This window comes from Coffea arabica, chromosome 6c (assembly GCF_036785885.1).
Source record: "Coffea arabica cultivar ET-39 chromosome 6c, Coffea Arabica ET-39 HiFi, whole genome shotgun sequence".
Classification (NCBI taxonomy): domain Eukaryota; kingdom Viridiplantae; phylum Streptophyta; class Magnoliopsida; order Gentianales; family Rubiaceae; genus Coffea; species Coffea arabica.
This window is the reverse complement of record NC_092320.1, coordinates 54,141,187-54,213,275: the sequence shown is the minus strand read 5'-3', so window position 1 is coordinate 54,213,275 and position 72,089 is coordinate 54,141,187. Positions and strand designations below refer to the sequence as shown.

General features: G+C 35.5%; 3 protein-coding genes across 6 annotated transcripts; 1 reads left to right on the top strand and 2 right to left on the bottom strand.

Annotated features, from left to right (window-relative positions):
- The first annotated feature begins 21,504 nt into the window (after positions 1-21,504).
- On the top strand, positions 21,505-36,212 carry LOC113691275 (protein MANNAN SYNTHESIS-RELATED 2). Of its 4 annotated transcripts, none has more exons than XM_072053904.1 (6): positions 21,505-21,767; positions 28,420-28,558; positions 28,683-28,753; positions 29,853-29,938; positions 33,435-34,023; positions 35,736-36,212. In XM_072053904.1, exons 1-6 carry the CDS (start codon positions 21,567-21,569, stop codon positions 36,012-36,014), a joined length of 1,365 nt encoding a protein of 454 aa, XP_071910005.1. In that variant the 5' UTR covers positions 21,505-21,566; the 3' UTR covers positions 36,015-36,212. The 4 variants fall into 4 exon arrangements, with proteins under 4 accessions (XP_071910005.1, XP_071910004.1, XP_027065162.2 ...); XM_072053903.1 differs by lacking the exon at positions 21,505-21,767 and adding an exon at positions 24,412-24,641 and having other exon boundaries at positions 28,453-28,558; XM_027209361.2 differs by lacking the exon at positions 21,505-21,767 and adding an exon at positions 24,412-24,641 and having other exon boundaries at positions 28,450-28,558.
- Positions 36,213-58,375: 22,163 nt separating this feature from the next.
- Positions 58,376-61,113, bottom strand: LOC140008797 (uncharacterized). Its single transcript, XM_072053678.1, has 3 exons — positions 60,448-61,113; positions 59,254-59,502; positions 58,376-59,023 (listed from the first exon to the last, which is right to left on the bottom strand). The coding sequence occupies exons 1-3, from the start codon at positions 61,111-61,113 to the stop codon at positions 58,376-58,378; spliced, it is 1,563 nt and encodes a 520-aa protein (XP_071909779.1).
- A 114-nt stretch (positions 61,114-61,227) lies between these two features.
- LOC113693271 (uncharacterized) lies at positions 61,228-63,002 on the bottom strand. The gene is made up of 2 exons (XM_027211831.1): positions 62,513-63,002; positions 61,228-62,369 (listed from the first exon to the last, which is right to left on the bottom strand). Exons 1-2 carry the CDS (start codon positions 63,000-63,002, stop codon positions 61,228-61,230), a joined length of 1,632 nt encoding a protein of 543 aa, XP_027067632.1.
- Positions 63,003-72,089: the final 9,087 nt, after the last annotated feature.

The following is a 72,089-nucleotide window of genomic DNA, read 5'->3' as shown; positions in this document are numbered from 1 at the left end:
TATAAGTTAGTTCATGAGAAATTGGGAGTGTATATGGGACGTAGGACCCGCTAGTACACTAAGTGCGATAAATTTTTGACAATTAATTGAAATTTGGTATTGATGGGTATTATTTTACAGGGTGCTAGGAGATAATTAGAGGTTAGTTAGATAAATTAACCATTGGGAGAAAGAAGATAAGCTTGAACCATTAAAAAAAGTGTCACGTGTCTCGACACGATTGGAAGTTGGGCTTGCCTAACTTTCTTTACCTTTACTAAAACCTTAATTTTGACCAATTTTTGCTTCATTCTTTACCTTCTTTACCGAGCTTCTTGAAGAGAAAAACCAAAGGAAAAAACTTCATTTACCAACTTCAATTTGCTTCAATCTTGAATTCTAACCAAGTGAGTTGCAAAATACACCATCAAAGTTACTAGATAAGGAGGATTAAAGCTTCTAGTGGAGGAATTTGTGAAAGGAAAACTCTAAGTTATAATCTTTCTTGAGGTGTTAAGATACTTTTCTTACAAACTTCCTCTTTGTTCATGCTAATGTCAAATTAGTGGTTTGTGGTGGCTAAATATGCTATTTTATGGAGGATTTTCTGGTTTGAGGTAGAGTTAGCTAAATTTCAGGTTTTATTGGTGATTTTTCTGGTTATATATGATAATTAGTGGTTGGCCATGAATGATAGCTTGATATGGTGAGAAATGAAGCATTTGTGTGTTAGTTGTAGTTGTTTACGAAAAATTTCAGACTTTGTGCGGAAATTCCAGCTTAGGGCTAGTAATTTGCCCTGATTTTTCACTGTATGCTCGTCCTTGAAGGAGGCCGAATCAGCTTTTGACCAAAACATGAAAGTTGTTGGTAATTGAGTTAGCTAGCTACCTGTAAAGTTTAGCTCAATCGGAGCACTGTACCATGTGAAATGACTGAAATACCCTTGACTGCCCATGCCCTGTTTCGTGGCCAGATTTCTGTTTTCATGGAAATTTCCATTTTTGACCCTGAAAATGCATGATTTGGTTTTGGAGGTCTTCATAAGAAATATAGGTATATGTATTGGCTTCGAAACGCCATAAGATTCGTTTCAATCCGATAAGTGTAGCTTCAGTTATGGTTATTGTGCTGAAAGGTGTGTTTTATCGTCTATGATTTGTATGTGGTTGATTTGAGATGAATTGGTGTTGATTGTAGGATGGAAAAATAAGGAAATGTAAGGGACATGCTGTCCAAATTTTGAGAGTGTTGGATTTCTTCGAGTTTAGGATATATATATGAAAGGTTTTTGGGGTTGTTTGAACCCTAGGTCTTTATATTACCTTTTCGTTCCCAAAAATCATGTTTTGCACCCTTGCATTAGTAATTATTTGGCGAGGCATACGACTAGTAGTCGAGCCTCACTTGTGCATTCCATTTACTCGATTTTGGATGTGGAATTTTCAATTGTTTTACTTTGGTTATTTTAGGGTTTTTTGGCGATTAAAGTCACGCTGGCGTGAAAACTTTTGAAGTATCTGTACTTGAACCAGTGAGTGCACCACTCCCTTGAATTATTGCTAAAATGGTTATCTGTACTTGCAAATTACTATTTGAATGTCTTTATCGACTGTTTATTTTGTACGAGGCGAGTGTGTACTTTATTACACTCGTTCTCTGGCCTGTGTGGCTTGTTTCCTATATATACTTGAATCTTTTACCTGCGCCTGTTATAATGTCATTTGAAAGTGTATCAAACGGCCTTTCCGTTGCATCTGAGCTCAACCTCATAGGGAGTTAATTGAATCGAGCCAGCAAGGGTTTGGTCGAGGAAATTGACAATCTATGGGTGCCTGTTCCTAGAAAATCTATGGGTATTGGAGACTCTGGATTTCCGGTATACTCGAGTATTACCATTCCTGTTCCTGTTTGGCATTCGGGCCCGGTAAGGGGTATGTTTGGTGAACGGAATTTTGGCGTTAAAGTGGTGTTCTACTGGAGTGGTTCCTTTATTTGACCGTTGACGGAGGGTCAACGAGACTGGATCAAGTATTGCAACGGGAGTTTGGCTCCTGAGAGCCACCTGTATCCTTTATATTGTGGTGTTTATTCATTTCTCATATTTGACGTGAATATGTGCCTGAAAAGTGATTTATCATGAGTTCTACTATTTCTACTATTTCTACTTTTGGTAATTCATTGAGTTTTTAGCTCACCTCGTCCCGTTATCCTTGTTTTCCTTACAGGGAACTTTTTTTTGGAACTTCGATGTTTTGAAGAGTGAGTGGAGCTAGTTAGAAATTCTTTTGTTCTTTTGGTATAGCTCCTCGACAATTTGGAGACCCTAAATGTATCTTAATACAATGTTTCCTTGTGATTTGTAAACTTACTAATATGTATATTTCAAAGTGTTTTCTCATGTTTATGTGACATGTATTTGGGAATGTACATTCTCTCATGTCAAACAAAGTTTACTTGTACTGGGTTGGATGGTGACGTGGCAGCGGCACTTCCATTTCGTTTTGTTTTTTCGTGGGAACGTTGTACGAAAGATTTATTGTATCTTTTAGTTCGGCTCAATTGGGTTCTGAATGTTTATCTTCTCGAAGTTTTTTTGAGCGTTTGGTAGGAGTTACGTTTGTTCCGGATCCACAGTCCCGGCGAGAGTTGGGCAGACGGTCCGTCGAACCCTTTGGTTCGCCTTAGGGTGAGGTGGGGCTGTCACAAAAATGGAAAGGAAATCAGTTTTTTCATTTTTGAAACTTAAGAATTTGGTTTGAATTTGGGATTATTTTTTTCAAATTGGATTTTTAGATTTCAAATTCATAATTAAAAATAAAAAATCGGCTACCTATTTCAATTTCAAATTTGCATATATAATGCGCGCACACACACGCACACACATATCAATATGTAATATAACATATTCATTTTATATAATAATGCCTCTAACTAATAATAATGTTATATAACACTAATAAGTCTTCTTAAGTTAGTTATATTTTATGTTATAAACTTATAATACAAAAAAAAATTAGAAATGCAAAAGTCCAAAAGGCAAAAGAAACAAAACCTAATTCCTAAACCTAAACCTTATCCCCATTTCGGCCTTTCCACACTTTCGCCTCGCCCCTCGCCCCTCGCCCCTCGCCCCTCGCCCCTCGGCCCATTTTCAGTTAGTCAATCTCAGCATCACCTCTCAATCATTGGTTCGCTGTGTGAGGACTCGAATTTTTATTTTACTTACTTTTATTTTATTTTACTGTTTTATTTGATTATTTATTTATCCATTTATTCCGAATAATTTATTTCATTCATTTCAAATCCATTTGTACGCAAAAATGTCTCATTTATATTTTTAAAACGTTTCTTTAGTGAATTTAATTTTTCTGCGACTCGTTTAGCAAGAAATAGTGCATGCACGTTTTTCGAGATAATTTCGGTCCGAAAGTGCAATAATCTTGGAGAATTAAGGATGATCATTAGTAGACTAAGAAAAATTAATTAAGGGATTAGATGTGAGTAAGTTAAATTAATCTCAATTTGGAGCACTAATAGTCCACTATTCAAGTGTTGACTTTTTGTACCCAAGAGAACTTTATGTCATGGCACCTTTCTCATCAAATCACATCAACCAAAAGCCACCAAACCCTTTTCCCTCTCCCCTCTTTGGCCGGCCATCCCCCTCCCAATTCTCAACGAAAATTTCAGCTTGCTTCTTCCATTGTTGCTCCAAGAAAGCTCTTCACACTTGCTTCTTATCTTGGGTTTTCATACACGCTTGGAAGAGGACTTGATGAAGGAAGAAACTTGGTGATTTAGCAGCTCAAATCCCTAGTGTTTACTCTTCATTTTGGGCAGCAAGGTAAACCTCCATGATACCCTCAACTTTTTCTCTTCAATTCATAGTAGTAAGTTAGTGATAGCAAGATAGTTGTTGGGTTGTTGATGGGTTCTCAAGAACCTTGACATTAGGTAGTGGACTTGAGGTGGCTTGATAGGTAGAGGTCTTGAGGATTTTGCGTGTTTAATTGCTTGTTTGTTAGTTGCTTTGATGAGATATAGTTTAGTTCTAGTTACAAAGTTGCAAAGAAAGCTAGAGGAATGAAAGTTGTATGCTGGCTGAAAATTTCTGGTTGTTCCTCTTTTGTTAATTTCGAAATTTTAATGTTATTTTGGTGTAATAATGCTTGATACATGTTGCTGGTTATGTGTATGAATAACCTTCCAAAAAGCTTTCCATTTGGTTGTGTTTAAGTAGGGTTAAAGTGAGGTTGAATTTTGGAAACTTTCTGATCAGATGACCCCAACCAGTGTTCACATTTTTTGTTATAACTCTCTATCTGGGAATTGAAATTGAATGCTGTTTGTGGCATCCGAAAGTAGACTCCGAGAGCTTTTCGTTGGTACAAAATGCACCCCCTAACTCATTTCCTATGATCCGTAGTGAACCAGTAAAGATGACTGAAATTCCTCTCTGCTTGCATCCGAGAAATAGTTCTAGCAGCAGTTTGTAGCTTAATTTTGCCTATCTTTGCAAAACAAATTTTATGGCAGTTCCTTCTAGTGAATTGTAGAATTTTAAATCTAGTTTTCAACACTACAAACCACACTAAATTTCGAGGTGTGTAGCTCTAGTTATGATAAGATTTTGAAACTCTGTCTAGTACATCAGAACTGGAATTTCGTAAAACAAGTTCCAAACTTCAGTTTTATTAGAACTGTTGTATCTTGGTATAGAAAGGTCCAAATTGAGTTTTGTTTATTGCATTTGAAACTAGGTTTGGATTTTTAATTGTGGTATAAATTTCAAAGGTTGATTCCATTTTTATGAATTTTGCCGAATTTCCAAACTTCACTGAATTTACAAGCCTGTTTTGCTCTGTCCTGTCTAGAACAGTGACTTTGAGCTAAAATTTGAATGACTTTGAATTGGAGTCTGAGAAAAGTGTCTTCTACAAATTTTTAGTGCTTTAAGTCTAGTTTCTAATGATAGAAAGTTTTCAATTTTTGGACTTACGAAACTCGAGATACGATTTTTCCAAGTAGTGTCACTTTGAGCTAGGAATTTCTGATTTTCAAACAAATACACTTTTAAGGAACTTTCCACCTTTCTTTGCGATTATTGGACTGTTTTAGGTGTAATTCATGGTTAAATACCCGGTTCCTTTGGAACTTTAAACTTTCATTTACATCTTGGTTTCCGAAGGTTAAACCTCTCTTGTTACATTTTCTTGGTCATATAACTCCCTTGGTTAATGATACTTCTCTTCATACCCGAATTAGAGACTTCAACCTCTATTCTTATGGCCTCGATTTCTGTCAGTTTGAACTCCAAAAAGAGAGGGTTTTGACTAGAGTAGTTCTTGGTGAATTGCACTAATTTTATACTTGAATCTTGGAATCTTAGCTTTGACTTTTACTATGAAAATAAGTGGAGTTTTGGATATGTTTGACTCCATTAGTTTGGAAAAAATATGAACGCTCTTTATATTCTAAAGTTTAAACGTGAGATTTGAACTTTTGGGAGATGAAAACCATGTACCCATTTTTCTCGATTTTCGTGTCGAAAGTGAAAATGATACTTTTTCTTGGATTGAGATTTACTTACCATGACTTGAATAAAAAACGACCTTTGAACTCTCTTGAGCATTATTCCAACGTTTTAGTTAGAAAAACTTCTTTAATTTGACTTGAACTTGTGGCCTTGAGAGTGGGTAGCGAGAAAATGTTTTTCTTCTTAACCTTGGTCGAGCACCTAGATAATTGTGATTGTACATGTCTCAGGTAGTCACAAAGACGCCGAAGAGCTCGTTTGACTTCTCGCTTCACTCTTGTTTGGCCCTTGATTTGTGGTGAGTGTCAAGTGCATGTTAAATGCTTATATGTTTGAAATGATATGTGTATAAGTACTATACATGATACGTGAACTTGTCAAGACGAGGGTGTATTTTATCGCCCATATTCTTTCTCTCTCCTGATTACATGATACTTGCTAAATGAATATATGTGACTTGTACTTGTACATGAACATATTTAACTCGTGAGCACCAAGCGGAAGCATCTACCACATCCTATCCGAGTGGGAGGTGCCTCTCATACTGACTCAGTGCTATAATTGATTATCTGAACGGAAGCATGTACCATACCTTGTTCGGGTGGGAGATGCCTCTCATACCAACTCAGAGCCATAAACAATTCTAAGTCGATTGGAGCAATGTCTCATCAATCACTTATACTTCTAGGAGGCACCCCAACCTATTGGCTAACCTTGTAATTCGAGCTAGCAAGGGTTTGGTCGAGAAGCTTGGTGAACATTGGAAAATATTATAATTTGATTTTTTGCGATCTTGCTAGACATAATTGAATAGTATCGCCTCTTTATACATGTTTGGTTCCTGATCCGAGTGGGTGTTAGGTGGATGGAGGAAGTAAGTGGAGCACTACAGTCGTGTTACTATTTGGGTTAATGGAGGGTCAATCCCAGATGGCTCAACTTGATTGGGCTATAGAAATAGCTCGTGAGAGTTCCTGTATCCTTCTTGTGTATTAAATTCCTATTTGTGCACTTGAATGAATGTCATGTTTAAAGTTGCTATTAAACATGTTATTTGATTGATTGGTGTTACGTGCTTGCTTGTTTGTTTTCTTGGCCTCACTAAGCGTTCGCTCATCCCATTAAGTTTGTTTTCCTTAACAGGTTTTAGAGGTGGGTTGGAGGACCTACACTAACGATTTGGTGGAAGCTAGTATTTTTGTATGAATTTTTGGTAACTCTTAAAGTGTAATTTTGTTACTTCTGGTTGATGGATTGTAATGATAACTTTTACCTTAGAAGTTGAGACTTGTATATTCGATGTGCTTCTTATTTAGTCATTGGATGTTTCGTGGCTCTATATTAACCGTGAACGAATGCATGAGTCCTGACGAGAGTTGGGTAGGCGTCCCGCTGATACCTTAGGATTCGCTCTAGGGAGAGGTGGGGGCGTCACACGCTGCCTCTTAGCCCTCTAAGTATTCACCACTTCAAGTAGACACACCGACACGCGGCTTCACCTCACCACCATTCACCACTTCCTCTGAGTCTCTGAGGTCCACACTTTCACCTCTCATAGTTCTAGGTCCTTTGTATTTGAAGGTGAACTTCCTTAGACTAAATTGATTATGTTGACCTGTAGTTGGTTTTTTCTACCCTTGGTATATTTTTGTATCGTGTATGCTTATAATTGTAATACATGTCGATGGTTTTGAATTGGCCAATCAACTTCTCTATATTAGGGGTAAGTGGTTTAGTTTATATCTATGTTTCTAAATTTCAAATCAAGTAAAATTATAATAGGTTGCAGAATGAAATCGGTAAACTACCGAATTTTGAATTGAATTTGATTCAAATTTGGAATCAGAATTGGTGAATTCAAAATTAAATTGGTTTGAAATTTTCAATGTCCAAATTTTCAAAAGTTTTGAATTTATAGTTCCTAATTACCAAATTTGAATTCGATGCAAACCTCTTCCTAGAAGGAGTTAAACTCTAAGTTGAGTATTTAGAAGCTAGATATTGCATGTACTTATTTATGAGCTATATTATGAAATGAAATTGTGAGAACTCAAAAATTTTATTTATATATATTTATTCAAGTGTTTAAATCATTTAATTATTCCTTTAACTAGTTATTCACATGTTTAATTTCCTATCTTTTCTCAACTTATTCATTTTAAATCAATTTTTTATCTATTAGTAATTTAATCACTAGTTGGAATAGTAAAAAAAAAATCCTTTACGTGCACATTTTAGTGTAGCTACATTAAATTTTACTGAGACGTATTAATGCGACCAACAAATAAAACATGATCATAACCATGAGAGTATAGTAAGATTTGAATTTTGAAGGAAACTGACAAGACTTGAGAGTTGAACCCTATTCACTCACTATTCATAGTTGACTTGGAGTTGCTTGTAAATCAAACAAACTCTCTCTTTTCTCTCATCACTTTTCCTCTTCCTTTCCTACTCCCCTTGGCCGAAAATTGAGAGGTAGAGAGAGAGAGAGTTGGCTGCAAATTTCTTCCACCATTTTTCTTTGATCAAACCCTTAGATAATCACCAAGATTTCTCCTTCATCTCCTTTTCATTTTCTCTTGCTTGTTGGCCGGTTCGTTGGGGCAAAAGAAGAGGAAGAAAAAGCTTTGCATCTTGCCAACCAACTCTTATTCCAAGTAAGATTTTCACCCTAACATCATTCCCCTTGTGGAGTTGAGAGGTTGGCTTTGATATGTAGTTTGTCTTGTGATATATTTTTTTTATGTTGGAAGCTCGGAGGAAATGGTTGGTATATATATATTGCTAAAGATGCCTTGAGTTATAGTTGAAATTGCAGTTGTTATGATTGAAAAGGTTGTATCTTTTGTTAGTTAAAATTTGGAATATGTACTGGAAAATTTCTGGAAGCTGGCTGAGAGAAGGAGGGATCAAAACTGGACTATTTTTTCCTCTTTTGTAGTTGTACCTTTAGCAAAAATTGCTTTAATTACTTGCTTAGATGTTGATTCATGTATGTGAGGCTAATTTGAGCAAAATGTTTGAGCTGTGGATGGTGAAATCGTAGTTTTCTGCAAAATATGTTAGTTGTTGAACTTTCACAGTGATCACTACACAGACTTAGGAAAACTGTCGTATTTTGGTGTAGAAAAATCTAAATTGAGTTCTGCTTATTGAGTTTGAAACTACATTTAGAGTGCTTTCTATCACGAAATTTATAGAATTTTTCTCAATTCTTATGAATATCTATGATTTTCCAAAATTGACTGAATTTTCACGCCTGCTCGTTTTTATACCTGAAGAAGTAGCAACTTGAGACTGGAATTTGACTGATTTGTGGATAGAATCTTACAAATATGTATTCTAAAAAAATGTAGTCCTTTGAGTCAGTTTCCAACGATATAAAGTTTATAAATTTTGGACTTAATAAACTTGGGATATGATTTTTCAAACAGCCTCATGCAAAATTGGAGAAAATACGATTTTTCTAAAGTTGTTCTTACTTTCATTTCCAACTTCAAGTTGGAGTTGTTAAACCATTTTGAGCTTGATTTTATGATTGAAATTGAGGTTTTCTCACAACTACATGCTTTTGAGTTCAATACTGATTGTTGATTGTTCAAGACCGAGTTTCTCTACTATCCCTTAGTCATTATTCGAATAGCACATGGCATGAAATCCTTATTTGATAGTGCTAATGGTTTAGTATAGGATGGTAGGACTTATGAATAAGAATTCTAGCTATAACTTGGTATTTGGATGGTGAAATTGTGACTTGTAGACCACTATGCCTTATTAACCCTTAGATCACTACTTATACATGGGATTTTCACTTAAAATTAGGGTGTTTTAAAGAACGAGTGACTTTTCTTCCCGAGTCGCTTGTTGCATGTTTTGACAAGAGTAAACGTTAGTATATCACCTTACTATACCCTTGCCTCATTTGAAACCTTATTTTTTTTGTCCCGTTTAAATTTGTAAATTTGACTTTAGTGTCAAAAGTTTTTCCCTTGTGGTTCGAGTAAGGATAAGGGGATACTTTTTGACTAAAATCTTGCACTTGGGGGTTTGACTATTTTTTTCCAATGTTTTAAAATGGTAAAATTCTTTAGTTCACTTACCCTATGTATTTAATCACAGGTTTCGAAGAGCAAACCCGTGGACCCTTTCACCAATGAAAATTAACTTTTTAAACGCGGTGAGTGTTCTAAGTGCATGTTGCACTTCATACTTGCTTGACATGCATGTGTTTTGTGAAATTGCCTGTTATTGAACTGTTTGATATTTGACATAGATGAGCATGTACTTTATTTTACTCAACTCTTTTCTTACTTGTACTTGTCCTGTTAGTCGTTCGAACTGTTGTCCCATTGTCTCTTCATTATGAACTGTTATTCTATAACTACTTGATTGGTTGGTTGGACTGTTATCCCACCAACACAACTACATGTTGGGAATTTCAAAACCCTGTTGGCTAGTTAATCGAGTCGAGTAGGCAAGGATATAGTCGATTAGATAACGAACCCTGGGTCTACTGTTTTGTCGAGTGGAGTGATATCTCTTCGATTAATTGGTATGCTTGAATATTACCACAATTGTTTATTGTGGCATGCGAGCTCGGTATAGGGGGTGAAACGGTGATCGAGAATTGGAGTAAAGCGGTGTTCTACGGTTATTGGTTTGTTAAATGTTGACGGAGTGTCAACCACTTGCGAGATGTCCGAGCTACGTGGATCTGGCATTTGGAAGCCCTTGTATCCTTGAATTGGATTGTTACTTCCTAACTTGCGCTCCAAGTATTTGCCTTATTCTTTCTTGAATTAGTCTTGAATTAAATATTCTTGTTGGTTTGACTGCATGATTTTTTTAGAACCCTATTGGGCGAAAACTCATTGTATGTTTGTTTTCCTTAACAGAGGAAAGAGTGTTAGCCCTCTGAGAGTCGTGAGCATGCTAGCACTTGATATATTTTGTATTTTGTACTTTTGAACTGTAAGGTGAATCTTGAATTACGTATTAAGACATTTTGGAGATGATCACTTCAGCTTGTAATAGTTAGTAGTTATTGGCGGTATTGAATGAATTACTCGTACTTCTTGTCTTGAGCTGTTAGTGAGTCCTGGCGAGAATTGGGCAGGTGGCCTACCGACCCCTCTGGTTCACCTTAGGGAAAAGTGGGGTTGTCACAGTTGGTATTAGAGCCATAGGTTTAAAATGTCCTAGGGTTATATATGGTTTAATAGATGTGAAAGGTTAAGAGTGACGAAATAGTATCCTAAGTGAATGAATTCTTTAAGTGTTGATTTTCTAGGTATTATAGTTTAAGAATTGATAAGTAAGTCTAAGTCCCTTCCCTTGGATATCATGTAGGTCATGGATGGCAAGAACAATGGGAATAGAGTTCCTGCTAGACGTCTGCATATCCTTAGGTACCAGGAAAGGCCAAGAGGCCCTGTTCGTCGATGGGCACTTGGGCAATACATTAGGACTTGCGACTATTGGAAGACTTACTCTTACCTAGACTGAGTGGTCGTAGCGGTGGCAAATGAGAGGAGGAGGTTGGCTAGTGCAACCCGTAGGGCCCAAACTGACCACCTGAGGTTGACGGCCATTAAGAATGGGTAGGCTGCTAGAATCCGAGAGTTGGAAGAAAATATTTTAATGAAGCAAGAGAGCACCAATACCTTGCGTGAACAGTTATAAGAAGTGAACGCTCGACTTAATCGGGTTGTAGTAGAGGTTCGAGATCGTACCAGGGCATTCTAGCAGAGTGTGAGGCCTTGGTCGAGGGAGTGATTAATGCTAATGGCCCCGAAGGGAATCCAAACAGTGGGGGCTCTACGAGTGGGGATGGATCTAGTTCCACTCGAGAGATAGGGGTTATTGTTATACCCTAGTTTAGCCTTGCACTTTTAGATGTTGTAATCTTTTGTACATGGGATGACATTCTTTTGTTGTTTTGTACATCTGTGACTTAGAACATCTTGCTATGATCTTGTCTGTTCCCCTTTCTTTTGAAATAATTTGATAAACTTATCCTAACTTGGTGTAATTATTATGATCTTTTATGATATATGAAAGTTTACTTTGCTTTTAATTGATTTATTGTTTATATGTATATTTAATTTTTGTCTCACACCTTTAGACCTGTGATAAGACATGGATGGCAAAGGACATGGTCGAGATCGTGGTCGAGGGCATAGGCAACCCCAAGGTCTTGAGAATGATCAATGATCAGCAGTGGACCAAAATCGAGAACCTAGGGTTGAAGTTGGAGATCAGGTGGCCACGACCATCAATCGCATGATAGATATCTTGGAACGTTTGGCGAATAGGCAGGGTCCTGAGCCAATAAACCAACCTGGAGGATTAGAAGGAGGGGCGGATAGAACCCTAGAGAGGTTTCAAAAGTTTTGTCCACCCAAATTTCTAGGAGGACCTAACCTTGAGATAGCTGAAAGTTAGTTGGAGAGAATGGTAGATATATTTACTGTTTTAAACTATATGGAGGATAGGCAAGTCACTTTTGCCATTTTCCAACTCGAGGGAGTAGCTCGAGTATGGTGGAATGTAGTGAGAGCTAAGTGGAAAAGAGACCAAACCCAGTGGACTTGGGTAAATTTTGTGAGGGAGTTCAATGACAAATACCTTCTCCCTTTGATTCAAGAGAAACGGGAGGATGATTTTATTAAACTGTGACAAGGCACCATGAGCGTAGTCGAATATGAGACCCATTTCATTAAACTATTTAAGTTTGCCCCTGAATTGGTGATGACTGAGAGAAAGAAGGTAAGGCGATTTGTTCAGGAATTGAATGTAAAGATCTAAGAGGTGTTAGTAGCAGCTAAAATTAACACTTTTATCGATGCTTTAGAGAAAACTCAAAAGGTTGAGAGCGCGGGGCTTCAAGTGAAAGCCTTCCAGGCAAGAAAAAGAGATGCGTCCAGTGGCACCTCAGGACAGATTAATAAAGTTACACTATCGCCAAAGATGAGAAGAGGAGCCAGTGGAATTAAGATACCAGGGCCACAGAATTGAGCTCTGTCGAAAGGAGCACAAGGTGGACAAGGGCACCCAGAGACTGCCTCACAATGAGGTCAAGTGCGAACTCGTCGCGAAACTCGTGGATATTGTAGAAAGCAAGGACATGGGATAGATAACTGCTGAAAAAAGACGGGGAAGTGTTTACGCTGCGAAAGTGCTGAATACCAGGTGGCTAACTACCCCAATAGGAACCGTATAGAGAGTGAAATTCAATGGTAAGATAAACCAGTTTCTAGGCAAACAAGTACAGGAGGAAGTCAACCTAAAGTGCCATTTAGGGTATTTGCTCTAGACCAGCAATAAGTCCCCGACCCTTCAGAGGTGATAGAAGGTACAATCCCTATTTATCATTGCCTGACTAAAGTTTTAATCGATCTGAGTGCAACCCATTTTTTCGTAAACCTTGATTTTATATGTGATTTAGATGTGAAACCTGTTAAGTTACCATATGATCTAGAGGTCGGGAAACCTACCGGGGACCAATGTTTGATTGCCAACTTGATGTATAAAAATTGTGAGATATGGGTTGGATAGCGTAAACTGTTGACAGATTTGATGAATTTAACCATTAAGGGGTATGACGTTATCTTGGGAATGGATTGGTTGGGTCGATACCATGCTCAATTATATTGTAAGATGAAAGTGGTGGAGTTTTGTATTCTTGAAAAAATTATCCTAAAATTGGACGTGAATGGTAGGCTATATTAATCTGCTCTTATTTTGGAAATTCGGTTTAGAAAGTTATTAAATAAAGGAGCACAAGGGTACCTAGCGTTTTTAATCAATGCTCCAAAAGATCAATTGAAGTTGGAGGATGTACCGTTAGTGAAGGAATTTTTCAACGTCTTTCCTAATGAGCTGGCATTCTTGCCACAGGAAAGGAAAATAGAGTTTAAAATTGATCTAGTTCCTGGGGCAAAACCTATATCTAAGACTCCATATCAAATGACTCCTATTGAGTTGAAAGAATTGAAATTGCAACTACAGATTTGTTAAAGCGAGAGTTTATAAGAAAAAGGATTCTCCGTGGGAAGCATCAGTATTGTTTGTTAAAAAGAAAGATGGAAGTTTGAGGTTGTGCATAGATTGCCGAGACTTGAACAATGTCACCATTAAGAATAAATACCCTTTACCTTACATTGACGAATTATTTGATCAGTTAGAAGGAGCTGTGGTGTTTTTTAAATTGGATCTCAAACAAGGGTATTACCAGTTGAGAATTAAGAAAGCGGATATACCAAATACTGCTTTTAATTTTAGGTATGGATATTTTGAATTTATGGTGATACCTTTTTGGTTAACTAATGACCCTGTAGCTTTTATGGACTTAATGCATCGAGTTTTTAAACCTTACGTGGATCAGTTTGTGATGATTTTTATCGATGATATTTTAGTCTATTCAAAGACGCGAGAAGATCATGAGTACCATTCGAGGGTAGTGCTACAAACCCTGAAAGGGCACCAATTGTACGCTAAGTTCAGCAAATGTGACTTTTGGTTGGAGAAAATATCTTTTCTAGTGCAAATAATCTCTAAGGATGGAATCACGGTGGATCCAACTAAGGTAGAAGCTATTACGAAGTGAAAACAATTGAAAAATGCTACTGAGATTCGTAGTTTCTTGGGTTTAGCTGGATATTATTGCCAATTCATCAAAGATTTCTCCAAGATTGCTGGACCGATGACTAAGTTGACTAAAAAGCATAATAAGTTCATGTGAAATGCTAAATGTGAAAATAGCTTCTAAGAGTTTAAAAGGCAGTTGACTAGAGCACCCGTTTTAACCTTACCTAGTGGGAAGGATAGATTCACAATTTATACGGATGCTTCAAAATAAGGCTTGAAATGTGTGTTGATGCAGAATGAAAATGTAATTGTTTATGCTTCTAGAAAGTTAAAACCTCATAAGCAGAATTACCCAATCCATGACCTAGAACTACCGGCAGTGATTTTTGTTTTGAAAAAGTAGAGACATTACTTGTATGGGGTGACATTTGAGGTGTATACGGACCACGAGAGTTTTAAGTACTTGTTTTCTCAGAAGGAATTGAATCTAAAGCAACATTGGTGGATGGAGTTTTTAGAACATTATGATTGTACAATCAACTATCACCCAAGAAAGGCTAATGTGGTAGCAGATGTATTAAGTCGTAAAGTTCATATAATAGGGTTGGTGATTAAGGAATGACACATGATAAAAGCAGTAAGTAAGTGGAATCCACGTGTAGAACGACAAAAGGTGATTTGTAGGAATATCCAAATGAAATCTACCTTGCTGGACCGTCTCAAAGAAGTACAAAAGAAAGACCCTATGGTACAGAATTGGGTAGAAAAGGTGCCAAAGGGGGAAATATCAGACTTTAATTTAGGACCTAAGAGGGTCTTGAGATTTCGGAACCGGATAGTTGTGCCAAAAGATGAAGATTTGAAAAAGGAGATTTTGGAAAAAACTCACCGTTCCAGATACATAGTGCATTCGGAAAGTAATAAAATGTACCAAGACTTGAGTTGCTCTTTTGGTGGGATAATATGAAAAGAGAGATTGCCCAATTTGTACAGACCTGTCTGATTTGTCAGCAAGTTAAGGCTGTGTACCAAAAAGTCATCAGAATTATTACAACCCTTAGAGGTACCCTAGTGGAGGTGGGAACACATTACAATGAATTTTGTGTCAGGGTTACCAAGGATTCAAAAAGGACATGATGCTATTTAGGTAATAGTTGATCGATTAACTAAGTCAACTCACTTCTTGCCTATTAACATGAAGTATTCTTTGGAGAAACTAGTTAAATTATACATGGATGAGATTATAAGGTTGCATGGAGTACTGGTGAGTATAGTATCTGATAGAGATCTTTGGTTTGTATCGTGATTTTGGAAAAAGATGCAAGAGAGTTTGGGAATTAAGTTGAATCTTAGCACTACGTACCATTCTCAGACCGATGGACAGACAGAAAGAACAATCCAAACTCTTGAAAACATGTTGAGGACGTGTGTTTTGGATTTTGGAGGGAATTAGAAACAATACTTGACTTTAGTAGAGTTTGCTTATAACAATAGCTACCACTCATCCATTCAGATAGCACCGTATGAGGCATTATATGGAAGGAAATGTAGGTCACCGATTCATTGGGATGAAATGAGGAACGAAGAATTTTGGACCCTACAACAGTGCCTTAGATTGAAGAAACGTATGAGAAGGTGAAACTAATACGCCAAAGAATTCAGGTAACTCAAAACCGGCAAAAGAGTTGCGCAGATAATCGAAGAAAAAACTTGGAGTTCAAGGTTGGAGACAAAGTGTTCCTTAGAGTCACGCCACTTAAGACAAGTATCATGTCAGGGAAAGGAAAGAAGCTTAAGTCGAGACATGTAGGACCTTTTGAGATTATCCAACGCGTTGAAAATGTGGCGTATTGTCTGGAACTACCAACGAGTTTATCTAGGATACATAATGTATTCCATGTTTCTATGCTCAAGAAGTATCATCCCTACCCTACTCACGTGCTTTAGTTAGGGGACATTGAAATAGATGAATCATAGACCTATGATGAGCAATCTGTATAGCTTTTAGACCGAAAAGTGAAAGAGTTGAGACATAAGCAAATCCCCTTAGTAAAGTGCTTTGGAGAAATCATGAAATTGAAGAAACTACGTGGGAATTAGAAGAGAAAATGCGAAAGAAGTACCCCAAGTTGTTTACTAATCCAAGTGAGAATTTCGAGGGCGAATTTCTTTTAAGGGGGGGAGGATATGAGAACTCAAAAATTTTATTTATATATATTTATTCAAGTGTTTAAATCATTTAATTATTCCTTTAACTATTTATTCGCATCTTTAATTTCCTATTTTTTTCAACTTATTCATTTTAAATCATTTTTTTATTAGTTGGAATAGTTAAAAACAATCTTTACGTGCACGTTTTAGCGTAGCTACATTAAATTTTATTGAGACGTACTAGTGCGACCAACTAGTAAAATATGATCATAAGCATGAGAGTGTAGTAAGATTTGAATCTTGAAGGAGACTGACAAGACTTGAGAGTTGAACCCTATTCACTCACTATTCATAGTTGACTTGGAGTTGCTTGTAAAATCAAACAAACTCTCTCTTTTCTCTCATCACTTTTCCTCTTCCTTTCCAATTCCCCTTGGCAACATTGAGAGGCAAAGAGAGAGAGAGAGTTGGCTGCAAATTTCTTCCACCATTTTTCTTTGATCAAACCCTTAGATAATCACCAAGATCTCTCCTTCATTTTCTCTTGCTTGGCTTTGCATCTTGCCAATCAACTCTTGTTCCAAGTAAGATTTTCAGCCTAACATCATTCCCCTTGTGGAGTTGAGAGGTTGGCTTTGATGTGTAGTTTGTCTTGTGATATTTTTTTTTATGTTGAAAGCTTGGAGGAAATGGTTGGTATATATATATATATATATATATATTTCTAAAGATGCCTTGAGTTATAGTTGAAATTGCAGTTGTTATGATTGAAAAGGTTGTATCTTTTGTGAGTTAAAATTTGGAATATGTGCTGGAAAATTTCTGGAAGCTGGCTGAGAGAAAGAGGGACCAAAACTGGACTGTTTTCCTTCTTTTGTAGTTGTGACTTTAGAAAAAATTTGCTTTAATTACTTGCTTAGATGTTGATTCATGTATGTGAGGTTGATTTGACCAAAAAGTTTGAGCTGTGGATGGTCAAATTGTAGTTTGCTTAAGATATGCTAGTTGTTGAACTTTTGCAGTGGTCACTGCACAGACTTAGGGAAACTGTCGTATCTTGGTGTAAAAAAATCTAAATTGAGTTCTGCTTATTGCGTTTGAAATTAGATTTAGAGTTATTTCTACCGTAAAATTTTTAGAATCTTTTTCAATTCCTATGAATATCTATGATTTTTCAAAATTGACTGAATTTTCACACCTGCTCTATTTTTCTACCTAATGAAGCAGTAAATTGAGACTGGAATTTGACTGATTTGTGGATGGAATCTTACAAATGTGTCTTCTGGGAAAATGTAGTCCTTTGAGTATTTCCAATGGTATAAAGTTTATAAATTTTGGACTTAAGAAGCTTGAGATATGATTTTTCAAACAGTTTCATGCAAAACTTGAGAAAATACAATTTTTCTAAAGTTGTTCTTGCTTTCATTTCCAATTTCAAGTTGGAGTTATTAAACCATTTTGAGCTTGGTTTTATGATTGGAATTGAGGTTTTCTCACAACTTTATGCCTTTGAATTGAATAGTGACTGTTGATTGTTCGAAACCGAGTTTCTCTACTAACTCTTAGTAATTATTCAAATAGCGCGTGGCATGAAATCCTTATTTGATGGTACTAACAGTTTAGTATAGGATGGTAGAACTTATGAAGAAAAATTCAAGCTATAACTTAGTACTTGGATGGTGAAATTGTGGCTTTCAGACCACTATGCCTTGTTAACCCCTAGATCACTACTTATACATGGGGTTTTCACTTAAAACTAGGATATTTTAAAGAACGAGTGACTTTTCTTCCTGAGTCGCTTGTTGAACGTTTTGACAAAAGTAAACGTTAGTATATTACTTTACTATACCCTTGCCTCATTTGAAACCTTATTTTTTTGTCCCGTTTAAATTTGTAGTTTTTGACTTTAGCATCCAAAGTTTTTCCCTTGTGGTTCGAGCAAGGATAGGTGATACTTTTGAGTAAAAGCTTGCACTTGGGGGTTCGACTACTTTATTTAAATGTTTTAAAATGGTGAATTTCTTTAGTTCACTTACCCTATGTATTTGATCACAGGTTTCGAAAGCGAACCCGCGAACCCTTTCACCGAGAAAAGTTAACTTTTCTAAACGCGGTGAGTGTTCCAAGTGCATGTTGCACTTCATACTTGCTTGACATGCGTGTGTCCTGTGAAACTGCCTGTTATTGAACTATTTGATATTTGACGTGGATGAGCATGTACTTTATCTTGCTCAACTCCTTTCTTGCTTGTACTTGTCCTATTAGTCATTTGGGTTGTTGTTCCATCGACTCTTTATTGTGAACTGTTATTCTATCACTATTTAATTGGTTGGTTGGGCTGTTATCCCACCAACACAACTACATGTTGGGAATTTCAAAATCCTATTGACTAGTTAATCGAGTCAAGCTAGCAGGAGCCTGGTCAATTAGATAATGAACCCTGAGTCTACTATTTTGTCGAATAGAGTGATATCTGCTCGACTAATTGGTATGCTTGAATATTACCACCATTGTTTCTTTGTGGCGTGCGAGCCCGGTATAGGGGGTGAAACGGTGATCGAGAATTGGAGTAAAACGGTGTTCTCTGTGTTATTGGTTTGTTAAATGTTGACGGAGTGTCAACCGAGCTACATGGATCTAGCTTTTGGAAGCCCTTGTATCCTTGAATTGGATTGTTACTTCTTAACTTGCGCTCCAAGTATTTGTTTTATTCTTTCTTGAATTAGTTTTGAATTAAATATTCTTGTTGGTTTGACTGCGTGATTTTCTTAGAACCTTATTGGGCAAAAACTCATTGTATGTTTGTTTTCCTTAACAGGGGGAAAAGTGTTAGCACCCTGAGAGTCGTGAGCGTGACAGCAATTGGTATATTTTGTATTTTGTACTTTTAAACTGTAAGGTGAATCTTGAATTATGTATTAAGACATTTTGGAGATGATCGCTTCAGCTTGTAATAGTTAGCAGTTATTGGCAGTATTGAACGAGTTACTCGTACTTCTTGTCTTGAGGTGTTAGTGAGTCCTAGCGAGAGTTGGGCAGGTGGCCCGCCGACTCCTTTGGTTCGCCTTAGGGGAAAATGGGGTCATTATAGAAATGACAAGATTGACATGTTTTATGATTTGTAAGAATGTTCTATGAATATGATCATGTCATGTTATGTATTTCTATACCACATTTGGTAGGAGCCACCTCTAGGACCTACAAGACTAAGTGTCACATCAAACCGGGGCCACTTATGCGTACGCCGATCACTTTCAATGTAATACATATGTAATATATGGAAAGTTTCCAAATGTTTTTTTTATTGGATGTATGCATATGTTATAGTATGATCGAATTTGCTAATATATTCATTATATATATAGCTACATGATCCGACAGGAGAATAATTACCATCTACTAGGCATACACTACTCAACCCACGTATTCTTACTTTTGCTTATAGATCAAGAACGTAAGATCGTGCATGTTTAGAAGACAAGATGAAGGGAGATAGATAGATGTTTACATGCTGGGAGTATAGAATAAGGGTTTAGCAAATGTATTAATTGGAATATAGGATGTATTTCTTTATTAATTGTCAGTTTTAAATTTTTGTGGATTTTTGTAGGTTATTATCATGATGTCTTGTATTCGCGGGAGCAAGGTATCATAGGCTTGACGTGCCATATTGCAAATTCAATCCAGGACTTGGATTTGGGGTGTCACACCATTTTCTACATTATAAAATGAAATATTACCATAAATACCAAATAAAATATTCTTAGATGAGTAAAGTGCCTATTATTTTCATTGAGGGGGGCAAAGTAATATTACGCCCCACTTTCAGGAAGCAGAGTGTTATTAAACCTAGATTATATAGTACTTAGCAACTTTCTAATATCAAATCTTTTTTCCTTTAACTTTTTTATAATACATAACCAATATGTAAATTTGATAATGAAATGAAACATGTTACCAAGTTACCAAATTTCCATGCTATTTGAATCGAACCGTGATATGTATTATATACGGTAAAATACAAAACCCCCTTAGTTTGGAATTTGGTCACAATATATCACCATTATTTAAAAACCCCCACATATTTTGGACTTGTTTGAAACTTCGATGGAAATCATCTAAACTACTGAAGAGTGTAGTACACCCGCCTTGTGTGCAAGTATAGGTGATAAAATTGATACTGTTTTCTTTTTTAGAAAAAAATGTTAAATGTCTTTTGTTTTCCAAGCTTTCCAGTTTCCTTCCCACCTCCAATTATTCAAGGGATAATTTCAAAAACCTCCCATGAGGTTTTTGATTATTTCATTAGCCTCTTTCCAGATTTCAAAAATTACACTAACCTCCCTTAGGGTTAATTATCTTGTAACATTTAGATCCAATCAATAATTAAAAAATAATATTATGAGAGAGAAGATAATATGATTCCATCATTGTTTCTCATCTAGTACATTATTTAATTAATTTAATACCAACCTACATGTTAAAGAAAAACACTAAAATTTGTTATTTACCATTAAGGATCAAATTACATATAGCCTAAAAAAAATAGTATATTATTTTATATTTTCCACTTAATATAAGATTTAAATTATTTTTTTCAGTTACATACCCATTGTTAAACACGATTAATAATAAACAATCAAAAAATTTGCAATCAAAATATTATAGAAAACAAACTTTAATATCATAAATATTCTTATCAACATAATAAGATTAGTTGCTGAAATTTTTATGGTATTAAAATTCTCTCTTTGTAATATTTTGCTTACAATTTTTTAATTATTTATTATTGATCTTGCTTGACAATGGATTTGTAATAGCAAAGAGTAATTTGGATATTACATTAAGTGAAATATCTACAATGATATGCTATTTTTGATGCTATGTTTAATAAAATCCCTGCAAATTTTAGTATTTTTTAATGTTTGGGATGGTATTAGATTAATTAAACAATTTAGTAGATGGGGGGTAATAGTGAAATTATATTATCTTTTCTCTCCTATTATCACTTTTTAATTATTGGTTGCATTTAGATGTTACAAGATAATAAATTTCAAGAGAGGTTAACAGAATTTTCAAAATCTGAAGGAAGGCCAGTGAAATAGTGAAAAACCTCAGGGAGGTTGCTGAAAACTTCAATGATTCATTCCTCTCTCTGCATTGAATGGGCTTCAAAATCAACCAACAGCCAAACATTTACCTTCAGATTTCAAGCTTTCCAGTTTCTTGTTAAGAAAAAAAAAAAAAAAAAAAAAGCTTTCCAGTTTCCTCTATATCTCGTCTCCTCAATCTGCCTCCCACCATTATGAACACCACCATCTTTCTCGCCTCATTCCTCCCACAGAGCATCACCGATCCTTTCCACTCTCTCACCTCGAGCGTCTCCTGCAACCATTTCCCCCAACTCATCAAACCCCATTCCCTCCGTCGCTCAAAAAAACAAAAGATTCTCCTCTTCCATGGTGTCTTTTTGGCAGATCAAGTAATCAAAGGAAAGATAGGATTAGTAAGTTCCTCGCTTCTACTTCGAACATTTTCTGCCCATTTTTCTTTTTCTTTTTATCTCTTTTCTCTCTTTAAAATTGAAATGGATAAGAATATGATTGTGTTCCCAAAAATTTTCATCTTTTTTCCAAAATCGTTTAGTTTAGAAAACATAAATATGACTCAAATGGCAAAATTGGTTAATAGTAACAAGAAAAAAAAGGAAAAAAAAAAAAGAAAATGAAGTTGGATGTCTGATTATTTACTACACTATGCTGTTGGGGTATTTACCATTAGCGATCATATCTGGTGTCTCCCTTCATATGACATTAGAGGCTGTCATCCTCATCCTTAAAGCTGCCAACCTTTTTCTCCATTAGAGTGTCTATGGTAATGGTTGTTGTGGTTAATAAAAGTTGTGGTTAACAATAGCTGTCAAAATTTGCCCATTCAAGGTAAATCTTCTTGCTCCTGTGCCAGAGCCTATTGCTTGTGTTACCTTTTTTAACCGTTAAACCCTATATGTTACCCTTGTCCGGTTGCCAAAGAGCGTTATGGGTGCGATTTCTTACCATTCAAAGTTGATTTTCTCTCATTTCATCTTCTTCCTCCGTCATCTTCCATCTGATATTTGAAACTGGTTGTCTAATGTGTTAAACATAAAAGTCCTGTAATTAATTGCAGAGTTACCTGTTAAAACATTGAGACTCTTGAAGAGATTGATATGGGATGGGAGCACATCTCTCTTGACTCGAGAATTTCAAATTGGGGTCGTACGTGTTCCTTCTCTGAATTGCACCCCTCCTTATGAATCCAAAAATTTTAATTTCATTACTGGTATTATTTCAAGGCGAATGTAAGGAGTGGGACAAAGAAATTTCGTTGCCATTTAGGTTTCCCCAAAATGAAAGTTGACCTCATAAAGTGATGACTATGTTTTCTTGACCAATTTAATTTGACTTCAAATCCTTTTTTTAATGCGCTTTACAAGCTACAATGGCAGTCAAGAAAACAATTCGGCCATTTAAACTGATTATGTTGCTTCAGATTATGTAATTTTTTGGAAAATAGAAGGAATCAGGCCTTTTTTTAATAGCTTTCACCAAATTAACATTTTGTAAAAAAGTTGTTAAGCAGTTTAACTCTTCAATTCTTACACCCAGCATAAGTGAGCTGATCTAACCATTCTTAAAGTATAATTTGGAAAAAAAAAAAAAAAAAAACAAAGGCAATACCATATGAGTATGGATGGCCACAGTTTAGGTCAAAATCGGAATCAAATTGGAACCGGTCCAACGATTTGTTGAATTGAAATTGGAATCGGATTTTAGAAACCGAAGCCAAAGCCATAACCGTGACTAAAGGTTCAATTTCAGATTCATCAAAATTTTAATCTGGAACCAGAACCAGTGTTTTGGGACTTGTTTAAACTATTTAAAATATCATTTGCTACTTTAACTTATTTGATCAGTTTAGAGTTCAATAGTAATAGTCAGCATTTAATACCTGCAACTCAATCCTAACCCAACAATCTATTGTCTCATTCCATTAGTAAATTTATACCCTACACGAATCCAAGACTTATCTAATCTAATCAATAATGAGATATTTTTCATAAAATTTGCATCATTTTTTCTTTTTTCTTGCACTTGATAATGCAATGAAGTTCTTTTTTTTTTTTGGTTACATTCATTGTCATATTTTCTTAAAATCAATTTTATAACAACAAGTGTTTAAGTACAACTAAAAGAACTAGACCTATTAACGAAAGAAATCGGAATTGAAATTGGACCAGAACTGAAGGCTCAAGAACTCTAACCATAACTATCCCTATAAGGGACGGTTCAAGTTCCATTTTTTAAAAGACCCACAATCATCAGTTTTTAACTCGAACCATCGGTTTTGGAACCATGACCATGTCTACATATGAGAGATGGTTCCCTTTTGTTGGCTATTTCTTTATTTAATGAGGGGTGTGTTTACGTGTCATTATTTAGTAAAAAAAATTTCATGATATCATAAATACATTTTCAATCATCTTTCTATTTCAAATATACCACATCACAGAATGTGTTACAATATTAGTTCAAAAATTTTTTCAAATAATCTTGAATTCAAGACTTCTACCTCTGCTTAGCAGGACCGAAAGGATGCTGCTGCTCCATAAACCTCTTTATGCCCCAATTTCACGAGATTGCTCTTTCTATAACTTTGCATGACGTAGGGTTCAAAGATTTTTCCAGCTTACTATTTCCACTACATAAAACTAGCTAGCAGTACGAAAAATATAGGATTGTGCATCGCCCAAATGTTTTGTGTAAGTTGAATGATAATGTATTCACAAATGGATTTTATTGTTGAATGTGTTGATCTACTTAATAAAATAAAAAGGACAAAATTAGATATATATATATATATATATTAAAATTCTTAATCAATTAAAAAAGTTAGATAAAAAATAAATGGGAAAAAAAAAGGTAATGGAGAAGAGCCCGACCGTAACCCGTACGTAACATATTTTTATGTGAAAAAAGCTACTTATTTTTAGTGAAACACATGCATTCTGATAGCTGTCTGCAGTGTCGTGTCGTTTATTTAAGCCTCTGCTCTTCTCTCCTACTTCCTACTTTAGTCGGTGTTGAATTGTCTTCCTCCTCCACCCCACGGCGAAAACAAACAAAGTACGTAATAGACTGCTGACGGTGCTCAGAAACCAAGTACATAAACTGTAGTTCAACACAAGTACAGAAGCTCACACGAAAAATCAGAGAATTGCGTGTAAGAAAAACCAAGTATGGCAATGGACTTGAGGCAAGTAGTAGCAGCTATTCTCACTATGTCTATGTTTTTAATGCTTGGAAATATGATCAAGAAAGACCACATTGATCCACTTCTTGTAAGTATTCTTAACTACATTATTATCTTTTGATTAAACTATAATCTAGCTTATTAGGTAGTATGGTTGGTGGCATCATTGTTTTCTTTTATTGTGATTTACTCATCTTAGCATAAAGGTTCTGTTTCCCATTGTATAGTGGTTGGGTGATTATAAGACAAATAGAGCTGAATTATATGAGAGGTTTCATAGTTTGAGATCTATTACTTCTTATGTCGGTTTGTATAAGCTGGAAATCAATTGAAGATGCCAGGGAAAATCAACAGTCTACTTGAGTACTCTTCTAGCAAAATCTTTCCTAGAAAAGAGTAGAGGATCAAATGGCAGCACCCTTCTGAAATTTGAAGAAAACATATAGAAACATTAGAATTATTTTCCCTTTATTGTTATTGTTCTTTCTTTGGGTAAAATCGCTTTTATAATAATCTTTTTCAGAAGCTTACATTTTTCATAAGAACTTAAACATTAAAATGCCTCCTACTTCTGAAATCTCAGCCCTCCTATGTTATAAAAAATACAAAAACAAAAAAGCCATCATCTTTTTCTACTTCCAGTCGGTTGTGGACGTACGCTTTCTAGGAATTTTATCTGCATGAGAATATGATAAAGTGGAGTGGATTGCTTGCTTAGTGTAGCCAAAAGGTTCAAATATTTCTGGTGAGACCTTTATTAGTTAAGTGTGTATAAAAAGATTTTTTTTCATTTATTACTTAAGGTTTTACAAATAGAAAAATACACTGATAATCAAATACATATATAATACGATGACAAAAGTATTTACTTTGAAGGTTAAATTTTAAGCACATACAAGTTGGAGTCAGGATAAAATTTTTTATTGTTTTTGGGGATGTTTTTCAAAAACTTTATTGTAGCTGTGTCTATAAAAAACTTTTACTGTAAATGTTTTTTGAATTGTTTTTAAAATTATATTAAAAATATATTTTGAGATATTTTTATAATTTACAAATTTTTTTTTTTTAATTTTACACCGCCCAACACCACTCAAACCCTCCTCCTCCCTCTTTCTACTCCCTTCTCCCCCTCCCCCTCCCCCTTTCCCTCCCCTCCTTTCCCTCAACCCGAACCCTTCTACCACTCACGGGTGGTGGCTGCGACTATAGCCACCACTCTAGCCGTGACCTTCTTGGTCGTGACCAGAAGCCATGAGTCGCGGCTTTTGGCCGGGACCTTCTAGTTGCGATTAGATTTGATTCTGACCAAGAAGGTTGCGATCAGTGGAGGGGAGGGGAAATTGGAGGGCGGGGAAAGGGAAGGGAGAAGGACAGAAGGAGAGAGAGAGAGAGAGAGGAAGGAGGGTCATGGGTGTTGGGGTGGTGGTGGTGGTATTTTTTTTTGTATATTTGGAGTTGTTTTTTATATAGTGTATGGATGTGATGTTTTTAGAGTTATTTTTATTTGTGTATTACTGTAACATTATATATGAAAAACTTGTTTTTTAAAAATTGAGAAATCCAAACTGAGCATTTATTATTTGTAAAAACTTTCTATTTAATAGAAGGGGTAAACATAAATTTTTTGGAACGTGGGGTGTTGGGGCCCCTCGTCATCTCCCTTAGCTCAGTCCGTGATATAGATATTTGTCCTTATGTGCGTCTATATTGCACTCTTATTATATTGTTTTCAAGCTAACCAAAGAGAAGTTAAGCTGATAAATAATAAAAATGGATTCTTAAATTCATAAATAAGAGAAGACATCTAATTGTTGGAAAATTGACTCGCATTACAAAATATAGGCTTCATTGTAGACCGCCCTCCTTATCCTTATTTTTGGGGGTTACTTTGTGTATTCCCCCCCCCCCCCCCCGGGGGGAGAATGGAAACAATATACATTTTGCACTAATAAGAATATTCCACTTCGGCTGTTAAAATAAATAGGCAATTTTACCATTCTTATACCATCATTTTTTTCATGCATTAATATTTTTAGTCATTTCATTTTTCATAATTTTTTTATTTAGATATAATTGTTTAGTCATCAAAATAGTTTTCCTTTCCTTATACTATAAATCCTTTCTCTTTTTTTTTTTTTTGAGTTTTTCCTCATTTCGATATTAAGCGTTTCTCTCATCAAAAAATTTTCCTCATCTTCTAACTTGGAGTATTTTATGATTTTTATTTACATATTAATTTTTTTCTCTCATCAAATTTTATCCTTGCATATATACTATGAGAAACTTTATTTTTCTTAATTTCGTTTTTAAGATTTGAGTGTCTTTACTTTTCTTAATTTTTATTATGAGATGAAGTTATCACTGGTCACATTTTTTTCCTTCCTAATTATATAAATTTTTTATCTTTTGAAATCTGCACAAGCAATTCTCATTCCCAAATAGGGATCCTTGTAATATTCTTTCTCGATGTGCTTATGTCTCCTCCAACACAAGTCCTAGATGTCGTGTGGTAGGCCGTTTCCTGGCTGCGCTTTCTTAATTTTTAGCTAGATATCAAGATTTTGACTCATCAATTTTTTTCTAGTCTTTCACATTACAGATCTTTTCATATTTTTGTCTAAGTTTTTTCTTTTTTATTTATACCACAAGCTTTTTCTTTCTACATTAAATTTTTTTCCTCGTAAAAAGGTAAACTGATTAATAGAATATTAATTGCATGAAAATTTCGTCTTTTGCCATTATTCTAACAAATAAAGAATGTTTGACCCAAAGTCAGAGGGGCAATAAAGAAAATATAAAACACATTTCATTTCAACAATAATCAAATGTTTATTCACTTAGTCCAAAATTAGGCTCTTGCTACAAAAAAATAATTTATTTTTTGTTTGAATTTCCTCAATACCAAACTGTATTTGTGACTTTTCAACATATGCCTCGCTTAGATTTTGTCTAAATCTATAGGAATCACATAATTTTGAGTAATCAAGATTTGTATACTAAGAAAATTAAAATCTAACAAATTTGTTGGTTGGCTGTAATTGATTGTGAAGACTGTACCATATTCAAGATTTAAATATATTTTAAAAAAATCGTATCCGTTGCTTAGGTTTTGTCTAAATCCATAGGAATCACATAATTTTAAGTAATCAAGATTAGTATATTAAGAAAATTAAAATCTAAAAAACTGTTGGTTGACTGTAATTGATTGTGAATACTGTACCAAATTTAAGATAAAAATCTTTTAGCAAAAATGATAGTGACAAATTAACTATATTTGTTTCCTAAATGTGTGCAATCATATTAATAAAATGCACAACAGATCATAATATATACATCGACGCATACTGAATTTAGCTCAACTTTTTCATTAACAACTCACTTATAATTTCTTTTTGTCATAGTATGACAGGACAGTGAAATCAACTAATTTTTGGAGCCATACACAGAAACGCACACAAGCACAAAAAATTGATTTTAGTTGAAGTACACCTAAATTAATGCACATCCTGAATTTAAATAGGTTTTCAAATTAATTTTATTTTGTTTAATTCTCCTCTTAAGCAGTGTTTCCAAGATACTTGTTAGCCAAAACCATTCATTACCAAAGATGCGATTCATTCCACTATCATTCAGGCACTTTCTTTCTATCACTGTCTCCTGAGTTGTTTCCTCCTTGGAATTCATTGGAAAAACCCACTTGCCAGCTGCTAACAAGTTAGTTCTAATTAATTTAGACACAATTTTGGTGAGAAATTGAAAACTATCTACTGACATCATAATCTTTACAAACAAAAAATATCAAGTAAAGTAGTAGAATGCTCATTAGGATTTTGATAGCTTTTTCATGTTGCTTCTCAATTTTGAAGGTTGACATGCCAGTGTCTTTGGACATCCAGCAGGGTCTGTTGAAAGTTTCAAAGCATAGCCTTGTTAAACTTGCAAGTGGCCCATGGAAGGAAGATGATGAAGCTATGAGACCTTGCTGGAAAAAGCTATATAAAACGAGTACGTCTTTAAATTTAAGATATAGAAAAAAAATATATATATATATGCGCGCGTGCGTGCATGTGTGCGGATGTATGTACTTGTAAATTATCTTCATCTTAATTACTTCTTCTTTCTTTCTTAGAAAAGGGAGAGCAAACAAATGGTTATATATCCCTTTCACTCACTAAAGGTCCTGAATATCATGCCTTGCAGGTATATCTTTTGCATTCACCTTCATTTACTCCAAGTCATGTATGAAGTGATTTTGTATGATTTTGTTAGTAAGAAGTTTGTTACCCAAAATAGAAGATATATTAGTTATTAATTTTTTAAGTTTTCTTATTTTGAAAATCCCATTTAAGTTCAAGTTTTAAAGTTATCCCAATGGAATTCTTCATTTTATGTTTAAATATTTTTTATCTCACTTGTAGTTTTTCTATTTATTGGATGGGTAATACTCTTTAAGCTAAGTCACCATAGTGGATTACACACATAAATGCATAGTGGATTATATTACATCAGCAGTAATAAGTTGTTGCACAACTAGTTACACACATTTTCAATTCTAGCCATAATGGATTTTCTTCTTAAATTAGTAAAGTTAACCTAAGAATAGAATTGAAGGTTTGATAGTATTTTTATCAGTATAGTATTGGCCCATCCTGAATTAATAATGTAATCGAGCAATTGAATGGTTTTGTTCAACGTGATAGAGAGTAATTCAATGCTTAAAATTGTTTATGAAATTTCAATTATACATATCACTTTGATTAATCCTACACATGCAGCACTGCATTATGATTTGTGCAATAATTCTAGCATGGCTTTATTTTGTAATGCACATAGCACATCACTCAAAAGGTGTGGCATACATAGACAAATATGTATGCTAGATATTGTGACAATAAGAGCAAGATGGAAATGCTAGTACAAGGCTTATACTTGTCATTTAGTAAGTGAACTCAGGCCTATTTGTATTTTACACCCAAAGATTTATTTTCCTTAATTTTAGTTATTTGCTGTCTTTTAGTATATGGAAAATATATATCTACCTTTCTTCTATTATTCAATCTAAATTTTTTTTGTCTCCATACAAGAGAAAGCCTTTAGAAATGGTAACTCTTCCAAGTGGACCTATATATACAAAAAGTTTGTAGTTTTTCAGAAGCTTATACTATTGATTAAATCGTAGATAAGTTAGACATATTTGTTCATCTACTGTGAAGTTTAGTAACATCAATTGTTTATGATTTTTCACTTAAATAAAATTTCACATTTTGAGCCCCTGATAACTTTTTTGAGTAAATCTTAGATTGCCAATGCAATTATGATAGCCAAGCATCTTGGAGCAACTCTTGTTCTTCCAGACATAAAAGGTGGCAAAGTGAGCGAGAAGAGGTCAGTAATGATTAACTATATTTTGAAGCATCTATTTTTGTTATATTTAAGCATTGATGATTACTAAGATTGAAAATCAAATCTTCCTAAGTCATCATTAAGAATGTCCATGTATGTAGCAAATTACGACATTATATATGTATACGACAGTTGGTAACATCAAATTAAGAAAAAAATTACAAGCTATGTTTTTTTGTAGGTATTGTATAAAGAGAAGGGTTATCCTTTTCTTTTTGTTACATGTGGTATACATTTAAATCTATTACTCTAAAAGTACTTTTAAGTGAAAAATGTAATAAAAATTAATGCTAGGAAAATGGAGACGTATAGAGTTGATCTAACATGGTCATTTTACTTCCAAAAGTAAACTATAGTGTAAAATACATTGACACGGAGACATATACGTATGAGCATCTATTAAAGATAATTTGAAAAATATTTTTTAAATAATGTTGTATCACTTTTCATATTGTGATATATGTGAGATAAAAAAATAATTAAAAAATATTTGATGTAACCAATACAAAAAAGTATTTGATGTAACCAATACCTTTTTGGCAAATAAGATATCCAAACAAATCCTATACTTATGGATACCTAGGATTCAAGGTATAAAATGTTTTGAAATGCTCGAATTCTGGGCAATTTTTTTTTTAAAGGATAAAATCTTCAAAATCGTCTTATCTTTGCCTACGTTTTCCTTTTTTTTTTTTTAACTTTCTTTACTCCTGCCAACTTTGTTCCACCATAACTAGTTGACCACCAACATCCTCCACGTCATCTTTTCTTTTCTTTTCTTTTTTCCTTTACCTCTCTTTCTTTCTTTCTTTCTTTCTTTTTTCTTCTACTAGATCTAAAACCATCACTGATAGGTGGCTAGATCGGGGGTTGGGGTTGAATGGATCATCATCACCATTGTTCTACCATCACTGTTGCTTCCTCCCAATCGTTATCTCTATTGTCGCCACAAGAAGAAGATAGTGCAAAATCTAACTAGTCTTGATTTTTTTGCCTCAAAATCCATGTTTATCAATTCTTTTCAAATTAAATTGATATTATATCATTGTTCTAGGAAACCAAATTTAGTTCTATATGGATTACACTTCTTTTTTCAAAAACTATTTTTGTTTGTAAAGTCTATAGTAACAACTCCAAAAAATAATCTCAAAAAAAAAACCTTCAAAACACAGACGATCACAAATACAACTTATAAAAAAAAACCTATTATGTTTTCTTCTTCCACCCACCACCACCCTCCATCACAGACCACTACCCACCACCACCACCTAGTATTGTCACTGCCCCTTCCCCCACTCTCTCTGTCTCTCTCTCCGTCCTTCACCTCCCTCTTCCTCTTCCCCCCATTGCCTCCTTTCTCCTTCTTCCTCCTCCCTTTCCTTTCCCCCAACCATCTCCGTCCCTCTCCCATCTCAGATCCACTAATTAACCTCAGATCTGTCATGATTGGAAGTCACAACCAAAGGATCTCCAGTCACAACCAGTGGATTTGAGACGCGAGGGGGAGAGGGCAACTGGGGGAAGGGAGAGGAGGGAAGAGAAGGAAGGGAAGGAGGGAAGAGAAAAAGGGAGGAGGGAGGATGAATAAGGGAGAGGAAGGGAGAGAAGGAGGTCACACCACTGCTTCTACCATCCATTCTACCATAGCATCCAAACTTCATTATAAAATCAAGGGAAAGAAAGGCAAAGAAAAGATAGAAAAGAAAAGAAAGCAAGAAGATGACATAGAAAAAATGAAAAATACTAAACAATAAAGGGTAATTTAGATATTTTATATCCTTTTGTCAATTTGAATGGTTTTCATCCATTTTTCCAGTAGGTCAAAATCATAAAGGGATTCACTTTGATATCGGTTAACAATAAGGCACACCTTGACTTTGCGCAAAACCATAGGAGAGTTTTGAGGATTTTACCCTTCTTAAAACTTATATTATTGTATGCAAACTAATCAAAGTTCATGATGATTTAATTCTTGAGTTAATTCACTTTTAGTTCATTGAAGTAGTCCAAAATCTCAGTTGAGCCCCTTAAATTAAAAAATTTCCAATTTAATCTTCCAAACTAAGAAACTTGTGTTAATTTATATTTTTAAACCAAGTGCGTCAAGTCAAAAATATCTGACTAATGCATGAGAAAATCTAACAACAAAAAGAAGAAACAAGTAAGTGCTATCTAAACCATTGAACAAAACTTTACAAATACAGATATAAAAACAGGAAAGGAAACAATAAAAAAAATTACAACAATAGTAATTTATGAGATGCACAATAGGCAAAGAGTTCTCACCTTGTTGACTATTTTTTGGTGGAAAAGATCCATTTAGTCCCGTAAGATAACCTTATCAAGTTTTTACCCCTGCAACATCTAAATTAAGGAAAAACAAGAAAGGAAAAATGTAACTCTAAAATTAAAAGCTATTCAAACAATTGCTACCTAAAAAGTAAAATTGAATATATATATATATATATATATATAATGAGATAAGTCTTATATAAGTTGGAAAAACCAATATCTACTCTTAAAAGTCAACTTAACTCAATATAGTGTTTATATACCAACTCTATCTTGGAATCTTTAGTGAATTTGTAAAATGTGGTTAGAAAGGGTGAGAGTGGGTTTGAAGAAGGACATGTGGTATGAGAAGTGGAAGTTATTGTAGGAGTTTCGATTAGGGGTATGTAAGAGATTTAGTTGATTTAGGGCAAAAGTTAGATTGGAAATGAGGGCATAAATAGTTTTCAGTGCAACCATTCCAGTGTAGTTTACATTTTATTAAACATATTACAAAGATCATTGGCGTAATGCTATAAATCATTTCACGCCCTTTGTCTCTTAATGGCGCTATTTTGCAAGGCCCATACATAAGGTTGAAAATGATATACAACATGCTATATGGACCATATGTTTTTCCAAATTCAAAACTTGGGCCATGTTGGCCGTGAACCTTTCTCAAACATTTACTTTAATAGTAACTCCTACACCTTAGTCAATTAGAGTGGGTAAAAACTTTTGAACAAGAAGCAATTGATCTATTAGGGAGAATAGGTATGGAGAATAAATGGAAGACAAAGAATAAAGAAAATAGAAAAATTAAAGTAGTATAAGATCCAAAATAATTAAAAAAAACTTTTAGACATGTTCTTAATTTGCAATTGAGTCCTCTTTATTGGATGAGATGTTATATAATTACAGTGTTGGTTTAAATATCGAATGAGTCGAATTTCTTACTCTGCAAGAGTGAATTGTAACATATTCAATGTAAGAGACCATTTATGTCTTTGAAGGATTAAAAGGAAATTAACCCTTAATTTTTCAAATACATGTATTAATGTTTGTTTCAACCAGATTAATATTTGATTTCTTGATATTATGAGAATTATTAATTAATTTATTGCCTCTATCGTTACATTTTTCTTTCCTATTATTCTTCATCCTTTATCCAGAAATCTCTCTAAGGTCATATATTAAATCATTTCAGGATGTTTGGAGAAATTTATGACCCTCAGAAGTTTACAACAAGCTTAGATGGTGTCATCCAAGTAGTTAAGGATCCCATTAATCAACAAGTAGGAGAAAAGGTCGTTATTGTGAAGGTTCCTGAAAGGGTTACAGAAAAATTCATTAGTGCACACATTGAACCTATACTTAAGAAGAAAAAACAAGTGAGACTCACAAGTCAATATCAATCTTCAAACTTGACAAAGGCAAAAGAAATTGGTGATTACTTGAACCCTTATGCATGCTTGGCAATGTTTGGAAGTCTAGATCTACATCCACAATTAAAGGAATTGGTGGACTCAATGGTTAGAACACTACGATTCTTAAGTTGGAAATCCTCTGCAGGCAAGTTTATCACTGTGGACGTGAAGGTTACGGAATTCAAAAATAAGTTAAGTTGCCAAAGAAATGATACTACAAGTAAAGAATATTGTTATGGTGCTGAAGAGATTGGTCAATTCTTGGAGAAGATTGGTTTTCGAAAAGGCACAACTGTCTATTTAACTCAAACTGAATGGCATGAAAGTCTCCGACCATTGAGAAAATATTTCCCAAATACCTTTACCAAGGTAACATCTTCACACTCAAGCAAGTTACTATTGAAACCATAAAATCTTGATTTCAGTAGTTGAAAGCATGATGTAGAGTTATCTCATTGTCTTCATATTCTATACTTATTTTTTGTGAAATTGCTTGCAATTTCATTAACTCATACAGTAAAACAAACTTTCTAGTAGCAATGAATTGAATTCTCCTCTCAATGTGTAGTCATTGGACAGCAATTGTGTCATAATTACATTTACCAACCATATTAAGCTTGCTCATATATTGTAAAAAGATTATTTAATTAGATATAAAGTTATGAAAATAATTTATTTATAGGATGGTCTTCAAAAACACAATAGTTCTATAGCTCTGTTTCCTTGCTATATACCTGGAAATCTCATTGCTGAATATGACGTTTTTCCTCATAAATTTGATGTTATTATACTCTCAGGTATTATTGATGTACCTTTTATTTCTTTAGTTCGCATAATGAAACATTGAATGTCTTCTATTTCAAAACAATAATTTAGCCTCCAACATATTACTAATCCAATTCATTCATATTCCTGACACTGTTGATGCTATTACACATAAAATCATACTTGATTTGATAGAATTGTTCGATGTTAAAAGAAATCTTTTTTATGGATTAAGATGTGAGGGGTTATTCTTAGTTTTGTCCAAAGAGTATAAACTAAATACAGATACATCTTTTTGACTGTTGGAAGGTTTCTTTGTATATATTAGCCGGAAACAAGATGATTTGATGATTATTCCACTAGATCTAAATTTACAGATAAGGAGTTCCTTTTCAATTTTAATGTTTTATATTGAAACCCACCCTTTAAGCATTGGCAAACAATATTAGTGTGATGGTTGCAACTTCAACTACAAAAATACTCATTTCTTACCTAATTTATAAGAGTAATTTTGATATTGTAAAGAAACTTTTAGATAACATTAATAAACTAGGTGAAACGTTAGCACATGATGCAAAACTTAAGTGAAAGTAATAGAAGTTTTAAACCAAGAGGTTTTCTTATTTATTTGCACTTAAATGAAGATATATGACCAAGTATTTTAAATGACTTTAAAGAAAAAAGTATAAATATCAAAGTTGTAAGGTTAGGTACAAATGTTCAAAAGATGAAATTCTGATCGTAGTTCATGTAATATTTACCTTAAACAACTATACCAAACGAACTAAATTTCAATACCATAAGAATTGATTTGTTAGCAAATGTCCTTATTGCCATCTCTTTATTTTGTGGATAATTTGATGCTACTGAGTAAAGCTGCTTATGAATAATTTTATTTATTAGAAATACATTCAAGTTCAATCAATGATGATAAATAAATATCTATAACTAGTAAATAAATAAGTAATTGTGTCTCTATGTGCGCACATGCATATACGTTTACATATATATCTGCACGCAAAAAGACATACTAACATACATAATACAAGTTCATAGATATGCAACATATACAAATTAGAAGAACATGAACATGGCACATTGGATTTGAAAATATAATTTCAATTGCCACAATAGGAAGACGTAAAGAAGTATACTGAAAATTTTCCTTTCCTAGTTCTTCTCTTAAGCACAAATTGCAATGCAAGCTCATATATTATGTATCACTTATATAACATCAACCACTTGGTTATATCTAGTTGTCCTTTCACTTACTTTGATCTTGTAGTTAATACTAACTATCTTGAATTGTACAACAGGATGCAGTAATGCCTATTGATCTCAAGGCAAGATACCTTGATTCGGGAAATTTTGAGTATGAAAAGTTCATCGACTTCTACCTTTGCATGCAAAGTGATGTTTTTGTAGCCACAACTATGAATATGTTCTACAATAATGTTGCCGAGATGAGGATTGCCTCAGGAAAGACACAGATTCTTATTCCTGCTAACAAATTGTCAACCTCAGCAGCTGATTATCTTTCCCCTCATATATTGAAAAAAAATCATATGGCGTATTCATGCTTATGCAAAATCTAGGAAGCAAGTTATTTCAAATATATAGTCTACAATATTTTTTTGAGAATCAATGAATGTCATTTCTATTCTCTAATAGAAGTAATATGTGGTTCTTTCTAGGGGAAAATATGGAAAGCATAAATAAAACTTACAAGTGAGTTTGTCATGTAAATGTAGTTATATAAGGTGTTATGAATGCTATTCTATCTCTATTTCTTCCTTCTTTATCTATTTAATTTTCCCATAGCAAAAAACTCCACCTCAAACATGGATGCAACATCGATATAATGGACAAATACGCTAAAATATCACGTTTTACAATCCACAAAATCTTTTTTTACTCATATATCGATTACAAGTTATAAGTTTTCAAATGTTATATTACAATTGAACTCTTCCAATAACAAAAGAATTTCTATCAAATGTATTTAAATCAATTATACACAACAAAACAATCAAATCTTCAATAATCTATTGTGTATGTGTTGAGTCTCTAATTTGAAATTCTACCAAATCCCCAATCTGAAATAAAATGAAAATTAAGGAGACAATTCTAGATACCCGAAGCTATTGATTAAAATCTCAAAACTCAAAACATAGAAATTCTATTTGAATATTATAGCAGAAAAGGAGAACTATTACAACTGGATGACTAAATCAAGTAAGCATTCCTAAGGTAATCCCTACTCCAATACTAGCTGCCAATTCTCCTAAGTGCGTGGAGCTTTGAGCCATAATACCACATAAAACTAAATGACTTTTTCAATATTACGATTCATCTTAATAGTACTTATAGCACAATGCTGAAACGCTCTCCTATTTCTCTCTTACCATAAATACAACACAATTAGAGATAGCACTAATTTTCTGAGTTTTGCACCAAAGGACTCCTCATCAGAGTGATTGCACCATTGTCACATTTCATGACTCCATGGTAAAGGCTCTCTGTATATAAAAAAAAAAAAAAATTAGTTTCTGCACCTTTTATCCTATACACATCTAGAAAATACACTATCAAAAGATAAATGCTTCAAGGTTTCATCTATTAGATCACATAGCATACAACTAGATAAGATTTTGCAATTCCCTATCGTAGAAGCTATCCTTAGTCATCAACTTTGGAATGGAGCCTGTGCCCCGTACCAATTGAAACCATTTTACTTTGCTTTTTGTTGATAAATTTTTTGCATTGCTAACGTTACAAAAATTCATTAGAGGTAGAGCCATTCTATTTAATATGATCTTATCTATGTACCTATTATAGCATACAATTAGGAGTGACTTGTTGAAACTTGTATATCAAAGAATTAAATATCATTCTTTTTGGCCAAGCCTAGCATCCATTTATCTCCAACTCATAACTTTAGAAAAATGATATAGGCCTAACTCTTTAGTAAAGATTTAAGAGTATTTCAAATACAAAGGTCCTTGTGGATGCCAATTGTGATACCAAAAGATAAAAGTGATGCTGCCATCTTCAATTGAATGTCATTGTCCACAAGTTTTGATCCTTCAATATTACAGAATGAAACCATTTTACCCCAAAAAGAGTCTTTCTTCCTGTAGAGATTCCAAATAAATTTTAAAATCAAACATTGAGTTCAATGGAAACTATTATATATTCTTAGGGCCCTATGCTACTTGGGTTTAAAAACGTCTTATCATTCCATTTTAGCAACATATTTAGTTCTCACTTTGCCTATCCATAGGAAGGACACAAGTAGACCATTTGTAAGGACCCATAAATTTCCCTAATTTTATATATTATTTATTTTATTTCCTCGCCTGCATTTTTCTTCATTATACCCTACTATTTTGATTTTTCCAGAGATTTTATAAGTGAATAGAGTTTTTAAATCATTTTTCTAGCTTAAGTTAGTTCATGATAAGTTTGAAGTGTATTATTGACGTGGGACCCGCTAGTGCGGTAAATGCGAGATATTTTTGACAACTTGTTGAAGTTTTGTATCAAGTGATATTATTTTACAAGATGTTAGGGTACAATTAGAGGTTAGCTAGATAAATTACCATTGGTAGACAAAATGATAGGATTGAAACCCTAAAGGACCACTTGTCACAAAACTATTGGAAGTTGGACTTGCCTAACTTTCTTACCTTTACTAAATACCAAAAATTTGACAAAAAATATCCCATCTCTTCATGAAGCTTGGCCAATCCTTTGAGGAGAGAAAAGAGAGGAAAACTTCATCTTGTTTCTTCAAATCCAAACCCAAATCTTGAGTTCCAACCATTAACATCTCAAATCACTCCATAAAAACTCCTTGCTAGGACGGATTAAAGAGGTTGGTGGAGTTGTTTTGGAAAGGGAAGACCTACGTTGTTAGCTGTTATTCTTGGTTTTGATGATCACAAAAGTTTGTTTATACAGACCAAGAAAGTGAACACTTTGATCAGGCCTGATGAAACAAAGAAAGCATATGTTTAATTGACTTCAGTCTACGATGCTTTGGATGTGGCAAACAAGATTGAAATAATATGAATGAATTTAGTCATTGTTTTGTTCCAATCAAAGATACTGTCTTGTTAGTACGTCAAGTGTGTTATTCTTGGTACTTTGAAATGTTTATCTAACTTTCTGCAAATATGAGTGTTTGTGTTTAGAATCAGGTTCGAATGTGTCATGAAATGCAAAACAATCAAAAGGAGAAGCAAAAACAGGACAAACAGGTCGGACGGCCGAAAGGAAACTGTCGGACGTCCGAAAGGAGAAAGAACATCAAAAAGGAAACAGGACACTCATGTCGGACGGCCGAAAGGAATCTGTCGGACGTCCGAAAGAAGTAAGAACATCAAGAAGGAAGCTATGTCGGACGCTCATAAAGAGCCATCGGACGTCCGGAAGGTTCGGACGCACAGCTCGGACGCACATCAACCGCATCGGACGTCCGAGAAATTCCAAATTAACTTGCCAACTCTCGGCCTAAGCTCGGACGCTGTATTGTCGGACGATAAACACTCATCGGACGTCCGAACGTCAAACTTGCTGTTTTCGGACGATTGGTTCGGACGATGATTTGTTCGTCGGACGTCCGACAGCTCCAACGGCTAGTTGACTCTTCAGCTGCCTTCTATCCGTTGGAAGCATTGATGAAGCCCATTTCTGGTTCTCTTTAAAATCAAACTGGTTAGAACCAAACAGGGACTTTTGCACACTTTGTTTACAAGATCTAGTGAGATATTTTAGCTAGAAAATAGTCTCCAAAGCTGATTTGTTTTAAAGTGGTGTGAATTTCTGTTGAGCATTTCTTTTGTGGTTGAAAGGATCTTTAGTGTAGCTTTGTTGAGGGTTTTCTGAGTGATTGTAAAACTTCCTAGCTTGACTAAGTGAGGCTTAGGGCAAGGAGGAAGTGCTCCCTCCATTGTACATCTAGTTGATCTTCGTTCATCAAAGAGAAGTTGCTCTTCCTAGTGTTTGGTCTTCAAGTTTGGGTAAAGCTTGGTAGACACTTGGTTTGTTTCTCTATTTTACATTTCTGTTTAATAAAATCTTCATTGCTTATCTATACTTGCTTCTCTGATCAATATTGCTATTGTCTTCTAATCTACTTGGTTGATCATTACTAAAAAGGAAGGTAAATTTTCATTAAAGAAAAAGTGCATAAACTTGGTTAAGATTTTAATCAAACCAATTCACCCCCCCTCTTGGTTGTCTGTGGGACTAACAATTGGTATCAGAGCTTGGTCTCCTTGAGATTAAGCTCTAACGGCTTGGAGTAAAGATGACAACCAGTCATGCTATGTTTGTTGAGGGGCAATCTGTTACTAGGCCTCCCATGTTCAGTGGCTCTAACTATGTTAGTTGGAAAGAACGGATGATTATCTTTTTACAATCTATTGATATTGAACTATGGTTTATTGTGAGTGAAGGACCGCATGAAGCTAACTTTCTTGATGCAGATACAGGGTTGCTTCGGCCAAAAATGAGAGCTGAAATGAATGCTCAAGATAGAACTAACCTCACATTGAATGCCAAGGCTATGAATGTTATTTATAGTGCCCTAGATTCAAATGAATCAATCAGAGTAAAAGGCTGCAAATCGGCTAAAGAAATGTGGGATAAACTAAGAGAAATCCATGAGGGTGGTGACAATGTGAAAGAACAGAAAAAAGCCATCTTGGTCACAAAATATGAATCATTTAAAATTGAACCTCTTGAGAATATTGACAAAATGTATTGCAGGTTCACTGACTTGATCAAAGATCTCGAGGCGTTGGGCAAAGAGTACACCTTGGGAGAGAAGAACAGGAAAATTCTCAATGCTTTGGGCAAAGAATGGGAAAATAAAGTGACTGCAATAGAAGAGGCTAAGGATTTAAATTCTGTGCCTATTGAATCTATCATTAACTCATTAACCTCTTATGAGTTGAAACTGAAATCTAAAGTGCAGGAGGAAGAGGATGCTAGAGCAAAGAGAAACATTGCTCTAAAGACTACTCAAGGTGAAGATGATACAGCTCACTTGGATGATGAAGACTCAGATGGTGATGATAATGATCTTGCTCTCATCACCAGAGGCTTCAAGAGAATCTTGAATAAAAGAAAGTTTAGAAGGGGAGGACCTAGCAATCAATTCCAGAATCAGCCATCTATCACAAAGTATAAAGGTAAACAAGATTTCAACAAGAAACAGTTGGACAAATGCTTCGAATGTGGACAGATTGGACATTATGCAAACGAATGCCCCATGAAGAAGATGAAAGATGGAAAAGCTGATCGAAAGCCAAGATTCAACAATTTTCAGATTACTTGGAATGAATGCAACTCCGAAGGAGAAGTTGAAGAAGAAAAAGAATCTGCTCAAATGGCTTTCATGGCTATTGGAAATAATGAGGTAACTTCCACACACTCTCAATCTGAAAGTGATAATGATGAAGATGATGATCTTGAATCTTTTGTTGAAAAGCTGCATAATGCCTTGAAGGAATCTTATGATAAAAACAAGCAGTTAAAACAGAAAATGGCTTTTCTCATTCAAGAAAATGCAAGTCTTTTTCAACAAAATAAACAACTAAAGACCGACAATGAAAGTCTTGTAAGAGCCGGATGTAATGTTCAAGATGAGCTTGATAGAAAGACAAATATTTGTGAAATGCTGAAGGAAAGACATGGTGATTTGAAAAAAAGGATGGACAACTTGGATGAGACTCTGAAAGCAAGAAAGCAGGAGTTTAGCAAAAGGAACATGTTATTTACCCATCCTACTATTTTTCAAAGAACATTTGCACACAACAAAATTGCACATGGGTTCACAACATATAGAAGAGGTGGATTGAGATATATCAAACCAGTACATGTTAAGGACTCTTCCATTTTGTGTGGTTTTTGTTGTCAAAGAGGGCATTTGAAAGGTAATTGCTATGTGAAAAGAAATCTGAACAAAGGGATGAAGTGCATGTGGTTAGTTAGATACAATGCTAACTATTATGGACCCAAAAATTAAAAAGGGGTACCAAAAACCCTTTCTTTTCAGGAAAAATGCTCAAACAAGTCCAAATGGCTCATTGATAGCGGTTGCTCAAGGCACATGACCGGTGATCCTTCCTTGTTCATAAAGCTGAAATCAAAATCAAGTGGAAAGGTAACATTTGGTGATGATGTGAAAGCTAAGACAATTGGAATAGGTGATGTTGGTAAGGATGGTGAAACTTTTGTTCATAATGTGCTCTTGGTTGATAACTTAGGTTATAACTTGCTTAGTGTTAGTCAATTGTGTGATAAAGACTTGTATGTGTTGTTTAAAAAGCTTGAATGCATTGTACTTGATTCCAAATATAATGTTGTGTTCAAAGGAAAGAGGTTTAATGACATATATATTGTGATTCTTGATAAAGTTGATTCTTCTAGCTTAAAATGTCTTAAAGCTTCAAATGAAAATCCTTGGTTGTGGCATAGAAGACTTTGTCATTTTAACATGGACTTACTAAAGGAAATTTCGAAAAAGGAACTAGTTAGAGGCTTGCCAAAAATCAGTTTTGAAAAGGATAAAATATGTGATGCATGTCAATTTGGTAAGCAAACAAAAGTTTCTTTTAAAACAAAGAAGTGTGTATCTACTTCAAAACCCTTAGAACTCTTGCATCTTGACTTATTTGGCCCTACTCAAATCTCTAGCTTGGGTGGTAAGAAATACTGTTTTGTGATTGTGGATGATTATTCTAGATACACTTGGGTGATATTTCTTGCTCATAAAGATGATGCCTTCAAGAATTTTACTTCATTGTTTGCTAAAGTGCAAAATCTGCTTGGTTTAAAAATTGTTAGAATTAGAAGTGATAATGGAACCGAATTCAAATTTTGTGGTTTTCCAGAATTTTGTGATTATAATGGTATAACTCATGAGTTTTCTATTGCAAGGACTCCACAGCAAAATGGTGTTGTAGAAAGGAAAAACAGGACTCTCCAAGAGGCTGCTAGAACTATGTTGAATGAATGTAGATTGCCTAAATACCTTTGGGCTGAAGCGGTAAACACTGCATGTTATGTGATGAATAGAATTCTCTTGAGACCTATTTTGAAGAAAACTCCTTATGAACTGATTTTTGATAAGAAACCTACGGTTGGTTACTTCAAAGTATTTGGTTGTAAATGCTTTATTTTGAATCTAAAGGAACATCTTGGCAAGTTTGATAAAAAATCTGATGAAAGAATATTTTTGGGATATTGTGAAAATAAAAGAGGATATAGAGTTTTTAATAGAAGGACTCTTGTGATTGAAGAAGCTATACATATAACATTTGATGAAGTCAATGATGATAATTCCAAAAGTTTGTGTGAGGATGATGATGTAGGTGTTCGAGAAGGAATGGAAAAGCTATCAATTGGGAATGAAGGAAGTTCTAAACCAGCAGCAACTGAAATGGAAAATGAAGTTCATAATGATCAAGAAGTGGAAGATGAAGACAAAAATGATGATCCACTCAAAGATCTTCCCAAGGCTTGGAAATTCAGCCAAAATCATCCAAAAGAACTTATAATTGGTGATCCATCCGAGAAGGTAAACACTCGTTCCTCATCTAGAAAATTGATTGATAATTTTGCTTTAGTTTCTCTTTTTGAACCTAAAAATATCAATGATGCTTTAAAGGATGAAAACTGGATTTTGGCTATGCAAGAGGAACTTAATCAATTTGAGAGAAATGAAGTTTGGACACTTGTTGTTAGACCTCAAAATCAGCCTATCATTGGCACAAAGTGGATTTTTAGAAATAAGTTGGATGATAAAGGTGTTGTTGTAAGAAATAAAGCCAGATTAGTTGCTAAAGGATATGCACAAGAAGAAGGAATTGATTTTGATGAAACATTTGCTCCCGTAGCAAGATTAGAATCTATTAGAATGCTTCTTGCTTTTGCTTGCTTCAAAGGTTTCAAATTGTTTCAAATGGATGTTAAAAGTGCCTTTTTAAATGGTTTTATTGATCAAGAAGTGTATGTGGATCAACCCCCCGGTTTTGAAAATACAAAATTTCCAAGTCATGTGTTTAAACTTTCTAAAGCTTTATATGGTTTAAAACAGGCTCCAAGAGCTTGGTATGAAAGATTAAGTGGGTTCTTGATTGAAAAAGGTTTCAAAAGAGGTATTGTGGACACCACACTTTTTACTAAGCATGTGTTGAATGACCTTCTCATTGTGCAAATATATGTTGATGATATTATCTTTGGTGCTACTAATGAGTATCTATGTAAGGAGTTTTCCACCACTATGCAAAATGAATTTGAAATGAGTATGATGGGAGAATTAAATTTCTTCCTTGGACTTCAAATACATCAAACTCTTGAGGGAATTTTTATCAATCAAGCAAAGTATACCAAGGAATTACTGAAAAGGTTTGGCATGGAGGACTCAAAGCAAGTTGGAACTCCAATGTGCACTTCTACAAAGTTTGACAAAGATGAAGAAGGTAATCATGTGGATGAAAAGCATTATAGAGGTATGATCGGAAGCTTACTCTATTTAACTGCAAGTAGACCTGATATTATGTTTGCTGTTTGCTTGTGTGCTAGATTTCAATCGTGTCCAAAAGAATCACATTTGAATGCTGTAAAAAAAAATTTTAGGTATTTGAAAGGTACATTAGACTATGGTCTTTGGTATGCTAAATCCAGTGAGTTTACACTATATGGTTATTCGGATGCTGATTTTGGAGGGTGTCGTGTAGATAGAAAGAGTACTAGTGGATCTTGTCACTTTCTTGGAAATTCTTTAGTCTCTTGGTTTAGCAAGAAACAAAATGCAATCTCATTGTCTACAACCGAAGCAGAATATATTGCCGCTAGTGCATGTTGTGCTCAACTTTTATGGATGAAGCATACTCTGAATGACTATGGATTGTTGTATGACTGCATGCCTGTATTCTGTGATAATACTAGTGCTATAAATTTGACCAAAAATCCTATTCAGCATTCTAGGACAAAGCATATTGAAATAAAGCACCACTTTATTCGTGATCTTGTTCAAAAAGGTGAAATTTGTGTAAATTATGTTTGTTCTAAAGATCAATTTGCTGATATTTTTACAAAAGCTTTGCCATTAGATCAATTCATTCATCTAAGATCAAAATTAGGAATGTTCGAAAAATCATCATAAATTTTTCATTGCCTTCGGACGTCCGAAAGGATGAACGGACGTCCGATGATGTTCTTCAGCCATTTTCCAGATTGCACCTGTTCGGACGCAGCTGTCGGACGCACAACTTCGTTCGGCCGTCCGACAGTGCAACGGCTCATTTTTTAAAACTACTTTCTTCCTCATTTGCTTCAAACCTTTCCTATTCTATTTCCTCTCGGACGAAAATCCTCTCATCTCTCACTCTCAAATTCACATCATTCTGAGACCCTCATTTCAAAATTGACTCAACCAAAACAGTTCCTGATCAATTGCGAGTCATTTTTCCTGATCATTTCACAGAATCATCTATCATTTCACAAATTCCCAAATTTTCCTCTAAACCCTACATTCTTATAACCGCTCTGACAAATCTTGTTCAAACCCTGTTTTGTCCAAAAATTTCTGTGCGATTCACTTCCTTACTACTGTGTGCATCATTTGCATCCTGCATTCCATACATTTCACACAATGGTGAATCTTAGAGGAGGAAAAGTTACTGCCGGACGCAAGCATCCACTCAGGGATGAAGATAAGGATCTTCCTACTGTCAAACGGACATCCAAACGCTTCAAAAGGGGAGCTATCAAGGGTCAAATGTCACGGCCTACACCACAACCCTCATCTCAGCCTGAATCTGGTCAGGGAACATCTTTTCAACCGCCTCCAAAATCAGCCACTCTCCCTACTTTCTTTGATGATGCGGCGAAAGAAAAATACTCCTGGATATCCCAGAAGGGTATCATTTCTCAACGAACTGTAAACCCCTCTGAATTTCGCTCCATAGGTTTAGATTCCATTCTGAGTCTATTTGCTTTTCAAAAATGGTCTCATCTGATCTCTATGCCCAATGTCTACTATCCTGAAATGCTGCATCAATTTTTTGCAAATCTTAGGAAAGGCACGGATGAAACTGAGATCATGTCCAGGGTAAATGGGGTAGACATACTCTTTGATTCTGATACTGTGAATTCAATTTTAAATACTACCATTGAACGTTTATGCAAAGATAAAGTTGCTAATTTCTTTTCATATGAAGAGCTCCCTACTACTGCTAATCATTTTGATGGGACAAAAATGTTAACTTATTTCAAAAGAAGTTTTTCCTCACCCACTGATGCTAAACTAAATGATCTTGCTCCGGTGAATCTTATTGCCTTTTCAATCATTTCAAACCTACTTGTACCCACTGATGGACACAGAACTGATGCAAATAAAATGGAGTTGTATCTGTTTTATTGTTTTCGAGAAAAAATTCGCATTGATTTTGGGTTTGTCATGTGCAAGTTTTTACTTCGTTACACCACTGATTCTCGCAGAAAATTGTCGTATGGCAAGTTTCTTCAAAAGATTTTTGAGTTTTACAAAGTTCCAACTCTAGGTGTTTGTCCAAAAGAAGCATCTTCTTATGTCTTTACCAAGGCATATTTTGAAAGGAAAAATCTTGTTTATAAGGATAATTTGTGGGCATATAAGGGGGCACAATCTAGTGAACAGAGGTCTAAGACTGTACATGATCCTTCTCCCATTTCACTCACTCCTATTCACCCTAGGAAGTCTGCCACTAAAGCATCTTCCTCTTCCAGTAATGAGGTAATTGAGCTTCTTCATGAACTCAAACAGCATGTTCTTCTTCTAGAACATGGCCTAATGCTCACCATGTCTTCTGAGCAACAAGCTGCCTTTCTTGATAAAAAGAACCTTCTTTTTTCTCCACCTGTGGTTGAGGAAGTCTCACATGACAAAGAACCTCGAACCACTGATCCAGGTTCATCAGTTCCAGATCCGAATCCATCAACTCCTGTGACTCCTCATGGCCCTTCCACATCAGACAAAGGCAAGGCACCAATTGAAGAAGCTGCTGAAGATGATGAAGAAACTGATGAGGAAGACCTCTCTCAATATCAGCTCTCTCGGAGGACTCCTGGATCCACTTAGTTCATCATTTAGGACATTTGCATTCTGTTTGTCTCTTTTATGTGTTTGTGGTATTCAACAATGAATATGTATTGTAATGGATATTTTAAGTTTCTTTTGGTATGATCTGGTGGATGTTTAAGTACTGTTTTGATGGATGTCTAAATATTTTGATGAATGATTGTCTATTCTGCTTGTGTGAATGTAGTGAATTAGTGGATTATATGATTGTCTATTTTAAGTACTGTTTTGATGGATGTGTTGGATGGTGTCACCAGGATGTTGATTTGTGAACTTGTGTAAATTTGTGACTGTGTGGATGACAAAAAGGGATGTTGATGTTGATGTGATTGGTTGCCCTTTTGTGATGACAAAAAGGGGGAGATGGTATAATGATTGTCTATTGAATATGATTGTTTAATGCTTAATTGTTTAACTCGGATGGGCAGCCAAGTGAGGGGGAGTTAATGATTGGATTGAGTGATGATTGGTGATTGATGATTAGTGATGTTAGGATATGTTGGATTGATTGTTTAAATTTGGATTGGCTGATATGCTTAATTGTTTAATGCTTAATTGTTTAACTCGGATGGGCAGCCAAGTGAGGGGGAGTTTTTCAAAATTTTTAAATTTTAGGATTCACTAAGACAGGGGGAGTTTTCATTACAATCATCAATTTCATTTCAAACTTTTGTTTTGTCATCATCAAAAAGGGGGAGAATGTTATTCTTGGTTTTGATGATCACAAAAGTTTGTTTATACAGACCAAGAAAGTGAACACTTTGATCAGGCCTGATGAAACAAAGAAAGCATATGTTTAATTGACTTCAGTCTACGATGCTTTGGATGTGGCAAACAAGATTGAAATAATATGAATGAATTTAGTCATTGTTTTGTTCCAATCAAAGATACTGTCTTGTTAGTACGTCAAGTGTGTTATTCTTGGTACTTTGAAATGTTTATCTAACTTTCTGCAAATATGAGTGTTTGTGTTTAGAATCAGGTTCGAATGTGTCATGAAATGCAAAACAATCAAAAGGAGAAGCAAAAACAGGACAAACAGGTCGGACGGCCGAAAGGAAACTGTCGGACGTCCGAAAGGAGAAAGAACATCAAAAAGGAAACAGGACACTCATGTCGGACGGCCGAAAGGAATCTGTCGGACGTCCGAAAGAAGTAAGAACATCAAGAAGGAAGCTATGTCGGACGCTCATAAAGAGCCATCGGACGTCCGGAAGGTTCGGACGCACAGCTCGGACGCACATCAACCGCATCGGACGTCCGAGAAATTCCAAATTAACTTGCCAACTCTCGGCCTAAGCTCGGACGCTGTACTGTCGGACGATAAACACTCATCGGACGTCCGAACGTCAAACTTGCTGTTTTCGGACGATTGGTTCGGACGATGATTTGTTCGTCGGACGTCCGACAGCTCCAACGGCTAGTTGACTCTTCAGCTGCCTTCTATCCGTTGGAAGCATTGATGAAGCCCATTTCTGGTTCTCTTTAAAATCAAACTGGTTAGAACCAAGCAGGGACTTTTGCACACTTTGTTTACAAGATCTAGTGAGATATTTTAGCTAGAAAATAGTCTCCAAAGCTGATTTGTTTTAAAGTGGTGTGAATTTCTGTTGAGCATTTCTTTTGTGGTTGAAAGGATCTTTAGTGTAGCTTTGTTGAGGGTTTTCTGAGTGATTGTAAAACTTCCTAACTTGACTAAGTGAGGCTTAGGGCAAGGAGGAAGTGCTCCCTCCATTGTACATCTAGTTGATCTTCGTTCATCAAAGAGAAGTTGCTCTTCCTAGTGTTTGGTCTTCAAGTTTGGGTAAAGCTTGGTAGACACTTGGTTTGTTTCTCTATTTTACATTTCTGTTTAATAAAATCTTTATTGCTTATCTATACTTGCTTCTCTGATCAATATTGCTATTGTCTTCTAATCTACTTGGTTGATCATTACTAAAAAGGAAGGTAAATTTTCATTAAAGAAAAAGTGCATAAACTTGGTTAAGATTTTAATCAAACCAATTCACCCCCCCTCTTGGTTGTCTGTGGGACTAACACTAGCTTTCTTGAGTTTACAAGGTGAGTTGCTAAGAAATTCTTCCTTTGTTCTTGATAATGTTAAATTAGTGGCTTTGGTGGCTAAATATGTTGATTTGTGGTAGGTTTTATGGTTGAAAGTGGAGTTTTGATAGATTTTTTATTTATTGGTGATTTTTCTGATTGATATATGATAATTTTTGCTTAGTCATGGATTGATGGCTTGTTATAGTGTAAAATGGAGCTTGTATATGTTGGATATGATTGGTTGCGGAAAATTTCTGGTTTGGTGCGGAAATCCCAGGTTAGGGTTTCAACTTACCCTATTCTGCTCGGTTCTGTTCGGCTATGATGGAGGCCGAATCAGCCTTAGATTAAAACATGAAAGTTGTAGGAAATAATGTTTTATAGCTGTCTGTAAATTTTCAGCCTAATCCGAGTACTGTATCTTGTAAAAAGACAAAAATATCCCTGACTGCCATAGGTAAAGTTCGGTGGACAGTGTTGACATTTTATCAATCTGACCGCATCAGTTCACCCTGATCTGTACTGAATTAGCATTTGGCCAAAACACAGAAGTTGTAGTGCTATATTTTAGCTTTCCAAAGGCCCTAAAAACGCCTCAATCGGGCTTCGGTAGCCTGAGTTATTGTCGTTTAAGCCTAGTGTAGTTAACTAGCCTGAATGTGAGACTCTGGTTCTGTAATTTGAAATTTTGATCTGGTTACACTACAAACTGGATTGAGTGGTTCACATCAAAGTTGTAGGCCTTTATCTTAGCTTTGAAACGGTATAAATTTGACACCAATTTGATAAGCGTAGCTTCGGTTATGTCCGATACACTAAGCGACGTCAAATCTATCTTTTGTTTTATAGCTTAAACTTTATTTTCGGACATTTTCCTAACTTGATTTTGTACTTGTACAACATTGAGCCTATTGAATGGCTATTGAAATGAGATTATTTTGTGTGTGACATTGGGGCTAATTTGAGAAAGATGAAGCCATGGTGGCTGGAAAAGTAAGGAAATTTAGGGGAAATGCTGTCCAATTTTCTAGGCCGTCTGATTCCTTTAAGTTGGAGTTGCATTGTGGTAGAATGAGGGGGTTTGGGGTTGTTTGTAACCCTCGTACCAAATGTTATCCATTTGCTCAAATATTGCATGCTTATTCTTTTGTACTAGTATATAAATTGGAGAGGCACCTGACTAGTAATCGAGCCTCACTTATGCATTCCATTTACTCGGTTTTGGATGTGGAAACTTCAACTAATTTACCTTGTTATTCTTAGGGTTTCACGGTGATTAAGGTCATTCTAGGTGAAAATTTTGAAGTACCTGTACTGGAACTGTGAGTGTACCACTTCCCTAATTTATTGCTTATCTAGCTATCTGTGACTTCTGTATACTCTGTATGAAACGAGACTGTACTTTATCGCTCTCGTTTCTCTCGTCTGTTTACTTGTTTCTTGCATACTGTATAAGTCTGTATCCGCTCTCTGTATCTGTTATCTGTATCTGTTCTCTGTATAAGTTTGCGACCTTTAAGCTCAAAACCTGTGGCTAGTTACTCGAGTCGAGCCAGCAAGGGTCTAGTCGATTAGATAACAAACCATGGTAGTCTGTTTCTGGAAATTTTGGGGTATTGAGACTCTTGATTCCGGTATACTCGAGTATTACCACTTCTGTTTCTGTTGAGGTGTTCGAGCCTGGTAAGGGGGAAGTTTGGTGAACGGGATTTTGGTTTAAAGTGGTGCTCTACTAGACTGGACTGGTTACTTTATTTGGAAAGTTGACGGGGTATCAACTATTAATTGATCAAGTTTCGGGGAAGCAAATGGGGAATTTGGCTCCTGAAAGCCACCCGTATCCTTTCTATCTATGGTGTTTGTTCATTTCTTTATTTGATTTGCATATATGACTAATTGAATATGAAATTTCATGATTCTTACTTGCTATTATTTTGGTACCTCATTGAGCGTAAGCTCATCCCCTTCCCGTTATCTTTGTTTTCTTTACAGGAACCACACTTTGAACCGTGATTTTGAGAAAAGAGTTGAGCTAGTGTAAACGTTCTTTTGTTAGCCCTTGTGTAATCAAAATCCTAATTGTCTGTTAATTAGGTATCACGCTTTTAATTGTAAAGTTTGTAAAGTATGTATATAAGTTTTTTAGCATGTACATTAAGTATATTCATTTGAGATGGCATTTTTGCATTTGTTGAGATGCTACTTGTAACCATTGAATGATCGGACGAGTGCGGCCTTTGAACAAGGAAGAGATTTCTGGCGGGAATTGTTCACCAAATCTAGAAGTGTATCCGGCCATATCTTAGCCGGATTGTGATGTGTCCGCTTTCCAGTTGCATTTTCGTCTTCATTTTCGTTTCCGTTGGGGCGTTTAATCGAAGTACCATAGTACCTTATAGGGTAGAACTCATGTTTCTCAACTTAGTAGTCTGTGATTGATGGTTCTCTTAGGGATTTGTTGTGCATTATATCGGGTTTGTGTGATTCGACTCCGTAGTCCTGGCGAGAGCTGAGCAGGCGGTCTGCCGAACCCTTTGGTTCGTCTTAAGGTGAGATGGGGCTGTCACACCATTGATCTTTTAATCACTACTTTTGGCCAAATAAAAACATTAATTCAGTATAAGTAAATTCCATTTAGTATATACTGTATAAGTTGCACTTTTCCCACAGCTCAACTTTTTAGGTGTCCAATCATAAATCTTTTGTTAAATCTTGATGAACGCTAGTTGATAATCTTTGTAGCTCAACTTAGTGAAAGTCAATAGAAGCTCCAAATATTTCACAAGTAGCACACCTTGTGACATCTCTCTTATACCCCATAATTGCTCATTTTCCTCATACCCCACACGAAATAAGTAGAAACGACTCTTACTAAAATTTGGCTCGAGTCCAGATAGATCTTCAAATTCAACAACAGTTTATTTAAGAATTTTGAAAGATTTATTAGTAGCTGTTGAGATTAGAAATCAGTCATCGGCAAATACAACATGAGACAGCTGCAACCCTACACAAATGTTGAATCATATTCCACTTAAGAATGGTTGAGAAGACCTCCATAGCTATAATAAAGAAGTAGGGAGAGAGAGGATCTCCCTACTTGAGTCATCTTTCATAAGGAAAGAATCAGTTAGTATATTATTCATTTTAATAGAGAATTGAACTGTACTTATACTCATCACAATCCACTTCACAAATTGATCAAGAAGTCCTATTGTATGCTTAGCAGCAAATAAGAATTCCCAGCCAACAGTATCATAGATGATAGAGAGAAGATTATAAAAATTTATTAGGTATTCTTGAGTCATATTCATGCTCTATGTATTTAAATTGGATGAAAAGCTGCTCAGTTGAGGTTATATTGATGTCACAGGGATTGAGTTGAGTAATTGTAGGAATTGGGTGGAAAAGATTAGAAGAATCCAAAGTTGGAGGGACAATAGAAGAATTTCTGAATATTGCATCAATGATCGGTGCTGGACATCACCAAAAGCTAGATATCACCATTGAAACTCAATGACCAGCGCCAGTCTTCGTTGGATATCAGTCGCTCGTGCTTTTCATCTGCAATAAGAAACCTATTATGAGGAGCATTCGATGGCATTGTGCAATAGCTATAAATAGGAGATGTTTTGGTCGTTTTTAAGGAGGAAAAACATTAGTTTTACCCAGGGCAACATATTCTTCCATCTTTTCCCATAACTTTTCTTGGAGATCAAGACCAAGCGTGAGAAAAGAGGGACAAGGAGCACAAGGGAGACGTTGGAGCAAAGCACTGAGAAGTTCCTAGTCCTCAACTATTTTCCTTTGTATTATTTCTTGAATTCATGGTTTAATTCTTTCATCATGTTGCATTAAATTTTTTCTAAGGTTAGGGTTTTTATGAAGGAGATTTGATTTGTTCTTTCAATTGTAATTCTTGTTTTTTGCCATGATTTATCTATCTGGCTCTTAAATGCATGTTTATGCTTGATCACCATAAACATGACTTTTGGGTTTGTATTGAATTGAGAAATGAGATACAACCGTGCACTAGATAGATAATTATATTTAATATAATCACGAGAATAGGTTACGATTTGTATGACACAGAGATATCACCTAGGCTCTTCAAGGGTTTAGTTAACATTTGTCATCTCAAGAAAGACATAAAAGTTAATTGAGCACATGTTAGATATATCGAGAAATGATCTAGAATACAATTGTGTGATGCATTCATAGCTTGACAAGAAAAATAATTGGGGAATTAATTCGAACTCTTGATTAAAACCTGAACCCTAAACTTGCACAACTATTGTTTTCTCACTCCTTATTAGTTTAATTAAATCAACCACTAGCTTTTCATTGATAATATAAATTCTTTACAGATTCAATCTCTCATACTCGAAAATTAAAGTAGGAAGTTAATCCGTCCCTATGGGTATGACCCCTGGACTACTCCAGGTGATTTATTACTACATTCGACCTTATGCGTTTATAGGAAATTGTTGATCAATAGGCTTTCATTGGATCCACTTTAATCACAACCCTTGGTTTGCCCCCATTTTTATGGTACCCTTGCGCCAACTCATGCATTAACAAGATACTATTTACCCTTCACAAATGCACTTTAAGTGGCAAAAACTTAGGTAGTACTCTCCTTAGTCTAGTAGTTTACATAGAACAACACATTTATAAAGTGCATTATAATAAGATATAGGCCTATAGCCTTTCATCTGTAGAGCATCCTCTACCTTTGGAATCAATGTCAAAAAAGTACTATTGAGGGGATAAAATATATAATTCTATTTTAAAAAAATTTCAATGCGTCAATAACTTCTTGACCAACTAATTCCCAACTACCTTTGAAAATTTCAACAGTAAACCCATTTCAGCCAAGTACTTTCCATTTTTTGTTCTAAAAATGGGTTGCTTGACCTCATCATCTATTAGTGGAATTTGTAACATTTGTTGATATTCTTTTTAGAGAGAATAAGAGAGTAATTGTTCAAATTTGCTTACTTTGTTAGGATTAAAGGATACAACTTACTAAAATGAGTATTGTAATACTAAATTGGAACCTCTTTCACCTAATCATATTGAGTCACTCTATTTCCTTAATTTGTAACTAAACATAGTACATATTCTTGGTAGTATGTCCCCTTAAAATTCTATGCAAGAAAGTAGTATTCCTGAAGTGAGTTAGGCTTTCAAGTTAAAATTCCTAATTATCAATTCAATTAAATCCAATTACTCTATTTTTTGCAAGTATAAAGGACAATGAGTGTAGTGATAATTAGGCTTGACCCCTAAGAAATTGGGTAATTACTATAGCTTTTAAACTCGCTCTATTATCTAAACAACCAAGAAATCAAGTAAAAGCAAAAGTACCAATTAAATTAATAGAAACAATGAGATTGACTATGGAGAATTTAGCAGAAGAACTTCCTAGGGTTTACAAATCCCTTGTTATTTAAGATTAAGAAATAATATACTTGATTTAGGCCATTAACTCATGACTTGTTAAGGATATATTGTCCAATTTTATTTGAATAATGCTTTCACGATTATTTGATATTAGTTTATGAAGATCTATGTAGTTTAGTTTAGATCCACCTAAATACATCTCCTACACAATGTGAACATGTTCTTCAGGCTCCATGAATATCGGTCTACACTTGTATGGAAATCTTCAATGCTCAACAAATGATTAAATGATTCATAATTGGTGATCAACCAACTACAAATATGAGCATAAATTCATGAACTAAAAAATTCATAAGATAGCAAAAATCAATCAAAATTACTTCGTATCATGATAAAAGCAAGTTCATCTTCACCCTAGGCAAAAATAGTTTAGCTAGACATAAATTTAAATACGTTTAAGCACAATAAACTCATGTAAAAAGGCATCAATGAACACAAGAATGTAAAGAGCAAGGATGAAGAAATTTTGTTCAATATCTTGAAATAAAATTCCTCAAGTTTCCTTTTACACTTGTTCATCACTCTCCCAAGAATAAAAGTTTTCTGCTACTCAACTGCCACTCTCAAGGCTCTTCTCAAAAATGCCTCCAACCTTACAAAATTTTCTCAAAGTTTCCTCTTGAATTCATTACATAGGAACAAAATTGCTTCTTCAAGACAATGTGCAGAAGGCATCCGTGTGGCGGCCCACTTCCCCCTAAGGCGAACCAAAGGGTTGGCGGGTCGCCTGCCTAACTCTCGCCAGGCCTCACTCACTCTAGCAACTAATTTGACCAAACATAAATCGAAAATAAACCTTACTTCTCGAGCAAGCTAAGTACTTAAATAAATCATACAATTCAACTTATACAGCCCAAAAATACAATTCCAAGTACCCACGAAAACGTCGAGCTTAAAATATTTAATTTACAATTTACAGTTCCTAATCCAGGGCACAGAAGCACCATAGGATTCACATTTTCCCAAAGGCACAAAAAAAATCATCCAAAAGATATTAAAGTATCTCCCAAAGTACAATTACAAAAGTGGGCATTCAAAATATAACATTTCTTTTCTAGTTCTCCAAGACTTCATGCATTTCAGAACCTGTCAAGGAAAACAAATTGGAAGGGAGGAGCCAATAGCTCAGTGGTGCTTCGTAACATGCAATTCACATAGGGCAATTTAACAAATACAAATGGACAAGTAAGCAATTAACAATTTAGGAAAACGAAGTAACATGACAAGAAAAGGATACGGGGCTCTCAGGAGCCAAAGTCCTCGCGATTGATCAGGTAATTTATAGTAGTTGACACTCCATCGACTTTCACTACCTAATCTCCATGTAGACATTTTTCCTAATCTACACGTCTCCTAGCAACGACTTCCCCCTTATTTTCGGGCCCGACTCCAACACGAATTTTGCAAGCACTTTTACCAAGACGACAGAGAGGTACCTCCCACTCTAATAGAGCGTGGTACGTGCATCCGTTTGGTTTATTTAGTTGATGAGACCACGCTCCAATCGACCTTGCAAAACACTTGTACTTGTGGCATTTCACGCAATCACATAGCATACAACATTTCATGATATCTCTAGCAAGTACTTTTAACAATTAGTTCAACTAGCAGTTAAACACGATTCATGCAAGAGACACTCACCTCAAGTGAAGAGTCTAGAATTCCAAACTTTGATCGAAATTGTGTTCTTCACCAACTCCTAAAATCATACAAATAATTCACATAAATTTTCACTTTTGAGTTGGCGAATTTAACTCGAGTCAACTAGCATTTAATTTCACTCAAAAATCTCAAACTAGCATTAATCGTTCTCTCAAAGTGAAATCCACAAATTTCGAGTGAAATTAAATTTTGAGATTTCTTTAAAACCAAAAAGTTGCTAAATTCATCAAATATTCCAATAACCAAGTTCGAGAGCCATATAAGCAATTAACACCACTTTGGTGTCACAAGTTGAGAAAATTTACATTTAACCATTTAGAGGAATTTTCCCTTCTAATTTTCCCTAAAAATATCTTGGGAAATTCCTTTAAGAGAAAATCATATAAACCAAGTAAAACTAGTCGTTGGAATTTCATTGACCAAATTCCAAAATCATATAAACCTTAAGTTTGCCAAATTCCATTGACCAACTTGGTTCAAGGATTTTCATGAAGGCAAACACTTGAGTTTTCAAGAAAATTTTCAAATTTGGCATATTTCTCTAAATAGGGCATTTGGTCTAATAAAATTCAAGGTTATTGACTCAAAGTGGACCTAATAACAAAGGTTAATGCTAGAAAACATTTTCGGGACAAATTTAGTCCACATTTAATCAAAACGAAATCCAAACGTCAAAATCATTTCTAATTTCAAACAAATTTCTGTTTTGGGTAGCCTCGTGAAGAATAAAATTTTGGTCCACTTTTTGGACGTAAACTCTACTAATGTTTTGTCCCAAATAGAGCTATACACACCCCTTAACTAAACATAAGTCAAATTGGATTCATGTTAACGTGAAAATCATTCAACATGTCTCATGCAAAGCTGGACAAATTTCCAAGTGCATTCGGTACAAGCAGTCCATTTTCTCTTCAATTTGTCCAAATTTTTCAACTACTCAAAAGCTACATTTTTACCCAAACAATACTTCACATATAGGTTAACATGTGTACAGCTCAAATAGTTCAAAACTTGTCAAAACCAAACCCCAAAATTCGCCCAAAAATTTGGAAATTTCCAGAATTTTTTTTTTCGGTCAAGGGGCATTTTTCTCTTTGATTTTTCAATGAAATTTCCCATTATACCAAAGCTGCATTTTCACCAAAACTACTCTAAACATATAGGTGAACATATACATGATTTAAATAGCTCAATAACTTCACAAAATCCAGCTCAAAAATACGGGTAACAAAAATGGAAGAAAATCAAGCCTGTTTGTGCGGCTATAGTAGAGCAGAAATTTGCTCCTCTTTTTGCTCAACCATTCTCAACTTATAACTCATACTTTAAGTCCATAACAATCACAACTAATTAGTCTATCCTCCCAACAAGCAATCCAGGTCATTACCTAAGCAAAAATTGCAAAACAACAACCAGTAACAAAGTTGGAAAATTGCTCCCTCATCAGGCCAGCACCCCATTTTCATTCTTAAAAATTTCCCCAACATTTAACCACCACAAAACACACATATAAACACATGAAACACCTCTAGCTTTATCAATCATTAGCTTAGAGGATCAACAACCCAACAAGTTTCACCAACGCAAGCTAAAATTTCAAGAACCAAAAAGCTGCAAAAATCTGAAATCCTGCTAAGTGCTAGGCGGAAGTTTTCGGGTTACCTTCAGGTGGTTGTTTACTAGCTAAATGAAGTGCCTAGTTCCCCAAAGTTTGCTCCTAGAATCAAAGAAGTCAGTCGGCACCCTTGCACTCTGTTTTTTTTTCCCCACTTGTCTGACCTATCACCGTAGCAGCACAGCAGCGATCGAAGATGAAGAGGGCTGGGGTTCTAGGGTTTTTGGTGAGTTTTGGGTGGTTCTGTGATTGGTGGAATGAAGAAAAAAAGGAAGCTAGTTTTTCTCCTTCACCCTGGTCCGAACAACCCAGCAGTAGTAGCAGCGGCAGGAGCAGTGAGTGTAGCAGCAGCAACAATGATCTTCTCCTTCCTCTTGCTCGATCGAGGCAGCAGCAAAGAGTGAAGGTTGATGCTGGAAATAGAAGGTGAAGGTAGGAGTTGAAGGTTGGTGAAGATGGAGGATCGGTGGAAGCTGTGGAAGAGCAGCGGCTCCTGTTTCTTTCTTGCACCCGAAGATCAGAATTTGGAGGGAAGATATGAACGTGAAAGTTGGGATAAGATGGGTTGAAAATGAAGGTAAGCTAAAGGTATAGATTTGTTGACTTTTGGGCCTGCCATTAAGGGTGAGGAAATTTTGAATTGAATCGCGTTTACGCGAGAGTTATCTATTGGTAGGAATTCCCCATATAACATTTCCTCAACTTAGTTGTATATTTTTATAACCTCTACACCCTACATTTCAACTTAGGGCTACATTGCACGTCAGTGCGCAAATATTCACCCTAATGCTTAGCCGAACGCGAACCGTCAAATAAATTTTTTAAAAAATTCATGTAATTTAAAATATAACATTTATATAAGTGAAAACATCATTAATAATATAAATATGCATTATTAAATATAAATACATATTATTTAATAATTTCAACATTTAAATAATATTTTGATTTTAATTTTCAGAAATTAATGCAATTTTGAGATCCTCACATCCTTCCCCCCTTAAAAGAATTTTGTTCTCAAAATTCTTACCTGTTCAAGCGAATAACTTTGGGTATTGGCCCTTCATGTCCTTCTCTACCTCCCAAGTTGCCTCCTCGACGTCGTAATTTCTCCACAAGACTTTGACTAAGGCAATATTCTTATTTCTCAATTCTTTAATTTCGCGGTCCAAAATCTTAACTGGTCGCTCCTCATAGGTCAAAGACTCGTCTACTTCAACTTCATCTAATTGAATCACATGAATTGGGTCGGGATGATATTTTTTGAGCATAGATACGTGGAAAACTTTATGAATCCTACTCATACTAGGAGGTAAATCCAATTGATAAGCCACTTTTCCTACTCGTTTAAGAATTTCAAAGGGTCCAATGTACCTCGGTTTTAATTTCTTTCCCTTCTTGGATACTACCCCTCCTTTCATAGGTTTCACTCTTAAAAAGACTTTGTCCCCTACGTCAAATTCCAAGTTTTTTCTTCGGTGATCTGCGTAACTCTTCTGCCGACTTTGAGCAGTCTGAAGTCTCTCCCTAACCAGTTTAACCTTCTCATAAGATTTCTCGATCCATGAAATAGCTGTCGGGTCTAAAACTCTCTTCTTTCCTATTTCATCCCAATGAATAGGGGATCGACAACTTCTACCATAAAGCGCCTCATACGGTGCCATTTGGATTGAAACCGATAACTGTTATTATAAGCAAACTCTGCCAACATCATGTACTGGCTCTAACTCCCTCCGAAATCTAATGTACAGGATCTTAACATGTCCTCTAGGATTTGTATGGTCCTCTCCGACTGTCCATCAGTTTGTGGATGATATGCAGTGCTCAACTTCAACTTAGTCCCCAAAGTCTTCTGAAATTTCTGCCAAAAGCGGGAAATGAATCTAGGGTCTCAATCGGAGACTATACTTACAGGAATCCCATGCAATCTCATAATTTCTTCTGTGTACAACTTGGCTAGTTTCTCCAGAGAGTAACTCATATTCACCGGTAAGAAATTTGCAGATTTAGTAAGTCTATCCACTATCACCCAAATCGCATCATGTCCCATTTGACTTCTAGGTAAACCCGTCACAAAATCTATGGTAATATGCTCCCATTTCCACTCAGGGATTTCTAAAGGTTGTAACAAACCAGAAGACTTTTGATGTTCTGCCTTAACCTGTTGACATACTAGGCAAGTTTGTACAAATTTCGTCACATCCCTTTTTAAGCCATCCCACTAATAAAGCCCTTTCACATCCTAATACATCTTGTTAACTCCAGGGTGAATAGTATACTTGGACCGATGTGACTCCTTTAGAATTTCTCTTTTCAAACCCTCTTCATTAGATACTACTATTCGATTTCTAAATCTCAAAATGCCTTCAGATCCTAGCTTAAAATCTAGGGTTTCCCCCCTTCTCACTTTCTCCAAATAACTTTGTACTACAGGATCCTTCCCTTGAGCCTCCTTAATTCTTTCTAACAAAGGGGATTTTAAGGATAGATTTCCAAACAAGATTTTCAACTTTTCTAAACGAGGATTCCAACCACTCGCTTCTTCTAACATATCCTTGAACCCTCCTACTTAGTGCATCTGCAACCACATTTGCTTTCTCAGGGTGATAATTGATTGAACAATTATAATCCTCAAGAAATTCTACCTAACGCCTTTGTCGCAAGTTCAACTTCTTTTGTGAAAACAAGTACTTAAAACTCTTATGGTCGGTGAATATCTCAAATGTCACCCCATACAAGTAATGTCTCAACTTCTTCAAAGCAAAAATAACAGCGGCTAACTCTAGGTCATGGGTCGCGTAATTTATCTCATGGGGTTTCAATTTCCTAGAAGCATAGGCCACAACTTTTCCCTTTTGCATTAGAACACAGCCTACCCTTCTTTAGAAGTATCGGAATATACTACATACCCATCAACTCCCTCGGGTAGGGCTAACACTGGAGCCGTAGTCAATCGCCTCTTCAATTCTTGAAAGCTCGCTTCACATTTAGGGCTCCAAATGAACTTATGATTTTTTTTAGTTAACTCCGTCATTGGCCCAGCAATTTTTGAGAAATCTTTTATAAAACGACGATAATAACCCGCTAATCCCAAGAAACTTCTAACTTCAGTTGGATTCTCTGGTTGTTTCCACAAAGTAACTGCCTCCACTTTAGTTGGATCCACTGCGATTCCATTCTTAGAATTTCTATGACCCAGAAAAGAAATTTCTTCCAGCCAAAATTCACACTTACTGAACTTAGCGTAAAGATTGTGTTCCCTCAACACTTGTAAAACTATCTCCAAATGCTTGGCGTGATCCTCTCGGGTCTTAGAATATACTAGAATATCATCTATGAATACCACCACAAATTGGTTCAGATATTTCTTAAAGATTCTCTGCATTAGATCCATGAAAGTAGCTGGAGCATTGGTTAACCCAAAGGACATTACCGCAAACTCAAAGTGCCCATATCTAGAATTAAAAGCAATCTTAGGTATGTCTTCCCTTTTAATCCTCAATTGATAGTACCCTTGTCTCAAATCTAACTTAGAGTACACCACCGATCCTTGTAATTGGTCAAATAATCCATCAATCAAGGGCAAAGAGTACTTATTCTTAATAATCACCTCATTCAAACCTCGATAGTCAATGCACAATCGCAAACCCCCGTCCTTTTTCTTTACAAACAAAACTGTAACTTCCCACGGTGAGTCATTTTCCTTAATAAAACCTCTTTCTAGTAGGTCCTGCAACTGGATCTTTAGTTCTTTCAACTCCGCAGGAGCCATTCTATAAGGAGTCTTTGAAATTGGGGCTACTCCTGGAACTAAGTCAATCTTAAACTCTATCTCCCTTTCAGGTGGCAAAGATGTTAATTCTTCCGGGAAGACATCGGAAAAATCTCACACGATTGGCACATCTTCTAATTTCACTTGGTCACTAGGGGCATTAATTAAGAAAGCTAAGAAACCCTGGGCTCCCTTGTGAAGCATTTTCCTAACTCGAATCCCTGAAATCGAAGCAGATGAAACTAATCTACCCCTTACATCTAACTTGAGAGTTGCCTCACTTGGGATGCAAAATTCCACCACTTTAGCTCTACAATTTAGCTTAGCATGGTGGTAAGACAAAAAGTCTATCCCTATAATCACATCATACCCCTTAAGGTCCAAACTCACCAAGTCAACTAGCATTTTTCGCTCCCCAATCCAAAATTCACACTCCTTATACACTAAACTAGTGAGCATGCTCTTATTATTTGTAGGAGTCCTAACTTCCAAATCATAGGGTAATCGTACAGGCTTTACATCAATTCCACACATAAAAGCAGGATTAACAAACGAGTGAGTCACACCGGGATCAATTAAAACCTTAGCTAATCGATGAAAGATTGGAAGTGTATATTCGACTACCTCCGAAGAGTTAGGTACAGGTTGATTATCTAGGGCATAAACCCTGGCCGGGACCTTTGGCCGACTCCCTCCAGAAGCAGTTTGCCTAGAACTTGTGGCACCTCCTTGACTTTTCCCATTCTCGGAAATCCTAGGACAATTAACAATTTGGTGCTCAGCACTTCCACACTTGAGGCACTTGCCATCCTTTCTCCAGCACTCATTTGCAGTATGATTGGCTTTTTCACAGTAACCACAGGTTATCTGAGAGGTTGACACTTGTACACCTTGTAGAGCACTCCTAGGGGGTCCCCTTCCACTTTGACCTCCTCTCACTCCAGATCCTCTCGCCCCAGAGCCTCTAGCTCCAGCACCCCTTGTTAAAGCACCTCTCGATGCACTAGAGATATTCACTACCCCAATTCCTCTGCCCATCTTAGGCGGTAGGACACTTGTAGAAATTGGGTCCCTGCTACCACTAGGGACATTCATTTTCCTAGCAAAAAATGATCTAGATTGGGCTCTAGCCATCTCAAACCTCTGAACTTTCTCTACGGCATCACTATACGTGTTAATTTGAGCAGTTGCTAGCCCCTCTTGAATCTTCACATTGAGCCCTTGCACAAACCTCCTAATGCGTCTTTGCTCAGTGGCTATCAGGTCAGGGCATATCGGGCTAATTTAGTGAAATTGGTCACATACTCTCCTACACTCATGGCCCCTTGTTTGCACTTAATAAAGTCATCCTCCCTTTTCTCTTGGACTAGAGGTGGAAGAAATTTGGCATTAAACTCACGGGTGAAGTTTGCCCAAGTACTAGGGGTACGGTCTCTATCCCACTTATCTTTCATTAAATTCCACCAAGACCGTGCAGCTCCCTCAAATTGAAATGACGCAAAAGTCACCTTCCGCGTCTCAGTGTAATCCAAGGTGGCAAAAATATCAGATATTCTCTCCCACCATCCCTCAGCTATTTCAGGCTCTGGCCCACCTTGAAACTTAGGCGGCCCAAACTTCAGGAACCTCTCCAAGGCCCTATCTTCAGTATCTACATGCCCACTAGGTTGTTGATGCACTGGTCCAGGACCTTGACGGTCCGTCAAACGCTCTAGCATTTCGATTATCCTATTAATAGTGGTGGCCATTTGATCTCCGCCCCCGCCCTCGGGTCCCCGATTTTGGTTCACTTCCGACGCTCTATCGCCCCCTTGATCAAAAAGGGGTTCAGCCCGTCTCCCTCGACCTCGACCTTGATTTCGGCCTCGGCCTCTACCACGGGGATCCATACCTAGTTATGCCTAATGCAAGATAAGAAGTAAGTATGCAGATATTTACGCAAAGTTTAAAGAGCAACGCAAGAAAATTACATAAAATTGAGAAACAAAGCAGAAAATTATGTCAAATGAAGATTAACTTGAGGGCGATAAAAATAACCACAACTAACACATATATTAACATTCTAAATTCCTACAATTAGCATTTCGTTGGGATTTTACAAAAATGTAGCACAAAGGTGCTACAAGGCTTTGTGCTACAAGGTGCAACCAGTCATTCATAATCAAAAGAAGTGCAACGCCATAAAAGCAAGTCATACAGTTACAAAAATACAATGGCCCAAGAGTTAGCACCATTCCAACCAATGTTTATAGATTACAAGTCAAAAGAGAGTTTAACTAAGTCTAGTCCTCAGCGGGACCATCAGATGGATTCCCCTCATCACGATCATCTTCTGGATCCTCCTCAGTACTAGGAGCTACCTCTAAGACCTCGTCTATCACCTCATCCACCAACATGGTAGCATCCGCTAGTATCCCAGAGGCTTGCTCACGAACCATGTCTCTCATCCTAGCCAGGCTGTCCCTCGCTCTCTGCAACTCCTCACGGTCTGCCTCAACCCTAGCTCTCTCTTCTATCACCCGTCCAGCCAGCTCTGTTACCCTATTCTGCAGATGAGTCACCATGGCACCTAACTCATCCACGTCCTGAATCAGGGCCAGGTTGGAATTCACCAACTGGCGACGCTCATCGTCTATAGCCAGAACTAACCGGTTGGGATAGGAGAAAGTCAACCTACAGTCACACCTAGGGACTCGAGTGGCGGGCGAGTACGGGAGGTGAGCTCCATCACCCAGAACTCGGTAAGAAATAGACCTAAGAGGCGGCGCGTGACCATTCACGTGCCCGTTACCATTAGCAGCATGTCCATTCCCGTTAGGGTTCTCCATACCTACAAAACAGTCAAAACTTTTAAAGTTAGACCTTAGCACCATTAACCTAATCAATTACACTTAAGGACACCTAAGCATCTCATTCCTATTCCTAGGAATAAAATACCTAACAATTCTCCCAAATACATTCTAACCTAATGCTCTGATACCACCTGTGGCGGCCCCACATCCCCCTAAGGCGAACCAAAGGGTTGGCGGATCGCCTACCTAATTCTAGCCAAGGCTCACTCACTCTAACAACTAATTTCACCAAACATAAATCGAAAATAAACCTTACTTCTCGAGCAAGCTAAGTATTTAAATAAATCATACAATTCAACTTATATAGCCCAAAAATACAATTCCAAGTACCCACGAAAACGTCGAGTTTAAAATACTTAATTTACAATTTACAGTTCCTAATCCAGGGCACAGAAGCACCACAGGATTCACATTTTCCCAAAGGCACAAAAACAATCATCCAAAAGATATTAAAGTATCTCCTAAAGTACAATTACAAAAGTGGGAATTCAAAATATAATATTTCTTTTCTAGTTCTCCAAGACTCCATGCATTTCAGAACCTGTCAAGGAAAACAAATTGGAAGGGATGAGCCAATAGCTCAGTGGTACCTCGTAACATGCAATTCACATAGAGCAATTTAACAAGTACAAATGGACAAGTAAGCAATTAACAATTTAGGAAAACGAAATAACATGACAAGAAAAGGATACGGGGCTCTCAGGAGCCAAAGTCCTCACGCTTGATCAGGTAATTTATAGTAGTTGACACTCCATCGACTTTCACTACCTAATCTCCATGTAGACATTTTTCCTAATCTACACGTCTCCTAGCAACGACTTCCCCCTTATTTTCGGGCCCGACTCCAACACGAATTTTGCAAGCACTTTTACCAAGACGACAGAGAGGTACCTCCCACTCTAATAGAGTGTGGTACGTGCATCCGTTTGGTTTATTTAGTTGATGAGACCACGCTCCAATCGACCTTGCAAAACACTTGTACTTGTGGCATTTCACGCAATCACATAGCATATAACATTTCATGATATCTCTAGCAAGTACTTTTAACAAGTAGTTCAACTAGCAGTTAAACACGATTCATGCAAGAGACACTCACCTCAAGTGAAGAGTCTAGAATTCCAAACTTTGATCGAAATTGTGCTCTTCACCAACTCCTAAAATCATACAAATAATTCACATAAATTTCCACTTTTGAGTTGGCGAATTTAACTCGAGTCAACTAGCATTTAATTTCACTCAAAAATCCCAAACTAGCATTAATCGTTCTCTCAAAGTGAAATCCACAAATTTCGAGTGAAATTAAATTTTGAGATTTCTTTAAAACCAAAAAGTTGCTAAATTCGTCAAATATTCCAATAATCAAGTTCGAGAGCCATATAAGCAATTAACACCACTTTGGTGTCACAAGTTGAGAAAAATTACATTTAACCATTTAAAGGAATTTTCCCTTCTAATTTTTCCTAAAAATATCTTGGGAAATTCCTTTAAGAGGAAATCATATAAACCAAGTAAAACTAGTCGTTGGAATTTCTATAAAATAGAAACTCCTTAAGTTTGCCAAATTCCATTGACCAACTTGGTTCAAGAATTTTCATGAAGATAAAAACTTGAGTTTTCAAGAAAATTTCCAAATTTGGCATATTTCTCTAAATAGGGCATTTGGTCTAATAAAATTCAAGGTTATTGACTCAAAGTGGACCTAATAACAAAGGTTAATGCTAGAAAACATTTTCGGGACAAATTTAGTCCACATTTAATCAAAACGAAATCCAAACGTCAAAATCATTTCTAATTTCAAACAAATTTCTGTTTTGGGTAGCCTCGTGAAGAATAAAATTTTGGTCCACTTTTTGGACGTAAACTCTACTAATGTTTTGTCCCAAATAGAGCTATACACACCCCTTAACTAAACATAAGTCAAATTGGATTCATGTTAACGTGAAAATCATTCAACATGTCTCATGCAAAGCTGGACAAATTTCCAAGTGCATTCGGTACAAGCAGTCCATTTTCTCTTCAATTTGTCCAAATTTTTCAACTACTCAAAAGCTACATTTTTACCCAAACAATACTTCACACATAGGTTAACATGTGTACAGCTCAAATAGTTCAAAACTTGTCAAAACCAAACCCCAAAATTCGCCCAAAAATCTGGAAATTTCCAGAGTTTTTTTTTTTCGGACAGCTCAATGGGTATTTTTCTCTTTGATTTTTCAATGAAATTTCCCATTGTACCAAAGCTGCATTTTCACCAAAACTACTCTACACATATAGGTGAACATATACATGATTTAAATAGCTCAATAACTTCACAAAATCCAGCTCAAAAATTCGGGTAAAAAAAATGGAAGAAAATCAAGCCTGTTTGTGCGGCTATAGCAGAGCAGAAATTTGCTCCTCTTTTTGCTCAACCATTCTTAACTTATAACTCATACTTTAAGTCCATAACAATCACAACTAATTAGTCTATCCTCCCAACAAGCAATCCAGTTCATTACCTAAGCAAAAATTGCAAAACAACAACCAGTAACAAAGCTGGAAAATTGCTCCCTCATCCGGCCAGCACCCCATTTTCATTCTTAAAAATTTCCCCAACATTTAACCACCACAAAACACACATATAAACACATAAAACACCTCTAGCTTCATCAATCATTAGCTTAGAGGATCAGCAACCCAACAAGTTTCACCAACGCAAGCTAAAATTTCAAGAACCAAAAAGCTGCAAAAATCTGAAATCCTGCTAAGTGCTAGGCGGAAGTTTTCGGGTTACCTTCAGGTGGTTGTTTACTAGCTAAATAAAGTGCCTAGTTCCCCAAGTTTGCTCCTAGAATCAAAGAAGTTAGTCGGCACCCTTGCACTCTGTTTTTTTTTTTCCCGCTTGTCTGACCTGTCACCGTAGCAGCACAGCAGCGACCGAAGATGAAGAGGGCTAGGGTTCTAGGGTTTTTGGTGAGCTTGGGGTGGTTCTATGGTTGGTGGAAGGAAGAAAAAAAGGAAGCTGGTTTTTCTCCTTCACCCTGGTCCGAACAACCCAGTAGTAGTAGCAGCGGCAGGAGCAGCGAGAGTAGCAGCAACAACAACGATCTTCTCCTTCCTCTTGCTCGATCGAGGCAGCAGTAAAGAGTGAAGGTTGATGCTGGAAATGGAAGGTGAAGGTAGGAGTTGAAGGTTGGTGAAGATGGAGGATCGGTGGAAGCTATGGAAAAGCAGCGTCTCCTGTTTCTTTCTTGCACCCGAAGATCAGAATTTGGAGGGAAGATATGAATGTGAAAGTTGGGATAAGATGGGTTGAAAATGAAGGTAAGCTAAAGGTATAGGTTTGTTGACTTTTGGGCCTGCCATTAAGGGTGGGGAAATTTTGAATTGAATCGCGTTTACGCGCGAGAATTTTATCTACTGGTAGGAATTCCCCATATAACATTTCCTCAGCTTAGTTGTACATTTTTATAACCTCTATACCCTACATTTTAATTTAGGGCTACATTGCGCGTCGGTGCGCAAATATTCACCCTAATGCGTGGCCGAACGCGAACCGTCAAATAAATTTTTTAAAAAATTCATGTAATTTAAAATATAACATTTATATAAGTGAAAACATCATTAATAATATAAATATGCATTATTAAATATAAATACATATTATTTAATAATTTCAACATTTAAATAATATTTTGATTTTAATTTTCAGAAATTAATGCAATTTTGAGATCCTCACAATCCGAAATTTGTGCTGGAAAATAAGCTGAAAAGTTGTGTTAAAAATCTACAAGTTACAAAGAAATTTGCATAGCCACAACAGAGATCCGTGACCTGGATCTGCGATATGCACCTTACAGATCGATTCCCCTACTTCTTATGAAGTTGAAATGCAAGCTTCAGAGATCCATGAGGTATGGCTCACATTTCATATTCATGTTTTTCCTCAAACTATTGAATTTGGAACTTAGAATGAGATCTATATGAGGCATGTTCCATGTTTTCTTCATTGAGGTTCTTGTTTCTGAATTTCTTCAAGTTTAGCCTGATTTCAAGACCAAATCATCTCCAAATCTCCTCTAATGCATTTCTTCAACTTCACTTGATTCAAATCAATCTCTGAAATACCAATACCTACAAGACCCAAACAATCTTGTATGTTAATTTGGTCAAATGCAAATTGTAGCTAAATTAACAACTTGAAGAAACAATTGTTTAAAGGAGCCAATTTTCATCCTTTTATCCTAAAAACACACGAAAAGTTAAGTAATAAAACACACTAAAAATAAGTAAAATAAAACACTCTTCAAATTTCCCCATATTTGAATCACTGGTTGTCCTCGAGCAATAAGAAATACAAGTCGTCAATGATCCAAAAGTTTGAAATAACATGCATGCAACCTTGAAATTCAATTCCTCAAAACTTAAGTAAATAACTATTATGTAATCGTTCATTCTTCCTCAAGTACTCATAATATTAAGTAAATAAGAGATAGCTATACCGTGATTTCAATAAGTTCAACTCAATTTCTCCTCCAATCACAATTTCACAAACAAGTGAATCATATAGTCAATAAATAACTTCCTAATCCCATGATCATCTTTTTTCTCAAATTCAAAGAGAGAATTATTCATATGCTTAACAAATACTTACTTAACTTGTGAAAGTGCCTTTTGATGTGAAGATTGGCATTTTTAAATGAACATTCCCGATTACTCAACACTTTGCATAGTTAAGTTGTTATGCATACTCTTAATTCAAATACTGTTTTGCATGAAAATTGAAATTTTTAGATGAGAACTCTCAATTACTAAGTACAAGAATCATTGGAGTAGACCACTCTTATTCTCTTCTTCTTTCCTTTTTTTCTCCTTTTTTTTTTTTTGCCTTTTCTCCCTTATTTTCTACCAAACAAACACCTCCCTCTCAACAAATTCATAATCATAAGAAGAGTACATTAATGACCACATTTATCACTCAACTTTGTAAAATCAAGTAACAAAAAGAAATTTCATTAAACTTTGCAAATTTTAAGCATAAATTCCTCCACTTTATAAGATATAATTTTCTAAAAGCAAAATCTTAATCACATAATAGTTATTTTCAAGTTAATTTTGGAATGAATTTTTCAAGGCACATATATTTACTTCAAAATAAGAGAATTTGAATCACTAATGGTATGGAACTTGCTCCCTATTGGACCAAATTGAAACATTTTGAAAAAATATGGGGCAATTTTATAATTTTGGACAAGATTTTCAAAAAATTTTGGCAAAGTCTCCCATTATAAATGGGCGAAACTCCCCACTAGCAAACTCAATTTTCAATAACTTCAAACCACAATCACATTTCTAATAACAAGTCCATACATCTCCAACATAAAATCAATCATATATCATCGTATAATTTGAAGTCCCCATCATATATCATCATATAATTTGAAGTCCCCATAACATTTAAAGTGCACATTGTTTTCAATGTTTAAAGGAAATTTTTTTTTAAAAATAATTTATATAAATATATATGCACAAAATAACACATGCAATGGACTAATTTAATACTTTATATGATGAAAAGTTTAATATTTCCAAAGAACTTGGATTTTCATAAATAAATTTTTAAAATTATAAGTTGAAACAAATAATGTCATCTCAATCTCAATTGTATCTACCAAAAAAATGATCTTAAATCTAACCCAAAAATATCACAATATTATGAAATTATAAAAAATTCACATCTATGGGAATTAGATATTGTAAATTTAAATTTTAATTCACATTTTTGGAATTTAGAGATTATAACTTAAAAAAAAATTGGAGTTTGGAGGAAGTTAGGAAAATAGAAAATAGACATGAAAAATTGATAAAAAGGCAAAAAAATGAGAAGAAAGTGAGTGGATGTGGCATTTAATAATTAGTCTTTAAATTTGAAGAAAACCTATTCTTTTTTATTTTTTTCAATTTAATAGACAAAATTAAAAAAAATCCGCCAATTAAACGATTCAATTCGATTCAGATGGTTTGAAAAGTTCTTACTAGTTTCTAAGTTCAGTCAATCCAAAGTATGAACCGAACCGGAGTTATGAATGATTCGCAGTCCTATCAGTCAAATTGGCCGATCTAATCTGATTTTTAAAACAATGCTTACTATTACTTTTTTTTAGTATCTCATCATCTCCATCACTTTTTTTTTTTTGCATGCTTTTTGGCTTGTATATCTTGATTATTGGGATGCTTGTTATGCTTCTTCTTCTGCGAAGTAAAAATTTAGAGTAAAATACATGTCGCGCCCCATTTTTTGATAAATAAATAAAATGGTTTAAAAATGTATTTTTGATTTAATTTATGATTGGAAAATGAATTGTGATTTAAAAGAAAAATGGGTCTAAATGGGGGTTTGAAAATGCGACGATTTGACCCAAAATTATAGTTTAAAAAGGGTTTTTGAAAAAATGGGAGTCGCCACTTGGTAATGAGTTAAGGTGTACCAAGTCACCTAAAAATGAATTTTTTAGGAAAAAGTTGTAAGAAACCCCTTTTAAACGACTCCTAGTCCACGTAAACAAAAAAAAGGTTCGGGAGTCCATTTCACGAAGGGGAAGGCAAGGATAAAAATCCAAGGCACCCCTTCGACCTAGCCAAAGGCTAGTTGCGTGATTTAACCAAAATTTTTCTTATTTTAACCAAAGAATTTATTACATTTGGATGCACTACATGAATGCAAAAAAGAAGGAAAAAATGCAAACCTAAATTCTAAAATGTCTCTTGTAAGGTTTTTGGTCCCAACCACATGAATTGTGGCGGCCAATAAAGGAAAACCTTATAGAGGTCGATTAATGCAAATGATGGCTAAAGTGCAAGTGTGCAAGTGTATAAAAAGGTGCACGTGTGAAATTGTATGAAAAATCCAAGTGTTTGTGTGCAAGTGTATGAAATATAGTGATAAGTGCATATAGGTGTAATTAAGTGCAATTTTGTGAAGTAGAAATCAAAATGAACAATAAGGAAAGGAAAAGTGATGAGGAAATGTGAATTGAAAAAGTGAGTAAGTGAAAAATTGAGAATGAATGAACCTAAAGGAATGCATCAGGTCGGGTATGGGAATGACTCCTAACTTTTTCGACTTCGATTTTCCCTTTGATTAGAAGGCAAAACTAGCGTGCTAAGACTATCGAGTAGCCACACTCGCTCGTTTCCCTTATCAGAAGGGGACTCTTCAGGCAAATGTACCCTAACTAGCATGAGATGTAAGTCCTAAAGTGAAGGGGATGGGGTTTGAGGAACATACCAAATGATAAACTAAGGAAAAATGCGTGATATGTGGTGATCATGCACTTAATGAAAAAGGGAAAAAAAGAACCTATTGGGTCTAGCATTGGACTAGCCCATTCTATGAATTCCGACTAGCGTTGGACTAGTGGAAAACGATAAAAGAAGCCACAACTAGCGTTGGACTAGTGTGGTGACGTACATTCATCCATTCTATTCATCTATACTACAAAAAGCGAGTAGACATGCAAATCACCTAAATCATGTAGCACTTATCATGCTCGACTAGATGCAAGATCCTAATAAAGCATTTAACATATAACACATAGGCATGCAACCATTACATTTGCTAACTAAAACAAAGGGGAAAGGGAAAATGGACCAAATTACTTGCTACGCCCTATCTATTACAAGCCAAGAGGTGTACACATACCCCATTAATAAAAATCAAAAGTAAATGAAATAAATGAAAGGAAATAAGGAGAGGCTAGGAAGGCAAGTAGACATGCAAATTTCAATTAGCACATTAGTCCACATAGGAGAGAAACAAAAAGGGGTAAAAGAGATTATACCTCCCCGTTGGTGATACTAAGGAAGTAAACAAACTCAACTTGGCTAGAGTCACCCAAACAAAGACTAACTTAGGCTAAAATCACCAAAAACAAAAGATTAATGCACCAATTTAGTGATAAGATATAAACTAAACAATTTGAATCCACCAAAACATCAAAACTTTCCCTCAATTGCAACTCAATGAAGTCAAAACTACTTAAAGACCAAGGCAAAAGGCATGATCATCCAATCCCCAAGCATAACATCTACTAAAGACCCAAAAGCAAGCACTATTCAATCATTTGAACCTAATTGAAACATTTA

Excerpts from the sequence above, each read along its gene's own strand:
- LOC113693271 (XM_027211831.1), bottom strand. The coding sequence starts at position 63,002 with ATGGATCCCCGTGGTAGAGGCCGAGGCCGAAATCAAGGTCGAGGTCGA. Across the intron at positions 62,370-62,512 it reads TACTTGGGCAAACTTCACCC|CCACTGAGCAAAGACGCATT; the intron begins GTGAGTTTAATG and ends CTGACCTGATAG.
- LOC113691275 (XM_072053904.1), top strand. The coding sequence starts at position 21,567 with ATGAACACCACCATCTTTCTCGCCTCATTCCTCCCACAGAGCATCACC. Across the intron at positions 28,559-28,682 it reads GAAAAAGCTATATAAAACGA|AAAAGGGAGAGCAAACAAAT; the intron begins GTACGTCTTTAA and ends TTTCTTTCTTAG. Across the intron at positions 34,024-35,735 it reads TCCCAAATACCTTTACCAAG|GATGCAGTAATGCCTATTGA; the intron begins GTAACATCTTCA and ends ATTGTACAACAG.
- LOC140008797 (XM_072053678.1), bottom strand. The coding sequence starts at position 61,113 with ATGGCTCCTGCGGAGTTGAAAGAACTAAAGATCCAGTTGCAGGACCTA. Across the intron at positions 59,503-60,447 it reads AACCAGAGAATCCAACTGAA|GTTAAGGCAGAACATCAAAA; the intron begins GTTAGAAGTTTC and ends GTATGTCAACAG. Across the intron at positions 59,024-59,253 it reads TGAGATTGCATGGGATTCCT|TTATCGGTTTCAATCCAAAT; the intron begins GTAAGTATAGTC and ends TTATAATAACAG.